This window comes from Quercus robur, chromosome 2 (genome assembly GCF_932294415.1).
Source record: "Quercus robur chromosome 2, dhQueRobu3.1, whole genome shotgun sequence".
NCBI lineage: Eukaryota > Viridiplantae > Streptophyta > Magnoliopsida > Fagales > Fagaceae > Quercus > Quercus robur.
The window spans coordinates 89239623-89311711 of record NC_065535.1 but is presented as its reverse complement, the minus strand read 5'-3'; the positions used below and the strand labels follow the sequence as shown (position 1 = coordinate 89311711).

At 33.3% G+C, this 72089-nt stretch overlaps 5 protein-coding genes across 8 annotated transcripts; 3 read left to right on the top strand and 2 right to left on the bottom strand.

Annotated features, from left to right (window-relative positions):
- The first annotated feature begins 4558 nt into the window (after positions 1-4558).
- Positions 4559-4909, top strand: LOC126705120 (protein DOWN-REGULATED IN DIF1 11-like). The gene has a single exon (XM_050404069.1). It carries the CDS (start codon positions 4559-4561, stop codon positions 4907-4909), a length of 351 nt encoding a protein of 116 aa, XP_050260026.1.
- Positions 4910-7938: 3029 nt separating this feature from the next.
- Positions 7939-8289, top strand: LOC126705112 (protein DOWN-REGULATED IN DIF1 11-like). Its single transcript, XM_050404062.1, has one exon. It carries the CDS (start codon positions 7939-7941, stop codon positions 8287-8289), a length of 351 nt encoding a protein of 116 aa, XP_050260019.1.
- Positions 8290-27247: 18958 nt separating this feature from the next.
- Positions 27248-34979, top strand: LOC126715703 (uncharacterized). Its single transcript, XM_050416452.1, has 8 exons — positions 27248-27585; positions 27806-27930; positions 28042-28079; positions 29619-29729; positions 29859-29938; positions 30749-30785; positions 33924-33965; positions 34755-34979. The coding sequence occupies exons 1-8, from the start codon at positions 27292-27294 to the stop codon at positions 34823-34825; spliced, it is 798 nt and encodes a 265-aa protein (XP_050272409.1). The 5' UTR covers positions 27248-27291; the 3' UTR covers positions 34826-34979.
- A 2187-nt stretch (positions 34980-37166) lies between these two features.
- LOC126715701 (cinnamoyl-CoA reductase-like SNL6) lies at positions 37167-47135 on the bottom strand. Of its 4 annotated transcripts, none has more exons than XM_050416451.1 (6): positions 46940-47135; positions 46670-46836; positions 46320-46508; positions 37978-38125; positions 37700-37892; positions 37167-37608 (listed from the first exon to the last, which is right to left on the bottom strand). In XM_050416451.1, exons 1-6 carry the CDS (start codon positions 47085-47087, stop codon positions 37524-37526), a joined length of 930 nt encoding a protein of 309 aa, XP_050272408.1. In that variant the 5' UTR covers positions 47088-47135; the 3' UTR covers positions 37167-37523. The 4 variants fall into 4 exon arrangements, with proteins under 4 accessions (XP_050272408.1, XP_050272407.1, XP_050272405.1 ...); XM_050416450.1 differs by lacking the exons at positions 37700-37892; positions 37978-38125 and adding exons at positions 42667-42859; positions 42944-43097 and having other exon boundaries at positions 46940-47133; XM_050416448.1 differs by lacking the exon at positions 37978-38125 and adding an exon at positions 42944-43097 and having other exon boundaries at positions 46940-47133.
- Positions 47136-48968: 1833 nt separating this feature from the next.
- On the bottom strand, positions 48969-61200 carry LOC126715700 (uncharacterized). The gene is made up of 14 exons (XM_050416447.1): positions 60905-61200; positions 60784-60817; positions 60081-60293; positions 59859-59995; positions 59611-59760; positions 58912-59013; positions 57344-57508; positions 57031-57141; positions 56623-56720; positions 55753-55876; positions 55464-55553; positions 53632-53676; positions 50186-50506; positions 48969-49367 (listed from the first exon to the last, which is right to left on the bottom strand). Exons 1-14 carry the CDS (start codon positions 60950-60952, stop codon positions 49341-49343), a joined length of 1665 nt encoding a protein of 554 aa, XP_050272404.1. The 5' UTR covers positions 60953-61200; the 3' UTR covers positions 48969-49340.
- Positions 61201-72089: the final 10889 nt, after the last annotated feature.

Sequence of the window (72089 nt, the reverse complement as noted above, 5' to 3'; positions counted from 1 at the left end):
AGCCACCCACGCCATACACTACTTAGTTGCTACTATTATCAAACTTACTTTTGTGTCTTCTATTATGCTTGATTTCATTTTTGTGTCTTTGAGAATTTTTCTCGTACACAATCAGGCAAGAATTGTGTCTTGGAGATGCAAGAGCTTATGAGATTTTAGGGAAAACATGAAATAGGGTTTTTTGTTTTGTTTTTTGAGATGCTATTAGGTGTATTAGGATGTATTGATTTTACAATGAGTTTAAGTAAAAGTCTGATGTGGCAGGTCTTTATTGGCTGATGTAAATCAAAGGGTTTATACCCCATCCTTATTGAATTTAATCTCAAATTGAAAACCCCCAATTTATTAAGTATAACCTTATGTACCCTCCGTGTATAAATACACCTTTACTCTTCATGAGTCTCATATCATCCCAACAACAATATTATTTCCACAACCTACACAAGAAACATATACCATTTAACCTTGAACAAACAATCGTCATGGCAAGGCTCAACAGCTTCTCAGTCGTGGTGGTGGCGGCCATGCTCTTAGCTTTTGTGGTGGCTGCTGAACAAGATTTTAACTCTTTGAGGATTTGCTCAACCAAACTAAGTCCAGACTGTGGAGAAGAAATCTTTATGAATATCTTTGGGCACAGTTCTAAGCCTGTCAGTGATAATTGTTGTCACTCTCTTGCAAGAATAGGTTTAACATGCTACAACATGTTGTTTGACAATATCGTCAATACTCAACCTGGCTACAAATCCAATGTAACCATAACACGACCAAGAAGTGTGCAAATCTGGAATAAGTGTTCTTTAGTTGCTGGGCCTGTTCCACCTGCTGCTTAAGTAGCTTCCCCCCAAAAGAATAAAGCTATCTATTTGTTTTTGCCCACCATGTAACTAACAATTTTCTATAGAAATTAATAATGTCTTCATCTTTGCATGATCACTGTTTTTTTTTTTTTTTTTAATTTGAACGAAACATTAAAATTTTCATTTTATTTCAAAATTGAGAGATCAAATTAATGTAGTAATTAAAAATTTGTGCACAAAATTGTGATCAAATTAAGCGATGAGGAGGAGATTGTGACTACTCTCTCTCTCTCTCTCTCTCTCTCTCTCTCTCTCTCTCTAGATATATATATATATATATATATAATTGAATTATCCTATATGAATTAAGTAGCAAATATTTGATAAGGAACTTACATAGTAGCAAAGGTGAAGCCAGGGGGTCACTCCCTTACTCCACTAAAAATTCCAAAACCTCCCATTTTGTAATTATATCTACCCCGGCCCCTTCTTCATTCAAAAAAAAAATCTTCCCCCTTTTTCTTATCCAATTCAAAATTTTGATTTTTTCTTTTCTTTTTATTTTCTTTTGTAATGAATTTTCTTTATTATGCATTTACTTTTATAGTTATATCATAACTAATAAACTTTTTTTTAATGTTAAACTTCATTTTGAAAAAAGGAAAGAAAATATTTTCTATTTTATTAAAAAAAAAAAAAAGGTGCTAGAGATTTAAACCTTCAAGGGTGGTCTTAATGAAATCACAAACTGGAGTGTTTGTGTTGAAATCTTTGAGTGGAACTCTCAAAGTCACAAATGAGGGTGATTGTGTGCGACAAATTCAGATAGAAGAGTCCGTGAATTTGGAGCTGCATGTGATAACGTGAGTAAGTAATACAAGTGGGAGCTTTAGATTTAGGGAAATATTCATTGTAAAACTTCCAATCTATTTAGTGAATTTGTTGCCTTGTGGATTATTTAGGTTAAATCCTCCCCAGATTTTTTACCTTAAAACTAGACTATTTCATTAGTTTTCCTAGGTGATCATATTGCTTATCTTCTTTACTTTTCTACATTAAGTAATATGATTGTTTGTGTTTAACCTAAATCTGTTTAAATGAACTAAATATTAACTCGGTATTTAATTAGATTAAACTATCTGAGTATATAGGGATCTAAATAATCCAACACAAAAAATAATAGCTATTTCATCAATTAAATGAATAAATTTCAAGTTTTTATGGTCTAAAATTATGTATAAAAAAATTTATTAATCGAATAGTAAATAATATCCTTTTTGAGTGAAATTTGACATTCATGTTAATAACATTAAAAAAAAAAAAAAAATGAAACACAATGGTTAGATTTTCTAAATTAACATCAAATAAAATGAAGGATATAGGAATAGTTTAAAAAGTTTCTCTCCAAACTAGTTTCGAGAAAAACATTTTCCGGTATTTTGTGACATCCAAAAGTTAGAGTCTAAACAAAGGAAGTTTCTTAAATAATAGTATAAATATATAGATACTTACATATATATATATATATATATATATATATAATTAAAAAAAAAAACTCTAAAGTTAATATTGTTTAAAAAAAAAAGAAAACTATGAAATTTAAGTGCATATATATATAGATATATATGTGTGTGTGTTCACAATATAGTTTTAATAGGTAACAAATTTAATCATTTTATAACCTATAAGTATTTACTTGAACATCATACATCTCATGAGTTATACTTAAAAGTCTGTCTAACTACTCCTAAAAAGAGGGGGAGGGATGCTATGCTAATTGTGAGTTGATCTTTGACTTTAAAAAATCAATAAATGACATATACATGCGTTAAATTAAAACCTTAAAAATAAATTTAATAGAATGAATATGTTAGTTTTTGTGGAATTCTCAACATTAAAATATCAGTACCCAATATTTATATGAATTATTATTTTTTAGTCAAATTGGTTTCAACCACTTGTTTGTTTTGTATAGACCCCTTTTGGAACAGATCGATTAGTTTAACCTAATGAATTAGCCAAGTAGTTACTTAGGTTTTTCTTTCTTTTTTTTGCTGAATAAGTAGTTACTCAGGTTAATTATGAGATCTAGGTTAAACACATGCAAACATATTACTTGGTGCGGAAAATTAAAGAAGACAGTAATATGATAACTCAAGAAAACGAATGAAACCAACCATTTTAAGGTAAGAACCTAGGGAGGATTTAACCTAACTAGCATCAAGGTAATCAAATCTACTATAATAGAATGGAAGTTTACAATAAATTTAAACCCTAAATCTAAAATTACCTCTTGTAGAACTTACTAACACGACCACGTGCAACTCTAATTCCACGAACTCTTCTATCTTGAATTTACTGATCACAAACTCCCACATTTGTAACTTTGAGATCTCACTCAAAGGTTTCAGATCACCTTCAGTAGTAGATCTTTATACAGCAATTTGTTTCCACTAGTTCTTGATTGTAGATCTCATTCCGATAGATGCTTATAGAGTTAGTAGGTTAAAGAAACCTTGCAGATCTCACAGGAGTAACTCACAAGTCTTCCAAGAGCTTCTAAAACCGTGATTATGGTTTTCCTTTTATACCTAGTAATGTTGGACTGAAACCCTAAACATTTTCTCGAGCTTGGGCCTGATTTACGCAGTCGAACCTTTCTTTCGATCGATCAAGTTTCACAAAATCTGAACTCTTCTTTCTGCAACTTGACAGTTCTTGAAACTTGACTTGAACAATCTTGTTCTCGGTTTGCCAACATACATAAATTAAGAATCTAAACATTTATCCTAAATATTTAGAACCTAACACATGATTTAGTCATCGGAGTACCTAAATCTTACCCCATTAGTTAGTCCCAAATATAGTTAGTAGGTATCTCATAATGCAAGAATATGACATAGAACGAATCTTCAAAGTTGGAGATTTGCATTGGAGTACCTATGCCAGCCCTTTTGTTAGGTACTTATTCTCTCGAGTGTAATTTGGCATGAATTATATATAGAATTCCCTGCAATCCATAGATTAAAATTAAGCCTGAATAATGGACCTATAATGCGAAATAAAAATTGGTTCCTAGCCTCGGAAGTCACTGCTATGACTTGTATTCACTCACTTATGCCCCAGGTTTGAATATATACCTTTTTCAAAGACTAATCACCATTAAAAAATAAATAAATAAATAATTTACAATCATTGAGCGTAATTATTAAGAATTTTTCTTATGGTTGATCATCACATTGATGTCTCTTTCATAGAGTAGAATTTTTCCTTTAAATTTTTATACACACACTTTTATATATATATATATATATATATATATTCACAATATTATTATTAAGCATCAAAAAGTATATAAAAAAAGTTGTGTGCAACTGAATATTAGTACTTTTTTTTTGTTCACTTGGACACACTCTTTTGTACAATACGTGCATTCTTTAAAAATAAAAAATAAATATTTTCTTGATTCACATAACGGGCTCTAATAAAGTAATAATAAAAATTCATTTAACAAATTTTCAAAGCACCATTGGACATTGATAACTGACTGAATAAATTCTAAAGCAAATGAAGAGAGAAGTTTCTAATTAAACATTGAAAATTGAAAACCCCCCAATGTATTAAGTATAACCTTACCGTACACTCCGTGTATAAATAAACCTTTACTCTTCATGAGTCTCATATCATCCCAACAACAATATTATTTCCACAACCTACACAAGAAACATATACCATTTAACCTTAAACAAAAAACTGTCATGGCAAGGCTCAACAGCTTCTCAGTTGTGGTGGTGGCGGCCATGCTCTTAGCTTTTGTGGTGGCTGCTGAACAAGATTTTGACGCTTTGAGGACTTGCTCAACCAAACTAGGTCCAGACTGTGGGGAAGAAATCTTTATGAATATCTTTGGGCACAGTTCTAAGCCTGTCAGTGATAATTGTTGTCACTCTCTTGCAAGAATAGGTTTAACATGCCACAACATGTTGTTTGACAATATCGTCAATACTCAACCTGGCTACAAATCCAACGTAACCATAACACGACCAAGAAGTGTGCAAATCTGGAATAAGTGTTCTTTAGTTGCTGGGCCTGTTCCACCTACTGCTTAAGTAGCTTCCCCCAAAAGAATAAAGCTATCTATTTGTTTTTGCCCACCATGTAACCATCAATTTTCTATAGAAATTAATAATGTCTTCATCTTTGCATGATCACAGTTTTTTTTTAAATTTGGACGAAACATTAATATTTTCATTTTATTTCAAAATTGAGAGATCAAATTAATGTAGTAATTAAAAGTTTGTGCACAAAATTGTGATCTAATTAAGCAACGAGGAGGAGATTGTGATCTCTCTCTCTCTCTCTCTCTCTCTCTCTCTCTAGCTGAATTATCCTATATATAAATTAACAAATATTTGATAAGGAGCTTACATAGTAGCAAAGGCGAAGCCAGGGGGTCACTCCCTTGCTCCACTAAAAATTCCAAAACCTCCCATTTTGTTATTATATCTGCCCCCTTCTTCATTCAAAAAACATCTTCCCCCCCTTTTCTTCTCCAATATAAAATTTTGATTTTTTTTCTTTTCTTTTTATTTCCTTTTGTAATAAATTTTCTTTATTATGCATTTATTTTTATAGTTATATCATAACTAATAAAAAAAAATTAATGTTAAACTTCATTTTGAAAAAAGGAAAGAAAATATTTTCAATTTTGTTAATATCAAATCATATAAAGCAAAATAAAGCCTGAAAAAAAAAAAAAAAAACATTAATATTATCTTTCAAAAGTGAAACAAAAATTATAAAAGGAAACTCAAGTTTTTATATATAGAAAGACTCAAAAAAAGGTTTTTATATATAGAATAGTTTATTTTCTTCATGAAAATAAATGACATATACGTGCGTTAAATGACATATACATGCGTTAAATTAAAACCTTAAAAAATAAATTTAATAGAATGAATATGTTAGTTTTTGTAGAATTCTGAACATTAAAATATCAGTACCCAATATTTATATGAATTATTATTTTTTAGTCAAATTGGTTTCAACCACTTTTTTTTTTTAGAGTCAAATTGGTTTCAACCACTTGTTTGTTATGTTTAGACCCCTTTTGGAACAAATTAGTTTAACCTAATGAATTAGCTAAGTAGTTACTTAGGTTAATTATGAGATATAGTTTAAACACATGCAAACATATTACTTGGTGCAAAAAATTAAAGAAGACAGTAATATGAAGACCCAAGAAAACCAATGAAACCAACCGTTTTAAGGTAAAAACCTAGGGAAGATTTAACTTAGCTATCCTTAAGGTAAACAAATCCACTACGATAGATTGAAAGTTTACAATAGATTTAAACCCTAAATCTAAAGCTACCTTTTGTAGAACTTACTAACACGACCACAGTCAGCTCCGACTCCATGGACTCTTCTATCTTGAATTTGCTGATCACAAACTCCCACATTTGTGATTTTGAGATTTCACTCAAAGATTTTAGATCACCATCAATAGTAGATCTTTATGCAGAAACTTGTTTCCACTAGTTCTTGATTGTAGATCTCATTTTGGTAGATGCTTGTTGAGTTAGAATGTTACAAAAACCTCACAAAAGTAACTCACAAGTCTTCCAAGAACTTCTAAAACATGATTATGGTTTTCCTTTTATACCTAGTAGTGTTGGACTGAAACCCTAAACGTTTTCGCGGGTTTGGGCTTGATTTTCGAGGTCAAACCTTTCTTTCGATCAGTCGAGCTTTACAAAATCTGAACCCTTCTTTCTACAGCTTAACAATTCTTGAAAGTTGACTTGAAGAATCTTGAGCAATGTCTAACACTTAATCCAGACATTTTTTTTGTTCTCAGTTTGCCAACATACATAAATTAAGAATCTAAATATTTATCCTAAATATTTAGAACCTAACACATGATTTAGTCATCAAAGTACCTAAGTCTAACCCCATTAGTTAGTCCCAAATATAGTAGTAGGTATCTCATAATGCAAGAATTTGACATAGAACGAATCTTCAAAGTTGGAGATTTGCATTGGAGTACCTATGGCCAACCCTATTGGCTAGTCCCAATGGAGATCCTCATTTTTCTACAGGACTCTTTTAGCTAATAGAGTGACCATAAGGTTTCAAAGCCACTAAAGAGTATTATAGTGATTCCCTTTACCTAAAATTTTCCACTTACTGTTTCATCCTAACACAACATTACATAAAGAAATGAACATTTGCTGACATTAGGAAAAGTACCTTAAAGAAACATGAATCATTATTCAAACCTCTCACCGACGATGCTGCCCCAAAAAAAAGTTTGTTAAATCCTACTAATTAATGGAAGAAATTGTGAGTTTTTGTTAGGTACTTATTCTCTCGAGTGTAATTTGGCATGAATTATATATAGAATTCCCTGCAATCCATAGATTAAAATTAAGCCTGAATAATGGACCTATAATGTGAAATAAAAATTGGTTCCTAGCCTCGGAAGTTACTGCTATGACTTGTATTCACTCACCTATGCCCCAGGTTTGAATATATACCTTTTTCAAAGACTAATCACCAAAAAAAAAAAAGAAAAAGGAAAAAATTTACAATCATTGAGCGTAAGGATTTTTCTTATGGTTGATCATCACATTGATGTCTCTTACATAGAGTAGAATTTTTCTTTTTAAATTTATATAATATATATATTCACAATATTATTATTAGTAAGCATCAAAAAGAATATAAAAAAAGTTGTGTGCAACTGTATATTAGTACTTTTTCTTTTTTTGTTCACGTGGACACTCTCTTTTGTACAATACGAGCATTCTTTATAAATAAAAATAAAAAATAAATATTTCCTTGACTCACGTAACGGGCTCTAATAAAGTAATAATAAAAATCCATAGAACAAAAGTTCAAACCACCATTGAACATTGATAACTGATTGAATGAAGTCTAAAGCAAATGAAGAGAGAAGTTTCTAATTAAACATTGAAAATTGAAAACCCCCCAATGTATTAAGTATAACCTTACGTACCCTCCGTGTATAAATACACCTTTACTCTCCATGAGTCTCATATCATCCCATCAACAATATTATTTCCTAAACTTACTCAAGAAACATATACCAATTAACCTTAAACAAACAATCGTCATGGCAAGGCTCAACAGCTTCTCAGTCATGGTGGTGGCGGCCATGCTCTTAGCTTTTGTGGTGGTTGCTAAACAAGATTTTAACTCTTTGATAATTTGCTCAAACAAACTAAAACCAAACTGTGGGGAAGAAATCTTTATGAATATCTTTGGGCACAGTTCTAAGCCAGTCAGCGATTATTGTTGTTACTCGCTTGCAAGAATAGGTTTAACATGCCACAATAAGTTGTTTGACAATATCGTCGATAGTCAACCTGGCTACAAATCCAATGAAACAATAACACGTCCAAGAAGTGTGCAAATCTGGAATAAGTGTTCTTTAGTTGCAGGGCCTGTTCCACCTGCTGCTTAAGCAGCTTCCCCCCCACCCCCCCAAAAAAAAAGAAAAAAGAATAAAGCTATCTCTATTTGTTTTTGCCCACCATGTAACCATCAATTTTCTATAAAAATTAATAATATCTTCATCTTTGTATCATCACTATTTTTTTTTTTTTTGAACGAAACATTAATAATTTCATTTTATTTCAAAATTTTGAGATCAAATTAATGTAATAATTAAAAGTTTGTGCACTAAATTGTGATCAGATTGTGATTATCCACTATATATATCGTGGAATTATCTTATATAAATTAAATAACAAATATTTGATAAGGAACTTAAATAGTTGCAAAGGCGAAACCAGCCCCCTTGCCCTACTAAAAATTCCAAAACCTCTCATTTTGTTACCATATCTGCCCCTTCTTCTTTCAAAAAATAATCTTCACCTTTTTTTCTTATCCATTATAAAAAAAAAATTGATTTTTTTCTTTTCTTTTTATTTCCTTTTGTAATGAATTTTATTTATTATGTATTTGTTTTATAGTTATATCATAACTATTAAACTTTTTTTTTTTAATGTCAAACTTCATTTTGAAAAAAGGGAAGAAAATCTTTTCTATTTTATTAATATCAGAACATATAAAAGCAAAAATTAAAAAAAAAAAAAGGTCTGAAAATAAAAAAGAAATAAAGAAGCAAGATTTTTAATCAGGAAAAAAAAACATTATAATAACCTTTCGAAAGTAGAAAAAAAAGAAGGATAAATTATACTTTAGGTTTGTCTAGCTATTGATCCTTTAAAAAACGGGGTGGTGATTGCTAAGCTACTCAGAAGCCTTTCATGTGAATCATAAGTGTAGTTTTGACTTTAAAAAATCAGAAAATGATTTATACATGTGTTAAAATAAAACCCTAAAAGATAAATTGAAATTCTCAACATTAAAATATCACCCAATATTCACATAACTAATTATTTTTTAGTCAAATTGGTTTCAACTACCATGAAATGTCATTAATTTAATGCGACTTAACCATTGATTAGCATCATAATTCAAAAAGAGTTTAGATTCTATAAAAATCTAGTGTAAAACCCCTACAATCCCAACATGTCATATCAGCATTTCACAAAATAAATAATAGAAAGTGTCATACCCAATAATCTCTCATCAATACCCTACACTCTTCCATGCTCTCTCCCTCTACTCCTTTCCACTTCCATTTCCACCTCGGCCACCTTCTCCCTCTCAAATTTGGTCATTCCCTCTTCATCCCCTCCATCTTTGCCACCATTACCGACCTCCCCCCCCCACCCATAAACTCCTTCTATCTCTCTCTTCAATCCAAGTGGTTTTTGAAATGGGTATAGATAATGGTGTGATTTGGGGGTTTGAAACTTGAAAGATGATGGTTTGGGTGGTTTTGAGAGAGAGAGGTGGGTGTGCTAACCACTGCTAGGAACTATGGCAAATACCAGCAATGACAAAGCTTAAGAAGATGGTGGTCTAATCTATAAGCGTAGATAGATTGTAATTTGAAAGTATTGTGTGTGCCACTTCCTATTCCTTATTTTGTAAAAAATTGATTTGAAAAGCTCTTATTGGATGGTATAGAGCATAAATTTTATACCACATCTTTATTAAATTCGGACTTATTTGAAAGACCATGGAAGAGATGTTATCTCACCCACTCCATTTTGGGGTTCCCAAAAGAAAAAGGGTGTCAATACTCCGCTTTTAATTTAAGGTAACTGGAAATTTCTATAATACCCATAAGGAGGTGACTTGTAAAATTATAAATAGCAAAAAGAACCTTAAAAAACTATATACATATTGTACATTGAAATACTTACATGCAATTTATATATTGAAATTTTCCTAAAATTATTACATGAGTTAGTCATCAGAGTAGCTGTGGTTGACCTCATAATGCAAGAACATGACATAGAACGAATTTTCAAAGTTGGAGATTCTCATTGGAATACCTATAGCCAACCCCATAGGTTAGTCCCATTGGAGATTCTCATTTTTCTACAGGACTCTTTTAGCTAATAGAGTGACCATAAGGGTTAAACACTACTCAATGCTTTATAGTAATATCTTGTACCTAAAACTTTCCACACTCACTGTTTCATCCTAAAACAACAATGCATAATGTAATGATCATTTTCTGATAATAGGAAAAGTAAAAAAAGAAACATCAATCATTAAATCAAATCTCTAATTCACGATGGTACCCTAACAAAATAAGGAGATTTGTTAAATCCTAATAATGGAAGAAATTGCGAGTTTTGTTAGATACTTATTCTCGGGAGTGTAATTTGGATTCAGATCCTCTATATTTCTTAGAGTACTCTACTAAATAGATTTACTTAAATCTTAGTCATTCTTTAATGATTTAATTGTCTAGATTAAAAGAAAGAAAATCACAACAAAATTAAGAACTTTTCTTATGGTTGGTCATCACTTTGACATCTCTTTCATAGAGTAGAATTTTTCCATTTTTATATACACTACTCTTCAATCACAATATTAATAGTAAACTAAAAAGATTATGAAAAAAATTTGTGTGTATTACTTTTCTTCTTTCTTTTTTTTTTCTTTTTTTTTTCTTCTCTTGGATATTCTCTTTCGTACAGTACATGCATTATTCAAAAAAATATATATTTTCTTAATTTCACTTAACTGGCATAAATAATAAAAAGCCATAGAACGAAACTCGAAACTTCAAAGCTCCATTAAAGATTGATAACTGATTGAATAAATTCAAATGCAAATAAAAAGAGAGAAGTTTCTACATATTGAAAGTGGAAACCCCCCAATGTATAATTAAGTATGACGTTAATTACGTACCCATACCCTCCGAGTATAAATACACCTTCACTCTCCATGAATCTCATATCATCCCAACAATTAACAATATTATTTCCACAACCAACATAAGAAATTAATATATATTACTCTCAGCCTTGAACAAACAGTTGTCATGGCTAGGCTCAACAACTTCTCAGTCGTGGTGGTGGCGGCCATGCTCTTAGCTTTTGTGGTGGCTGCTGAACAAGATTTTAACTCTTTGATGCTTTGCTCAAAAAAACTAAGTCCAGACTGTGGGCAAGAAATCTTTTCGGATATCTTTTGGCAAAATTCTAAGCCAGTCAGTGATTATTGTTGTCACTCGCTTGCAAGATTAGGTTTAACATGCCACAACAGGTTATTTGACAATATCGTCAATACCCAACATGGCTACAAATCCAACGAAACCATAACACGACCAAGAAGTGTGCAAATCTGGAATAAGTGTGCTTTAGTCGCAGGGGTTGTTACACCCGCTCTTAAGTAGCTTCTCCCTCAAAGATAAGCTATCTATTTGTTTTTGCCTGCCATATATGTAACCATCAATTTTAAGATAAGAAATAAGATCTTCATCTTTGCGTGATCTCGATATCTTATAAATAAATGGAAGTAACTTATATATATCAACAAACAATATAATTATTATATGGCAACAATATTCAAATTGAAAGGCTTTATCATGGTTGTTTTTATACAAAGCCTTCGTGTTGGCAATCTAAAAAAATTAAAAGAAATATAACGTGATTAGTATTTTCAAACTATTGGTGAATGGGTATGTTAACACTATTTCAATATAATTTATATCTTATCTTGTTTAGTCGTACCACTTTGATAAATTGCATTAACTTTAGCCATACACCCACAAAACCTATTTGTCTCCTTGTTAATCGTTCTCCAATGACTTATTAGGGAAATAGCAGTATACGTGGTACCGAAAGTATTGTGCTCCTTGAAGTATTCCCAAACTTTTTGACAAAATGTATTTTGTGTTTGCTCATTACTGTGTATGGCATCAACACTACCCCGTTTTGCTTTCTTAGAAGAGTCATGCTTAACTTGAATTGGGGAATTAGAAAAGGACATTGGATTATTTTGAGATATACCCAAAAGTGGTGAGTCAATATCAATATTCATGTTTATGATACCAGTGTAATATGGCAAGTCTCCTTGTGACTCCATAAATTAGAAACAACAATATATACTTCTAGGCAGACTAAAAGTAAAGACATTTACTGTAATAAATTAGAAACAACAAATATAAACTTCCATGCACACAGAAAATTCTCAAACTAACATTTACACCAATAAATTAGAAACAAAAAACATATACTTCCCTGTAAACAGAACAGTTCCCAGAACAATTCCAACATGACATTTATTATAATAAATTAGAATCAATGACTATAAACTTCCCTATACACAGAAAATTCCCAACTGACATTTACAGTAAAAATTTAGAAATAGCAAACATACACTTCCTTACAATCAAGAAAGTGTTGAAATGCAAATGCAAGAGTATGTATGACATTATAAGAAATGAAAAAAAAAATTTTAATTTCTTCCTTCATAAACTAAACTCTCATGTTTGACAGCTTTATATTTTGAGATACGAATGTTAGGGAAAGACAAGCCTTCAAATTCTATGCTAAGTCATGAGTATTTCCCACATTGATCTTTCAATTTGGAATGTATATCTGATATATAAATATATATATATATATATATATATCATCTCACATTTATGATTCCAATTCTAGTAGACTAGAAGCAAAAACCCAAAATCAAAAACCCTAAGCATTACATGAAGAAGACAGAGATAACTCACCTATAAATGGGCGAGCAAACTTTGTCACAATTGGTGGCACCCAAAATTAATCCCTAACCCAAAACCAAACAAAACTCCAAAGAGAGAAGAGAGGGCGAGATGGGTCAACGATAGAGGCAAAGATGGGTCGGTTTGGGGCTTGGGACTTGGATCGACAATGAGTGGAGGAAGAAAGATAGGTCGGCATTTAGGCAGAGTAGTTGGGCCAGCAAGGAGTGGAGGAAGACAGAAAAAAATAATTAAAATAAATAAATATAGCCCACTTTGCTATATTTTGATTTGGGGTGACCACAGGTCGGTCCAGGTCGAGTTTATGCCCAACCCTCAACCGACCCGACCAAGTTGGATGCCATATTTCCAAACTCACCACCTACCGGTCACAAAGTTAGGTCAGATTGGACAGTTCTTTTTCAGAAGGTAGTCGGGTCTCGATCAGAATCAGATATGGCCAAAACTCGCAAGATCTAGCCTAAAATTTGGTGAATCTAGCCAAAAATCGGCCGTGTTTGGCGAGATCTTGCCAAATCTAGCGGATCTCGAAGAGATCTCACTGAATCTGGCGAGATCTGAGTAAGAAATTCCTCAGACAATGGAGATCGGCGACCTTTTGGTGATAGAATTAGTCAATCAGTCAAAATCGGGTTTAGATGTAAGGACCTGCCAACTGACTCTTCGAAATCAGGTTAGGTACTTCAGAAACCATGGCCGACCTGTCACAGTAGTCGAATCGGGTAGTTTTCAAATCGGGTAGATCGAAATGGCGAGAGGGTCGGGTCCACAAGTGATCTTGGACAACCCTGATTTTGATGGCAAATTTAGCATTTTAGCAAAATGCCTCCACCAATGTTGATGCTCTAATGAGAATGTTAAACTTCATGTGCAAAAAGAAAGAAAATCACCAACAACAAAAAAAAAAAAAAAAAAAGCAACATTATTAATAACTTTTCCTATGGTTGGTCATCATTTTGACATCTCTTTCATTGAGTATAATTTTTTCCTTTTTTATATACGTTACTCTTCAATCACAATATTAATAGTAAGCTAAAAAGATAATGAAAAAAAGTTGTGTATTACTTTTTCTTCTTCTTCTTCTTTTAATATTTTTTTTTTTCTTCTCTTGGACATTTTCTTTCCTATAGTACGTGCATTATTCAAAAAATAAAAAATATTTTCTTAATTTCACTTAACGGGCACAAATAATAAAAAGCCATAGAAACATTCATAACTGATTGAATAAATTCTAACGCAAATAAAAAGAGAGAAGTTTCTAAATATTGAAAATGGAAACCCCCCCAATGTATAATTAAGTATGACTTTAATTACGTACCCATACCCTCCGAGTATAAATACACCTTCACTCTCCATGAATCTCATATCATCCCAACAATTAACAATATTATTTCCACAACCAACACAAGAAATTAAGATATATTACTCTCAACCTTAAACAAACAATCGTCATGGCCAAGCTCAACAACTTCTCAGTCGTGGTGGTGGCGGCCATGCTCTTAGCTTTTGTGGTGGCTGCTGAACAAGATTTTAACTCTTTGATGCTTTGCTCAAAAAAACTAAGTCCAGACTGTGGGCAAGAAATCTTTTCGGATATCTTTTGGCAAAATTCTAAGCCAGTTAGTGATTATTGTTGTCACTCGCTTGCAAGATTAGGTTTAACATGCCACAACAGGTTATTTGACAATATCGTCAATACTCAACATGGCTACAAATCCAACGAAACCATAACACGACCAAGAAGTGTGCAAATCTGGAATAAGTGTGCCTTAGTCGCAGGGGTTGTTGCACCCGCTCTTAAGTAGCTTCTCCCTCAAAAGAATAAGCTATCTATTTGTTTTTGCCTGCCATATATGTAACCATCAATTTTAAGATAAGAAATAAGATCTTCATCTTTGTGTGATCTCGATATCTGATAAATAAATGGAAGCAACTTATATATAAAGCCTCTATATCAACAAACAATATAATTATTATATGGCAATATATAATTCATTAATTGAAGCTATTATTGCCATCCTTATATAGTTTTTATTGATTCTGCATGCTGTTTCCTACTTTCCTTTGCCTTGCCACTATTTATCTTTCCAGACTCCAAGGGCAAGGAGCATAAGGGATCCTATCCACCATTTATCTTTCCATTCTAGCTTGATTCCAAATTTTCATAGACAAACAAAGACAAGTTCTAGGGCAATAGCAGACTTTTGCAAGAATTCTAGACTAGAACTAGTCTAGCTAGAGATTGAGTCTTGAATTGAAGAAAAAAAACACTTTAAATAAAGAGTAATTCTAGTGCCACATAGAATACCACAATTTTTACCATAACTATCTATTAGTTTGTTTAGACCCCTGAACACTCAGATGGTTTAACCTAATTAATTAACCAAGTTGAAACTTAGGTTTATTATTCAAATCTAGGTTAAACACAAATAATCATATCACATAAAGTGGAGAAGAACATAACACAGGCGATATGATGAGCCAAGAAAACCAATGAAACCAACAGTTTCAAGATAAAAAATCTGGGGATTTAACCTAATCTATCCTCAATGCAACAAATTCATTTACAATAGATTTTCTTCTTAAAATATAAAGTTACCTCTTGTAGTACTTACTCACACAACCACGTGCAATTCCGAATTCAGGGACTCTTCTATTTGAATTTGTTGAACACAAACATCCACGTTTGTGACTCTAAGATCCCACTCAAAACTTTAAATTATAAGCAACAAATTCATTTACAATATATTTTCTTCCTAAAATATAAAATTACCTCTTGTAGTACTTACTCACATGACCACGTGCAACTCTAAATCCACAGACTCTTCTATCTGAATTTGTTGAACATAAACACCCACATTTGTGACTCTAAAATCCCACTCAAAACTTTAAATTATCAGCTATGTATGATCTTGTTGTAGCAACTTTAGATCTACCGGTTTCAATAATATGTAGATGGAATTCTAGTAGTGACTTTGAAAGGGGAAGACATAGTACCTTTTAAATCTCAAAAGAGCATCTCCAAAGTCATAACAAAACGTGTCTTAGGATTTCCTTTATATAATAGGAGAATTAGATCTGAAACCCTAATCCCTTAATGAGTTTAATGAGCTTTTGGGCCGAAATTAAAATCTACAAAACACATCTCGATCGGTCAAGCCTTCTGCCTTCTTCTTGATTGGTCAAACCTGGCATGTTTCAAATTTCTAAACCTACAACTTCCTTGTATTTTAACTTGCAGCACTTTGAACATTGTCTAATATACTTATAGACTTAGAAATCTCTATCTAGACAAATTTGTACTAACGGTTTGCCAATTGTTTTAAACTTTTAAAACATGACAATATCTTACGTGGCAAATTGTAACTGACTACTTGTCACTTTCACATGAACCCAACATGTTTTTTTCATCACTCATAATTTACCAAGTAAACAGTTGTAACAAGAATTGTGGTCTAAGTTGTGGTCTTAGAATTTTTGATAAATAAAGAGATTAATCTTATAAACACATAGTAATGTAAAACCTTTGGTTTATACTCTTCAATAGCAAGATGCCACATCAACATTTCACTGATTAATGAATAGGCTAGACCAACATTTCACTGATTCATGTGAATTCCCAATTTCATGAATTCCTAACCGTTAATAGATGGAAAACCCAACCACTGCCATAGACCCTAACAAGTGGAGAGGCCGCTAGAAAAATTTTCGGAGTCTGGGAAAATCACCAGAGCCACCGTCTGATGGTGGTTGTGACCTTCAGTATTTTTCTTGATTTGTTACTTTTGTTAAAAATATCTTCTTTAACGAATTCATATGAGATGCTTTTAGTTTCAACTTTGTCCACCTATTCCTTGGGTAAAATTCACAAAAATAAATTCAATAAAACAATTAGCAGTAGTCACTCATTGCTTGCATAGCAGTTGTTCAATGCGCGCAATTGGCGTCATTTGATTTGACATGGCTCTCTCTAGCATGGCTAAGGTAAAGCGGTGGAAAACCAACTTATGAGTCTATGAATATTGTTGAGTATATTAACTAGACCACGAAGCAGCGACTCTGAAGTCCTTTTGAGACTCCGGCAGTGTCTCCAACGACTTCTGCGCTTGTCAGCGTCTCTGACAATAGCTAGGTTTCTTATTTCATGGGAATTTTTGATTTTCTGAAATTGAGAAATAAGTAGAAAAGATTGTGTGTAGCATGCAATATTCACAAATTAGTAAAATGCTGAAGTGAGATAAATGTATTGGCATTGCGGTTCTAAGAATTTTTTTGAGGATAATCATTAAGAAACTTAAATTATACAAAATTTAATAATTAAAAAAAAACATGCAAACACATAAAATCTTACAATTTCCTTCTACGATTTTTCTTATTTTAAAATTGTTACAGGATAGTCTCATTATTAATGTAGAGGAACAATTCGGTGGCCCAGTCCTTGTCGTTCAAGTCTTGGTCCAAAAAGTCCAACACAATGAATTCTTGTAGAGTATGGGTTTAAGAACTAGGTTTAAGTAAGTTTAAACGGTTTGTTGCATGGGTTAAGGAAATACATGAGCAAGAGCAAATGCCACTGTGTCGAAAGATCCCCAGGAATGATAGGGCTAAAAAACTTGATTAATGGATACAGATCAGTGTAATAGGATTCCCTCTTAATGTTACAGTTTTCCTTTCTTTTTCTCGTCCCCTTCTCTTGGGGGACTTCTACATATTATATAGGCCATTTCCAATCATTTGGACTTTACACTTGTCAATCATCCAATCCCCCACTTGAGCACCTGTCCCATCAAACACCTCTCTCAGTTCTTTGTGAGTTGCGATAGCCAAGGTAGCACTGTTCAGGGGTCTTCTCCATATTAATGCGGCCAGGAGAGTGGTTGTAATGCATTTAATGTAGTGGTGGCTGCCTTTGCTGAGATATTTCGGGTTTCCTTCCTTTTACGTATTTAGAAAATGGGATGTAGTGGCTTGGATGTACTTTTGCTCCAAATTTTGCAGTATCCGAGGAGAGATTACTCCTCGGACATGTTTCCTTTGCCCCAGTGGGTTTGAATAAGGATTGCTTGAGTCACGCTAGCTCCTCGGATGGGCTGTGTCCCCGGACGGGCCTAGGGCCCAACCTATTATTTTAGGCCGATCCCCACAATTAATATTGTAAGTTACATTTCTCTCAAAATTTTAGTTAAATAAAATTTTTCTTAAACTTTTTTTTTTTTTTGGTAAGGATCAATATATTGTTAAGGAGACCAAAGTTTAAGGACAAAGTTTGTTTATAGCCTAAAACTACAACTCTCACTAAAAAAAAAATTTAATATTACTACATATTTTGAAAATCTAACCATTGAATTGCATCTTCTCTATGTTCTTAAAACATATGTTAAATTTCATGTCAATTAGATGATATTTATTATTCGATTTATAAACTTATTTTTTATGTATAATTTTAGACTACAAAAACTCGGAATTTAAACATTTGATTAATGACATAGCAATTTATCTTTAATTTTCTTAAAATTTTGCAAGTATCGAGAATATAAAAATAAAATGTAATTAAATAGTGGATTTGTCAAAATTTTCATCCAATAAAAAAATATTGAATGGAGTTGTAGCCTTAGTCTACAACTAAGTTTATTTTCAAATTTTGTCCAAAGTTTAATTATGTTGGGCCTAAAAAATATTAAGGGTGGTCAAAAAGTTTTTTTAAGGATAAAAAAATCGTAAATTTGTAAAATTTATACATAATAATTATTATTTTTTTCAGGTTAGGGTGGTCACAAGACCACCCTAGACACTATGTGGAGTCGCCTTGAGTATTAGAGAGTGTAAATAAGGTCTTTTACACTACATTCTTATCAAATTTAAACTCATAAAGACTTTAAAATGTGTTATAATTTTTTTTTCTTTTGTTGAAAAAGTGTGCTATAATTTGTTTCATTGGTGTATTTTGTTTAAAAAGCAAGCTACATAAAAAGGCAATTAGAAAAATATGAGATTTTAAAAAGTTATACATGATTAAATAAATGAAAATATAGCTTAATTGCCAAACAAATCTTTAGACCTATTTTCTTATAATATCAATTGGTCTGTAGGTGAACTCTTCACATAGCAAATTTCATTTTAAAAAATTTGGTATAGTCACTATGACTATGAGTTTGGGAAGAGAAAAATTGATTGTGATGCATGGAAGGGACACTTGGTGGACTTACATCCTCTCCCCAAACACTCACAATTTTTAGGTCCTGTTTCTGGGTGAGACTTAACATCTTTGGATTATCCACTCAATGGAAAAAACTTACAAGATAATTACTACTATCAACGAAGGTTTTAAGATTAGACCATAGAGTAAGACATGCACGGAAAATTAACACTATGTTTGGTTTGAATGAAATAGGAAGGAAAAGAAAGAATACAAGAGAAAGGAAAACAAATTCATTGTTTGGTTGAGACTTTGAGATTAATAGAACTAGGGAAAAGGAAAAGGGAGGGATTTGTCTCCTCCATGGCTCACCAATTTATCTCCTCCCAAATTAAGAGAAAAAGGAGAGAGAACAAGAGTTTAAAGGCGGGCCCACTAATAAGCCATTTTCTTGCCCTTTTCTTCTTATAAACAAATCACTTGAAATACTTTTCTGTTTTTTTTCTTTTCCCTTTCCTTTTCTTTTCTCTCTCCTCCTTTATTTTCACTTGAAAATCCCTCTATAGAACAATACATGTTTGGTTAGAGTTTTAAAGTGTTCAAAAGTTTGAATTCTAGAAGTCTAAAGACTATTTTCAATATAGAACACGAAAAAAAAAATTTGAGAAATGCAAAATGTGTTTGGAAACGTGTATATGAGCGAACCGACTTTGTAGGAATTTACTTTCTAACCTATTTTTTTCCTATAAATATAAAACTTTTGACACACAGTGGGAAAAAACAAGTTTTCGTTTGAGATTAGATTGGGCCGTAAACTCACCAAAAAAAAGGAGCAGTGGACTTCCGCGTGTTCTGTAGGCCCAATAGAGCAAGTTGATGAATCATCCGTGTGGAAGTTGCCTCATTTAACAGTGTACTAATGGCCATCATTTTGTGAAATACCTACTACACTTTGACAAACCCCCATCGGTAATAATTGGGCTATTATTTTAATTAATCAATTTTAAAAAGCTTGCTAGCTGAACTTGGAAAGAGAGCAAGCTGATATGAATTGGGCTAACGATTTGATAAATTCATACCCAATATGATTTTAGTGACTGGGCCATACATAAATCACAGTACAAGTTAATCACCAAGAGGTTGTAGAAGAAATCAACTTCCCCCTTAGACTCCCGTACTGGCCCATACATAAAGTCAATTAAACTATAAATAAGCTCTTGACAATGATACTTTCTCTTTTTTAACTTGGACACTCTCTTTTGTACAGCACGTGTATTCATTAAAAAAAAAGGTTTTTTAAAATATATATTGATTCACGTAATGAGCACTAATGATAAAAGCCATAGAACGAAACTTCAAAGCTCCATTGAACATTGATAACTGATTGAATAAATTCTAATGCAAATGAAAAGAGAGAAGTTTCTAAACATGTTATAATAACTTCTTCTTCTTTTTTTGTTATAAAACTAGTGATTTAAGAAAAAAAAAATAGTAAATTTAGCGATTGTTAAATGTATTATTTATGTATGAATGAACGTGGTTATGTGAGTCAATAATTAATACAGAGTCAATAATTTATAAAAACAATAAAATGGTCACATCTACATTTTTTTTTATACAATATGGAATTTTTACTTTAACCTAATCTAAGTGTATATGTGTGTAAAGCTCCCTCCTGGAGACTTGATAATAGATAATAGATAATGACAATTAATAATAAACTATCATCTGACGATTTCAAAATATGAAAACTCTGTAGAAAGAAATTGAAAAACTTCATGTATTTGTATTTTTTTTTTTTTTTTTGGTCAACAACACAATATATTCAAGTTTTCTTTTTATTAAATTTTGTTTAATTTAAATTTCTTAATAATATCCCTCAAAAAAATTCTCGGGACTGCCACTGTCCTTAAAATGATAAATGTCATCACAAGACTTCACCTCATGATCTAAACACAGTTTTCATGCGGAAAACTTGGGACCTGTGGTTTGGAGGGAATAAGTGTATTTAGTAGCTTTAGTAATTTGCAGGACTTACCTTCACAAGAAGTTTTCTGGCATGCTAAAATGGTCACCTGAACTTTTGAAAAGCTAGTGCACCATAGGTCTCTCATATGCCAATATTATTCACCAACCAACAATGCTTCTGCTATCTTTCCCTTGTAAAATACACATTTAATGTCTCTAGTTCATTAAAAAAAAACATTTCTTTTTTGGATAGAATTAAAAGAGCAAATTTGGTTTCTCTTGTTGGTGTCCCATTTGCCCAACAATTTTTGTCTTCATTAAGATTTTTTGTCCCCAATGGACCACCTTTTATTTAATGGATTCAATGATTTGGGCCTTTAAGATACATGTATGGCCTTCACAAATTTAGGGGCTGTTTGGTACATAATTTTAAACACGTGTTTTTAGTTTTCAAACAATATTACATGTATTTTTACACACTTTTTTACCCATACATATTTTCAAAAAAACTGAAAATGGTTATTTCAACACGTAATTTTGTTTTGTTTTGATTTTACCCACTTCATGTAAATAAGGGGCTTTTATTGGGGAGTCAATCATGGAGCCATGGAAACAAATGAAGTGGGCCTTTGAGCCTTCGGTTTCTTTAGGAGAAATAACACGGGCTCCAAGCCCAATCATAAGGTGAGAGAAATACAGGTCATCAGCCCACCGTGTGATATTGACAATATTATGGGCCGCGAGCCCAATTCGTGAAGTGGAAAGATTAGAGTTTTATTGTTTTAAGCACTTTATGTTAAGTGATAAGATTCTGACTTTGAGCCTACTCTGTGAAGTAAGAAAAAAATAGTAGGCCATAAGTCTAATTTATGTTAAAGAGAAAATAGGGATTTTAGGGTATCTAAATCTTCTGTCCTATTTTTTTTGCTCTATTCTATGGTTTATCAATAAAAACTTGCCACATGTTCACCTAACTAATTAAATACTACCATTATTAATTAATTAGGTGAACATGTGGTAAGTTTTTATTGGTGGAGAATAGGATGAAACAGGAAAAGTGGGACAAAAAATTTGGACTCGACTTTTGGTGATATATATATATATATATAATATGAGTTCAAATTACACTTAATATAACTTCATAAGAATTGCACATTTTTTAAAACATTGATTTTCATTAGATTTAATAGTTAAAAAAAGAATAGCATCATGCCATTAAGACATTAAATTCTCTTCTAAAAATATTCTCCAAAAAAAAAAAAAAAAAACTATAAATCATTAAATTCTTTCATCTAGTTACAACTTTTTTAGAGTAAACACCTAGTTAAAACTTGAGCCCGTTAACAAAAATAAATATATACTTGAGCTACGATCTAAAGGCTAATACTTTAGGTACATATATTTTTCTAGTTTTTTCTTACTAAAAAAAATGGTGAAAAAAGGGATTTGTAGAAACTGAGCAATCTACATCTAGTACTATTCTTCAATCATGTACAAAACTGAACAATTAAGACAAATTTGTAGAAACTCACATCATTAATTCTAATAAAATGGGATTTTTTAAAAACTCTCGAAACATTAATTAAACCTTCTCAACTCCACTTTCTCCCTTTAATAAACCTATATTCTCACTCTAACAGCATCAAGCAGTTTCTCTCCCACCACACAAGAGAGCCTTAATCACCATGGCCAGATTTACAAGCTTCCCAGCCATGGTGGTGGTGGTGTTGTTGGCTAGTGCAATTGGTGTCCTCTTGCCCAAGGTGGCTTCAGACATCTTTGAAGAATCCATTGCCCCGGCACCCGAATATGATGGTTCATATGTTGAGGAAAGACCCGCATTCATAGAAGACGGTGAGTATGAAGCCAACTTCTTGGACAATTGCAAAAAGAAACTGACAGATAATTGTGGGACATCTATCTTTACCACTATATTTCTAAAAGATGAAGTAATTACCCCAGATTGTTGTCACCAGCTTGTGAAAATTGGACTAGCCTGCCATAATGGATTGGTGAAGCATATTATTTCAATACCCGAGTTCAAAGCAAATCAATCTATAACTTTGCTTAGGAGTGTGAAAATCTGGAACAAATGTAAACTAGTTACGGAATTCTTCTCACCGAGCCATTCTCCTTAATTCCTTTTGATCTGAGATTACCTTGTATTGTATTTGTCTACCATGCATATAGATCATGTAGACAACACAAAGATATAATAAAATCTACATAGCTTTCCTTCTTTCTTCCTTTTATATTATGATGCTGGAGTGATTGGATTCTCGGACAAAACAGGTGTAGCCATTGGAGACCATATTTTAGGCATTCAAAGCCATCCCGAGTTACACCATTGACATTCTTCTTAATCTCATTCAAGACCATATTTTATATTATGCATGTATTGGTTTTTAAGTTTTGAATAAAGCCTAGGTAAATCTATTATACTAAATAAGTAAAGACTATACTTCTAACAAATGTAAAACAATAGAGTGAATTTCATCAAAATCAAAATCAGAGTCATCCAGTTTACGGAACTAAAGCCAAAATATCTCATCAAAATCAAAATCTAAGACATCCAGTTTATAGAACTAAAACCAAAAAATCTCCAAACAGTCATCCAGATTATAGAACTAAAACCAAAATTTCTCCAAACATGAGTGTAGACTACACTCTCCTTAAAGTGTCAATAACACTGACAATAAGAGCTGCATCCCCCTGCACAACTCTCACATCCCTTGCACAACCTCCACGTGCACTCCCTCCTCTTACTGGGCTGCAGCACTAGCATCTCACCCGGAACTATGTCAAACTCTATAGTTGCTTGACCATCAGAGTGAGATAAATTCAAAAACAAGGTGGTCAATGCATCCAATCAATGCAAAATTAAAAGGGTGGTCAGATTTACACAATTTTTTTTTTATCAAAAATTACTCACATCAGTCATCTACAACATTGTACATATAATACATTATTACTACATTAACTGTATAAGTTTTTTATTTGATTATTTTTAATCTTTTCTCTCCCTCTCTCTCCTCTTGACTAACTTCAATGTCATAGGAGAAAAGGAAGAAGAAGAAAGAAGACCACCTAAAATTAATCATCATCCACCTACCACTACCCAATACAGCATCATCATAATCCAAATACAAACTTACCCAAAATCAATGGAAATCAAACCAATATCAACTCAAACTCATCCCAAACCAAACTCAAAATCAACCCAAAACAAAACCCAATAGAAAACCCATTAAAAAAATAAAATAAAATAACCGAATCAATCCAAAACTCAAACATAAAAATTCATTCAAAAAAGCAAGTGGTTATGCTGATAGACTAATGCAAATGAACTATGAAGACATACTTCAAATATAGCAATCCTGTTGAGGGCCATTTGTGAGAACCCAGGCAGACAGAAAGAAAGCCCAATAATAAGCGCAACAAGAAATTGACAAAATAGATAGCAAAAAATCATTAGGCCCAAGCGGCAGGAATAATGGATCACAGGCCTAACAAATAAACAAATGGGTCTTGAAGAGACAAGTGGGCTCAAAGAAGCCCGAAAAGAAAGAAATGGTATCCCATGGACAGTGTATGAGGTAGAAAAGCGAGAAAGGGCCGCCGTAGAGCCAAGGCAATGCAAACTAAGAAAGTAAGGGGTTTATGGCAGGCCCATGAACCTCAAGGATGAGAATATAGTTATTGGGCCAGGGAAGCCCAATGAAGTTAGTAAAAAGCCCATGAAAGTGTGGAATTAGCAAATGGGCCGAGGAAGCCCAAAAAAAGTAAATGGGCCATGAATACCCAAAGAAAAGCCTAAAGGGACATAGGAGCCCATAAGTAAAAGCAAAACAGTGGCCATGACAAGCCACTGAGAGAAGGAATAAACGGCTGGCCCAAAAGAGGCCTAGCAGGATTAAGTTATTATGGCAGGAATAATAATACAACGTTGCAAGAAATAAAGAAAACCGAGAGTGGGCCAAAGAAATATAAAGCCCATCATCACACAAAGTCCAGCTTTTGAATGGAGCGGGAAACCAAAGAAAAGCCCACATAAGAGGTCAGAAAACACAGACGAAGAGTCTCCAGATCACGGCAAACGCATGAGCAGCAGGCAGACTTTTGGACATATCTGAAAGGAAAGCACGCGCAAGGCCCAGGCACCACCAGCCTGTACCCAGCCAATATGGGACGTGGTAGGGCCATGGGCCAGAGGTAAGAGGTAAAGGGGGTATGGTTTGGTGGTGGGGAGAGGGGAAAAGACCTATTTTGCAGCTCCTACCCAAGCCCTTTTGGGAGGTACGTCATGCTGGGATGACAGACCACCCAAAAGAGGCAAGGTTGAGGGGAGAACCGTTAGGTGCATGCCTTGAGGGAAAGAGAGAGAAAACATTTATGCCGTGGCAAGAAAGAGTGCTACGGTGGACTGAGGAATGAAACAAACCTGCCTTTGTCTGGCAAGGGTGAGTGTCACACACCTTTGGTGGTCGACAAGTACGCCCAAACCAGACAAAGGCGGTTAAGGGGCAAAGTGGTAAAAAACTGGTCACGGCAGGCACTATAAAAGGACCCTTGTCGTGCCCTGAGGAAGGGATCGAAAAACAGAGTATTCACGAAGTAAAAAAGAAAACAGAGTAAAAGAAAAGAAAAAAGAGAAGAAAGAAAACAGAGGAAAGAAGAGAGGAAATTGAGGAAAAAAGAGAGATAACACAATGGGCATGCACCAATAGGTCGATTTCCCTCTCTCCTTTTTCAAATCCTGCTCTCTTCCAAAACATAACAAGGATTCCTTTTGGGCATTAACCATTCAAGTCCGACTCCCTCAAAACCATTAATCCCCACGGCAGGATCTTTTCCTGGGAGATTATTTGCATTGAGAGGTGGCATTCTCCCCTCTTTAGTTTTGCTCTCGCGGACCAAACTTAAAACTTGATTTTATGACCATTCTTGATTAGTTCATATTATTTCCTTTCTCCTTTACTTTCTCTGTAAATGACATTATCACGACTGTAATCATGTTTTATAAGTAGGGATTACTTGGCCATTTCACTTAAATAGTTAGAGTACTTTGTTTTTATTATTATTATTATATATGTCTGCCGTAACTCATCTGAAACAGTTCTAATTGTCGTAAGCCAACTCCTAGCAGACGAGGCATAGTTTGTGCACAAACCGGCCCAAGTTGAGTTACAGTTGGACTGGTCTCAACTCCTTTACTCAGAAACATTCGGGCCCATTACCGCAGGAGGCAACCTAGCCCAATGCACAATACGCAAAAAAGGCCCCTACAAATCCATACAACACATCATGACTTTGATAAACTTATTTAGAAATAAAAGCGATTACTTTTAAGTTTTTTATAAATTAAAAACAGTCACTTTAAGTGTGCATTTTGGTGTCCAATAATTTTTCGGTAAATTATTTGCAAGATAATTATTAAAATATATAGTTTTTGGTAACCTTAATACTAAACTAAAGGTATGGTTATAAAAATCAGACCGAACCTGCCGGTTCGACCAGTTGAACCAGTAACCGGTCACTAGTCTAGTCCCAAACCCACCCCCCCCCCCCCCCCTCCAAAAAAAAAAAAAGAGAGCTAAAAACTAAAAGTTTTGGCAAACACAACACATAAACTAAAATGTAAGAACCAACATTAACATATAAATATTTTGACATGTAAATTTTTAATGGGATCCAATAAATCTTCATTCAAAGTTTTTTTTTTTTAAATTTTTGAGAAAGTCACTTAAAATTTTTTATTTATTTTTAAGTAAGCGTTTTCATTCAAAGTTTTTTTTAAAAATTTTTTTTGAGAAAGTCATTTAAAATTTTTTATTTATTTTTAAGTAAGCGTTTTTATTCAAAGTTTTTTTTTTTTAATTTTTGAGAAAGTCATTAAAAATTTTTTAAGTCATTTTGTAGTTGTACTCTAATTATGTAATATATATTATGAAACCAATTTAAAATATTAATATTACTGTTTTTGTGAATATTCTAATAAGTATTATTATTTACTAAAAAAAAATTTAAACTACCTTTTTTTTTTTTTTTTTTTCTTTCTATTAGATAAATTTGGCTACCCAACTATGGTTGATGGGGTTAATTTTAAACTACATATCATACACATGGTTGACGTGTAGGAACCACACAAATTGTAGCATATAGCGAATCTCTGACTGTGAATCAATAATAAATAATTAATCAATCTGCCAACAAAATATAGCAAAAAATTCGGTAATAAAATCAAAAAAATGGGTAGCGGAAGCAGAGCGTTGGTGTGTAAATCGGCCTCACTTGTTTCACTTATAGTGGCGCCCTCTCTCTCTACAACTTCAACTACACCTCAGCTCAGATTCAAATCCTCTACTTCTAGGCTATATCGTATGGCCGCCACGGAGGCATCGTCTTCGTCCTCTTCCGTCACAGCCGGTGACGGTACCACTATCAACCCTCCCTCTTCCTCCGCCGCCAATGCAAACGAGAGAACTCCTCCTTCTTCTGCTTCCTCCGCCATCGATTTTCTCTCTCTCTGCCACCGCCTCAAGGTCCGATAATACTTTGTTTTTTTTTGTTTGGTAGCTGAGAAAAATGTAAGAAATGGAAAAGAAAGTTACTTAGAAAATTTTTTAAACGAAAGCCTAATGCATTTTCTTGGCGGCCAAACAGGGGATAGGGTTATAGGTCATACACATTTTGAATTCGGTGAATTTCTTCTTTTGGTTTTGATATTAATTTTAAGGTGTGTTTTGAATATGGATGAAATAGACAACGAAAAGAGCTGGATGGGTGAAGAGAGATGTAAAGGATCCAGAATCTATAGCGGATCACATGTATCGAATGGGATTGATGGCTCTCATTGCTTCGGATATTCCTGGTCTTGATCGAGACAAGTTTGGCTTTCTCTTTCATTTTTTGAACTTTTCAGCTTTTAACTTATACTTCTCTTTTTCTTTTTCAATCTTTGTTGTTGAAATGTGTGTGCTTTTTGTCTTGATTTTCAGGTGTATAAAAATTGCGATTGTTCATGATATTGCAGAAGGTGAGCTGTTTCCCTTTTTCATTTTCCCCCCTAATTGCTTGTTTAGTCGAAAAAATTATTGTTTTTACACAAGTGTGAAAATAGAAAGAAGAAATAAAGTAATGTAGTGGCAATGTGATGGATTTTAGGTGGTTCGTTTTCATTGCCTACTTCCACATAGGAAACCTGTTGATGACTGCATCTTTACTATTTAAGTACTGTGTATTACAGTGAGCGAGTCCACTATTTAAGTACTGTGTATTACAGTGAGTGAGTACATAGCTTGGTATATTATAGGAGGTTAAACTCTAGACTAATAGGACTACAAGAATTGTAATACAAATTTCTTTTCTTGCACACCAAGTATGATTGGACTAGGATTTCTAGTCTAATAAATTTGTTTGTTGTTAGAGGAAAACTTCTCTTTTTTTTTTTTTTCTTTTCCCACAAAACCCTTCACTATAGTAATGTTGTCATTACTGAAGTAACATAAAGTATGTGTTCAAATAGAATATAATGGAGGAAAAGAATACATGTGACTAACTCTAACTAATCTATTGAGACTAAAGTAAGGCTTTTCTTTGTTGTTGTATATAGCAATGGCATTAATATAACAGAGGGTGATGATCGTTTAAAATTGGAATGAATTAGAAACAAATATAGTGATGACAAACACTAGTCAAGGTCCTTTTTATTGTTTTTTTTTTTTTTTTGGGGGGGGGGGGGGGGGGGGGGGGGTGGGGTGGGCAGGCAGGGCAAGAAATAGAACTTCCTTTTTACACTGATGAAGAGTAAGTAGCTTCACTTAAGCTACATTGAAAAATCTGTGTATCAATTTTGTGATGTCTTTTGTCTTCTAAATTGCTTTTCTTTTCCCTTTAATTTCTTTTAATCTGTTCCCTTCCAACCAAAGAAAATTATGTTAAGGTTCATATTTTGGTTTGCAAGTAATGTTTTGTAGTGTACCCTCTTTTATTCCTTACAACAACAAAATTTTACCTTGACTTATTAAAACATTTGGAAAATTAGCAAAAACTAGCCAGACTTTTGTTGAAATGAAATTCATGTAACTTTACAATTTGAGAATCCCAGTTGGTTGTTTTTTGGTGTCACGGAATATTGACATTGCAAGCAAACATAGATATGATGGTGCAAAAGTTATTTCTGAGTTAAATAAAACAAAAATATGATAATTTAATATTTTACTAGCTATATAAACTTGCTGATTAGAATCTCAATGAGATCACTTAGGTCTAACTAGACTTACTATACTCCAATGAGAACACTTAGGTGTTGATAACCTTCCCATTTTTTTTCCTATATTGAATAATGGTCCAAAGCCACACGTAAGTGGATTGGATCCATATGATATTGCAGCAGATTGAACTAATCCTTTTACAGGTACACTACAATTGTGTGACCTTAAATGTTTAAAAGTTCTATTAGTCATGATTTATGAGGATCATTGTATAATCTCTACTTATTTGTGTTTTTCTTTAGTAAATTCTCTTGGTGAACAATTAAAAGTTACTTTTACCTTGTGAAATTTTTTTTGAATAGCCATTGTTGGGGACATTACACCTTCAGATGGGATTTCAAAGGAAGAGAAGAGTCGACGAGAACGAGAAGCATTAGACCACATGTGCAAATTACTTGGTGGAGGGTCAAGAGGTACTTTATTCACTAACTCTATGTGTGCGCAAGTGTTGTTGTCAATGTTAGGAAAATGAATTTGTTATTCCTCTACCTGAAAGTGATTAGTTGTTTGACAAATTTTGACTTCCTATTTATAAATTGCAGCCCAGGAAATAGGTGAGTTATGGTTGGAATATGAGGAGAATTCTTCACCAGAGGCTAAAATTGTTAAGGACCTTGACAAGGTATATTGCGTCTATAGTAATGTATTTTATTTAATAATTTAACTTTGATTCACTACTTTTGCCAAGAAGCCTTGTAGCTCAACGGCATTACTTGGTGTTTCCAACAGAGACATCTAGGGTTTAAATCCCCACTACCAACTTAAAATGTATCAAAAAACATTGACACAGTACCTTTGTAACAACTTTTAGTCTGAAGTTCAATTATTCCTTTTTTAAAGATCTTATGGTTTCAGTAACTAATGTTCTTTATTTAACTGCTTGTTTGGGGAATTGGTTTTTTATTTATTATCTGCTCAACAAAGACTAGTTGCTTTCTTGATACAGCATTATGGCATAATGTATTTCCTGTTCTTTGTACTTTTTCTTAAAATCTGTTGGAAACCCATCAATTGGGTTATTTTTAATGATAATTTAAGTTTTAATAGTGGTAAAGCAGTAAGACATAATCTTAAATGGAGGATATTTTGACTTTTCTTTATTTTATTTTATTCTATCCCTTGGAAATGAGAAATCTTATGCAAAAGTTTGGTAAAAGAGGAATGCCGATGTAGACAAACTGTAAAGTAGCTAATGACTGATCAAAAACAAAAAAATAAGAAGGGGAAAAGAAAAAAAAAAAGAAACAAAAAATAAGTGGCTAATAAGCCAGATTCTAATGACAAGTTGACAACACCAGTAAAGATAGCATTTAAAGTGGTGTTGATACAACTTTGGTGATAATTGACAAATCATGCTTATACTTGAAAAAGAATTTCTGATTGTTTAATACATACACTGGATAATCTGATTTAAATACATTTTTCTATCCAGGTGGAGATGATACTTCAAGCCTTAGAATATGAAAATGGTAAGGCTTTCTTATGTTTATATTTTCTTCTCAATTTTGTATAATTGCATGCTTTATATTTCTTTTTTCTTTTTGTCTTAAATATTATTTCATATTGCCCATGAATCTCAATGGCCAAGAATTGGAAATTGACATGGTAAGAAACTATAGAATATATAGAATAATACAGAAAGATTTCGTTTGTTTGTAGGAAACCCCAAACTTTTTGGGGGAAAAAAGTTTAGAAATAAGGGGACATAAGATAGACAGAGAGTTCATGGACATAGTGAAGAAAAAAAAAGGTTGCAACTCTGCTTGGACCATCATGTCAGTAGGTTGGAAACTTGGCTATGACATACTAATAAGTTATTAGCTACTTACCATGAGCACTTTTTTTTTTAATTGGTAAGTTATGCTTATGCATGCACCCAATGGGTCCTAAACCCAAGACCTCACTTTCCAACAAATTATTATACAATAAGGAAGTGCCAATTGAGCTATAGCTCATTGGTAGCAACTTAGAATTCAACTACACTTGTTAATAGATTCTAGCATAAATGAAATCATCCCCAATGTTATTAATTTTGAATCTATGAGCAACCTCCCCCATATGAATGGGGAAGGGATACCACATGCCTTGTCTACAAAGGCTGTAGTAGGAATCAGACGTACTCACTATTACTAGCAACCATCAGCATAAAGCACAGAACATGAATATGTAAAAAAGAATTAGGGGGATATTAATTAATGTTACTCTTTTTCCTGTTGATATGCACAAAATGTACGAAGTCCTAAGTTCCTAACGGAAGTTCCCAGCATTTCTATCTTGGTTCTAGAACTAGATATAGCAATTGATGAATAATAATAAGTTAAAGCATCTCATGAATAGAAGATCAACAGTTTTAAATAATAGTTAGGTAGTCTTGCTCCTAAGTGTGCATTTATGAAATTAAGAGTAATCAAGTAAGACGACAATCAAATTATAACATGTTTTCTATGCTCAGATACTGTGAAAGAAAAGAAATTTTTATAATTCACATATTATATCAGTTTTAAAGTCAATCACGGATCACCCTAGAACCACAAGTTTTCCATAATATGTGCCGTGGTTTGTTACATAAATATACATTAATGTACAAGAATCATGTGTAAAGCTGTACATATTGCAATATGATGTGACACATTATTTGTGTTTTATACTAATATTAATGACCAAGAAAAAAATTTGTTGACTTTTCCATAGCCAACTTAGAACCCAGTTCTAAATCAGACTAAATTGGATGAGATATGCTTGTTTGAACATCTAAATTTTCTAGAGATATTGTTGTCCAATTCTGCTTTAGAATTAGTTTAAATGGGCCAAGAATCTTGTAATTTAGTGACATTTCCTGATCTCTTTTATAAGGAAAACCAGCGTTTAAATCCCCCCCCCCCCCCTCAATAATCGAATAGGGTTTAGGTTTTGTTTTCAAAGAGGCATTTGGTTCCTAGAGTTAAAAAGCACCCCTAGCTTAAAGCCCTAAGTTCTATGTGCTTTGTTGGCCGAATCATAACTCATTTAGTGACACACACTCTTCTTTTGCTTTTTAAAAAAGCAAAAAGCAACCCTAGGTGCACTTTCTTTTTTTCCCTAATATATATATATATATATAAAATCATTAAAACTAATCACCCAGATTATGAAGAAAATGGCATAGACCATTTATTATATAAACACTATTCTTGAGGTTCTTTTTCAAACTTATTAGAGTTTATAGGTCATTGTAATATTTGAGCTTAGTTGTGATGTACATCTAGTACACATCCTGTGTACTGATGTGTACTTGGTGCATTTGATTATCTTAATAGAACTTATTATTTAGCTGAAAACACTATTCTTAAGGTTCTGTACTACAAATAATTTTTTTGTATACATATCAAAAGTTGCAAACAAGGATAATTTACCATTATTGTAGTTTTTATCATAGTTATCAAAATTATGTATTTTTATAAAGCACAAAAGAATTATATAAAAATGTTATGTTTAAACTTTATATGACTAGATTCTTATCGGGTTGTCCATTGATGATTGTTTTCAAATTTACCATATAAAAATTTAAAGGAATTGAAGTAACTCATGTAAAATTTGAACTTACAAACTTTGTGATTGCACCATCCATTTTAGCACTTTTCTTCAATCAGTCTTTGCACTTTGTGCCTAGTCTTTAGGAGGCCTTTACACTTAATTGCACTAGACGCTTTTAAGTTTTACCTACACTGCTGGGTCCTATTTGTAATATGACCAATCATGGGTGGTAGAGAAAAAAATTTTCTCCACACCTTTTTTCTTTTCTCCTTTTTGGTAATGGGATGTTCCCCCAATATTATGCAAATAAGAGTTGGACAGTTCAAAAGTATCTCCTGCGGGTTCCATTTCTTTTCAATCTATCTTGGTTGATTCTCCTGGTGTTTAGACAGTTGAAAGTAGTGAATAATGATTACATTCCTATGGATGCTTATTTGGATGATCCACAACTGCACAACTAGATAGTTAACAATACCAAGTTTGAGTAATTCTTCGAATGTGGGGCAAGTTGTAAATTAATTTATATAGTTTGTTATCTTGTTCTATAGTATCAGGTTCTTTGTTTCCTATTTCTATTTCACTTGAGCTTATATTTAAACTAAAGCCTCTCTTTATGGAATACAGTTATCATGTTAATGTATTTAGAATAGTGCTTTGAATTTTGTTAAATTGCCGATTGTCCCAAAAGGTTAAGCTGTTAGGAAATAATGAATTTAATCATTAACCATAATTCTAACACTTCCTCTCATGTGTGGGCCCAAACTCTCCCATAGCCTTAATAAATGGTGCTCAACATGTGGGAGTTTTAACATTTTAAATGGGACGTAGAGTAAAACCATGGATCGAACTTAGGATCTCTTACTTTGATACTATGTTAAAATACCAATTGTCGCAAAAACTTAAGCTGTTAGGAAGTGATGAATTTAATCAACCATAATTTTAACAACTTTAATTTAATTAGACTACAAACTACAGATGTGGAGGTTGGCTAAGATTATTGCGGTTTTCTTTTGCACATGATAGTTTATCTCATTTATAATCTACCATTTCTGGAATTTATCATGAGAACTGAAGTTTTTTCTGTCTTTATGCAGAACAAGGGAAGGATTTGGATGAGTTTTTCCAGTCAACAGCTGGTACATATATCTGACTTATCTGAGCTTTTTAAAGAGCTAGAACTATCTAAAAAAGCATAACTTGATTTCCAATTAATGTGTAGATTTTAAATTAATCAGTATTTGAATCCACTGAGATTATCATGTTATGTGAAGCAGCATTGCATTTTACTGTAGAATTTGATTTGGGCAGAAAACTTCAATTTGGTAGAGAGGCATATGCAGTTGCGTGTTTCCTTGTCATTCAGCCCATCCTTAAAGTGGTTTTCTGGTTGATGATAATCAACCCTTTGCAACTGAAATAAAATTTTAATGGACTGGATGCTATAGAATGAGTATTTCTTGCTATATTGCTGCATTTATATTTATCATAAAATACTAAAGAAGATAATTACAATACTAATTGCATAGTCATTCTATCCATGCAAACTTATCTGATATATATCGATTCCAATTAGCACTTCTTAAAAAAGATGCTAATTAGCTTCCTTTGAACTCCACAGAAGATTATTATTATTATTTTTTAAATGGAGAAGATTTAAGAAATCAGGAAAGTCATACTAACTGGTTTCATTTGAATTTTCTTGGATGATAGTCTCTCTTCACTAGAAATTATTGAAGCATGCATATTTGCCTACTCTGAAGAAAGTGATGCCACAACTAAAAAGGAGAATGAATTTGTTTATCATTTATCGCGGAAGTATATATATTTTCCAATGATGTCATTGGCAGTGGAAGCTATTTTAGTAGCATTCTTTTATCTGTCTGTATTACCAACCATATCTAACCAAGGTTCCCTAAACTCTGTAGGAAAGTTTCAGACTGAATTGGGCAAAGCTTGGGCCTTAGAGATAGCATCAAGAAGAAGAAAAGAAGGCTGATTAATAACCTTAAGTTTCCTTTTTGCTGGTGCCGTTGTGCTGGTACTGGCAGTAGTGGTAGAACAGTACAACAATTCTTGACATGTGTATATTAATCTTGATTACTTTTAACCATATTATCAAAAATAATGAAGTTTTGAGTATGATTTTATCATGTCAAACCTTCTCTTAAGGGGTTAGTTTTAAATCTCACAACTGTAAGCACTCACAATAAGGTTGCTAAAATGACTAAATAGTCATTTTAGCAACCAAGACACCATTAACACACACTACAAAACGAAGGTAAAGCTAAAACTTTTGAGTGATTGCTACAGTGGACTACTATTTTTTCTTTAAGAACTCACTGTAACTGGATGGTATAACAAAAAATCATTTTTTATTCCCACACGCGTGCCTTGTTTCCACCATCTCACTCTCACACCCAGACAACCCACCATAACTCTTGCCCTTTCTCCCTCCAGCCTTGCTTTGCCCAGCCCAGCCCTCTCTCCCCTTCACCCAAGCATGTGCGGTGATTTTAAGTGTGTTTGGGTGTCGTGGGTAGGTCGATGAGTGCAATGGGTAGCTCGTGTGGTTGGGTCAATCGGTGTAGTGGGTCGTTGGGAGCCATGGTTGGCTGGGTCGATTGGTGCAGTGGGTCGTTGGGAGTTGTGGTTGGTTGGGTTGATTAGTGTGGCTTCTTCTCCAGCCTGGGTTTGTGAATTTTGATGTGGGTTTGTGATTTGGTTTTTGGGTGGTGGGAGTTTTGATTTGTAGAGGTTGTGGGTGCCGATGATGGTGGTTATGACTGTGTTGTGGTGGTTTATGTTGGTTGTTGGCTATGGCTATGCTGTAGTGGTGGTGGTTTGTGGCGTTGGTTTGTGGGGGTGGTTTGTGTTGATTATGGTTGTTTATTGTGTTGAATATATTATTTAATTATGTTGCTTATATTATTTTAATGTGTTGAGTGCTAAAATAAAATCTTTGATGTTAAGTGTATTGTAAAGTGAGTTGTTAAAATAGATAAAATGGCTTTTTGAGTTGGTAAAAGCTATAATTTTTGTATTCTTTGTTGTGAATGCTCCTTTTTACTCAAAATATATTTTATACTTGTGCCATTTAGGCATGTGTTACTTGCTTAAGAAAATAATTTCAAGGTCCTACTAGAAAATTGGAATGCTAGAAAGTATGTGAAGAAACAAAATAAAAACGAGGCCTTCTTAAGTGAAATGGGCACTACTAATTTGTCATTGTCTATATATAATATTTAAAAGTTGTAGTTTTTATTATTGTTACATTCCTGTTATGCCACATTAGCCTAGTATTTCCCATTCGCTCCACTTCAATCTGCTTCGGTCCATTTAGTCTAATGTAATCTAATTCGGTCCATTCCCTCCGGTTCAGTATATTGTGGTACACTTCGATCCATTCCCTTTGGTCTACTTTGGTCATTTTGTCCAGTTTGGTCCAATTTGGTTTATTTCAGTTTATTCCGTCTAGTTTGGTAATGCTTAGGGAGGAGAGGTTTGTATAGAAAGAAGAGCTGCTTCATTAACAATTATGTCACATTTTCAACCAAATGTTAGTAGGTTCTTGATGGAATAACATTTGTCTAAGTAAAGTCTTTTTTTTTTTTTTCCTAATATAAGTGATGGATTTACTTATATATGTTTTATCTTTAAGCATTTTAAGATGTATAGAAGATGAATCGTTTGTAAGAACTAAGAAGCACTAGAAACAATTTTTTTTTTTTTTTGAGAAACCACTAGAAACAAAGTTCAATTGTACATTACATTATTTACAAAATATCTTACAATTCTTTGGGCGCATAGCATGGGTTTGCAACTAGTTATCCTATAATAGTTGAAATTAGTCAAATTACTCATCAATGGCATGGGTTTGCAACTATAGTTATCCTATAATAGTTGAAATTAGTCAAATTACCCCTCAAAAGCTGAGGGAGGTTATGTTGGGTGGAAAATTGCTTGAGAAATGTCCAAAATACTGTCGGGTGTGAAAACTTGGGGATGCATACGTAGCTGAAACTAGACAAAGAGAAGAGTTTACACGTACCTTGCCCTTCAGCCCTGATCATTTTCTTGTTATTGTGTGCGAGGGTGGCAAAGGACCCCATATGCCACCAAAAGAAAACCATGAGGATCAACCCTATGAGATTAGTATTTTTCTTTTTTCTTTTTTTGAGGGAATTTTGGGATTAGTATTATGATCTACAGTTCTTAAGACAATTTTTAATTCTTATACATCAATTTTAAAGCAAGTGTATCAGATTTTGTTATATCATCAATAATTTAAATATACCAAAATGGTAATAATCAATGCTTGTTTAATTGCTACTGACGTTAACAAAATATAAATATACTCATTACTCATTAGATAGATGAGATTATAAGAACTCTATGGTGGAGTTAGTAACCTAATCCAACCTTATGGAACCCATAAAATCCAAGAGATGAAATGATTGGTGAGTTTAAAAAAAGAAAGATCCTTTTGAGTATGACTATGAGAACGCAACATTCTCTCGCATTTTAAGAGACTAACTTCCATCCACCAAACCTAAAAGGAAGATAAAATTTCATTCACGGCTGAACAACAACAAAAATTATATACATCCACTCATAATAACAAGAAATTTGAAATTTGAAGACGCTGCTTGTTCCATTACTAATAAAATAGCTACAAATTAGACTACCTTCTTTCACTAACATGCAGTGCCCTCCACAAGCTTGTTTAACTTCTTGGTCCTCAACCTCTCAGCAAAAACCTCACTTCCTTGGCATTCATACCTGTGCATAACAAAGCATTAAATTCAGCTCACTTGCATCATTCTTTATCCTTCTTGTACATAAAAACAAACTACTAATTACTAAATCTTACCTAGCTGGTAAGGATATTAAAGGGCTTAAGCTTCGTGCAAGTTTAATAGCTTCTTCCTCAGTATTGACTATCTGATTGAAGCAGAAATACCGCCCACATGTGGACCGATCCTCAAAGGCTCGAATATGAACATCGACTAGAAAATTCACATCAACAAATGCCAGCACTCCATTTTCATACATTTGTGCAGCACCTGTTTGAAAATAATCTCAAAGTGAAACTTAGTTTTTGCTCTCATGTAACAAAATGAATAATGTTGCAACATAGAACATGTCTACCTTGAAGATATGACATTGTTGACCTAGAATTCTGTTGAGTGAGTCCAAGAACTAGTCCAGCATTTATGGAAACCATGTTGACCATGCGATCCATGGCTAGAGCCCAAGCTGCCTGCTCTGAGAGTGTCTTTGCCAGGGCATACCACAACTTTAATTTGGAGGAGGAAGAGCCAAAATAAAAAAAGAAAATTAGTAAAGGTTTTGCAATTATGGATGCTAAAGTGAAATTTTAAACTTTTTTCCAAAATAATTACATGAAAAGTACATGAAGGAGAGAGAAACCCACATACTAGTGTCATAGAAAACACAAAAACTACACACAAACGTTGAACACAAAAACCACAAATTGAAGCCTCATGGAAAATAATATAACCACACACCAACAGATCAAAGAGTATGACAAGTTAGACACAACTTACCCGTAAATGCAGAGACCCACAGTGGCGGCAACGACATCCCAAGCAGAGAGAAGGTGAACTCGAGTGAAGGAAGAACAGAGGGGATCAGGTTCGTTTGTCCGCGTAATGGGTTTGCAATTACCGTGTTTCCTCTGTTTTGATGGTTTATTGGTTGGTGGGTAGGTGGAATTCATTGAAGAGGAAGAGGACAGAGCATTGAAGAAAATTGAAGACATCTCTGCCATGGTAGTTGAGAGAAAAGAAGAAACCTGAGAATGAGAAAATAGCTGTCGGCCTAAACACACCGTTTTGTGTTTTACTCTGCTTCGTGGGTCAGATGAGTGAACAGTACACAATACATAATAGCAACGCGTTTCCTTTCAAGGTTGTGTCCATGAACAATACACGCACACGCACAATGTTAAGCACAATGTTAATGAAACGATGCGTTCAAGCTTTCATCCATGCATTTCAACTAGAACTTTTGCGCGTTTATTTCGTGGCACTGTAGCGTGGGTCCCCGTGGTGAGTAAAACGCAAACGCTGAAACACTGAGGAGAAATGTAATCCAAAAGCTCACTTAGTGTCCGCTTGGAATCCGTTTATTTTGCTAAAATTGAAAATTTTTTGCTGAAAGTATTATAAATAAAGATAAAAGCTAGTTGAAATAGTACAGTGAGACCCATGAATAGTACCAAAAAGTGCAGTAAGACTCATGAATAGTAGCAAAAATAAGTTGAATAGTAAAATAAGTATCTGTTTAAGATTCGCTTATTTTGCTGAAACTGAAAATTTTTTACTGAAAATATTGTAAATAAAAATAAAAATTAACTAAAATAGTACAGTTAAACCCATGAATAGTACCAAAAAGTGCAGTAGGACCCATGAATATTAGCAAAAATAAGCTAATAAAATAAATTGGCAAAAATTATTTTTGCCAAAGAGACACTAAATTGGCAAAAATAATCTTTGCCTTAAGTTGTGTTTGCCATTAGCTTAAGAAGACAGTTTTTTTTTACTATTCAACTTATTTTTGCTACTATTCATGGGCACTATTGCACTTTTTGATACTATTCACAGGTTTCACTGTACTATTTCAACTACCTATTAGTTTTATCTACAGTACTTTCAGCAAAAAATTTTCAGTTTCAGCTAAATAAGTTGTTCTCAAACAAACTCAATGTCCATTTTGGAACAACTTATATATTTAGCTGAAACTGAAAATTTTTTGCTGAAAATACTGTAAATAAAGGTAAAAGTTAGCTGAATAGTACAGTAGAACTTATGAATAATACCAAAAAGTACAATGGGACACATGAATGATAACAAAAATAAGTTGAAATTGCAAATAAGTTGAAATTTTCAAGTTGTCCCAAACAGACCATTAAAGTGATTGTTTTTAATTCATAAAAAACTTAAAAGTAATCGCTTTTATTTCTAAATAAGTTTAACAAAGTCATGATGTGTCTAATGGACCGTTATATTTGAGGTATGTCTTCAAAGTTCATTCACATCAGTTCATCTAAATTTTCTGTCTATTTTAGCATAACCACTTGTTTTTTTGAATGAATTTTTACATTTGAGCTTTGGATTTATTTGGTTTTTTTTTTTAATGGGTTTTCTATTGGGTTTTGTTTTGAATTGATTTTGTTTTGAGTTGATTTTTAGTTTGGTTTGGGATGAGTTTGAGTTTATATTGGTTTGATTTCCATTGATTTTGGGTAAGATTGTATTTGGATTATGATGACACTGTATTGGGTAGTGGTAGGTGTATACTGATCAATTTTAGGTGGCCTTCCTTCTTCTTCTTCTTCCTCTTCCTTTTCTCAAGAAGATAATTACAATACTAATTGCATAGTCATTCTATCCATGCAAACTTATCTGATATATATCGATTCTAATTAGCACTTCTCAAAAAAGATGCTAATTAGCTTCCTTTTGGCTCTACGGAATATTATTTTTTTATTGTTTTTTAAATGGAAGAGGTTTAAGAAATCAAGAAAGCCATGCTAACTGGCTTCTTTTGAATTTTCTTGGATGATAGTTCTCTTCGCTAGAAAAGAATGAAGCTTACGTATTTACTTACTCTGTAGAAAGTGATGCCACAACTAAAAAGGAGAATGAATTTGTGTATCATTTGTCGCGGAAGTATATTTATTTTCCAATGATGACATTGGCAGTGGATGCTATTTTAGTTGCACTCTTTTTCTGTCTGCATTACCAACCATATCTAACCAAGGCTCCCTAACCTCTGTAGGAAAGTTTCAAACTGAATTGGGCAAAGCTTGGGCCTTAGAGATAGCATCAAGAAGAAGAAAAGAAGGCTGATTAATGACCTTAAATTTTCTTTTGGTGGTGCCATTGTGCTGGTACAGGCAGTAGTCGTAGAACAGTACAACAGTTCTTGACATGTGTATATTAATCTTAATTACTTTTAACCATATTATCAAAAATAATGAAGTTTTGAGTATGATTTTATCATGTCGAACCTTCACTTAAGGGGTTAGTTATAAATCTCACAAATGTAATGTCTTATCCTTCTGTCATTTCTTTCAAACCTTAAAACTTTTTACTCAAAATTTATTTTATACTTGTGCCATTTAGGCATATGTTACCTGCTTAAGAAATTAATTTTGAGGTCCTGCTAGGAATGCTAGAAAGTATGTGAAGAAACAGAAAAAAAAACGAGGCCCTCTTAAGTGAAATGGGCACTACTAATTTGTCATTATATATATATATATATATATATATATCTAAAAGCTGAATCGTAATTTTTATTATTGTTATATTCATGTTAAGCCACATCAGCCTAGTATTTCTTATTTGCTCCACTTCAGTCTACTTCGATCCATTCAGTCCAATGTGACCTAGTTCAGTCCATTCCCTTTGGTCCACTTCGGTCATTTCGTCCAATTTGGTTTATTTCAGTTTATTTCATCTAGTTTGGTAATGCTTAGGGAGGAGAGGTTCGTATAGAAAAAAGAGCTACTTCATTGACAATTATGTCATATTTTCAACCTAATGTTAGTAGGTTCTTAATAGAATAACATTTGTCTAAGTCTTTTTTTTTTTTCTAATATAAGTGATGGATTTACTTATATATGCTTTATCTTTAAGCCATTTAAGACATATAGAAGATGAATCGTTTGTAAGAAGTATTAGAAACAAATTTTAGCTGTATATTACATTATTTATAAAATATCTTACAATTTTCAGGGCGCATAGCGTAGGTTTACGACTAGTTATCCTATAATAGTTGAAATTAGTCAAATTACTCATCAATAACGTGGGTTTGCGACTAATTACCCTATAATAGTTGAAATTAGTCAAATTACCCATCAAAAGCTGAGGGAGGTTATTTTGGGTGGAAAATTGCTTGAGAAATGTCCAAAATACTGTCGGGTGTGAAAACTTGGGGATGCATACGTAGCTAACACTAGACAAGGAGAAGAGTCTACATGTACCTTGCCCTTCAGCCCTGATCATTTTCTTGTTATTGTGTGCGAGGGTGGCAAAGGGCCCCATATGCCACCAGAAGAAAACCACGAGGATCAACCCTATGGGATTAGTATTTTTTTTTTTTTTTTTTTTTTTTTGTGGGAATTTTGGGATTAGTATTGTGATCTACAGTTCTTAAGCCAATTTTTAAATTCTTATCCATCAATTTTAAAGCAAGTATACCAGATTTTGATATATCATCAATAATTTAAATATACCAAAATGGTAATAATCAATGCTTGTTTAATTGCTACTGACTTTAACAAAATATAAATATACTCATTACTCATTAGATAGATGAGATTATAAGAACTCTATGGTGGAGTTAGTAACCTAATCCAACCTTATGGAACCGATAAAATCCCAGAGATGAAATGATTACTGCGTTTAAAAAAAAAGGATCCTTCTGAGTATGACTATGAGAACACAACATTCTCTCGCATTTTAAGAGACCAACTTCCATCCACCAAAACCAAAAAGCAGATAAAATTTCATTGACGATTGAACAACAACAAAAATTATATACATCCACTCATAATAACAAGAAATTAGAAATTTGAAGACGCTGCTTGTTCCATTACTAATGGAATAGCTACAAATAAGTCTACCTTCTTTCACTAACATGCAGTGCCCTCCACAAGCTTGTTTAACTTCTTGGTCCTCAACCTCTCAGCAAAAACCTCACTTCCTTGGCATTCATACCTGTGCATAACAAAGCATTAAATTCAGCTCACTTGCATCATTCTTTATCCTTCTTGTACATAAAAACAAACTACTAATTACTAAATCTTACCTAGCTGGTAAGGATATTAAAGGGCTTAAGCTTCGTGCAAGTTTAATAGCTTCTTCCTCAGTATTGACTATCTGATTGAAGCAGAAATACCGCCCACATGTGGACCGATCCTCAAAGGCTCGAATATGAACATCGACTAGAAAATTCACATCAACAATTGCCAGCACTCCATTTTCATACATTTGTGCAGCACCTGTTTGAAAATAATCTCAGAGTGTAACTTAGTTTTTGCTCTCATGTAAAAAATGAATAATGTTGCAACATAGAACATGTCTACCTTGAAGATATGACATTGTTGACCTAGAATTCTGTTGAGTGACACCAGGTCCAAGAACTAGTCCAGCATTTATGGAAACCATGTTGACCATGCGATCCATGGCTAGAGCCCAAGCTGCCTGCTCTGAGAGTGTCTTTGCCAGGGCATACCACAACTGTAATTTGGAGGAGGAAGAGCCAAAATAAAAAAAGAAAATTAGTAAAGGTTTTGCAATTATGGATGCTAAAGTGAAATTTTAAACTTTTTTCCAAAATAATTTTTTAAACACTCGTTTGAAATGCTAAATGTATAATATATGTGATTAAATTCATTGCTTTTTTTTTTCAGCTTAAACTTTTAAAATACGTGATAATTTATCAAAGAATCACCAGTAAGTTATTAATATAAACTTAGTCCATAATAGTAAGTTTTTCCTTGCTTCTGAATTAAAACATAAATGTATTAATAATTTAGAAAAATGAAAAACGAATATCTGCTAATGCTGTAATGCATCAGCACCACTTAATTACATCTCTGCAATGAGTAGAAGAAGAAAAAATATAGAATCATATTGTTGGTGAATGCTATACAATAAGTCAATAACTTCTAAAAGGAAAAGTACCCCCGTTTGATTAACCCCTAGCTAAAATTGCCACTACCATTAATTGTCCCATCACATTTGAGCAATACTGGCGTGTGACCAAGACCAACACATGACTATGAATAGTGAATAATCATTCAACTCGTATAAAAAAGTCGTACTGTCCACTAATTTTAGAGTACCCCCATCCCCATCGTAGCTCCCACTAGCACCAATAAAGCCAACCTGATTGATTTCTTTTCTCTTCCCTCCTCCTCCTCCTCCTCCCCCCCACCACCCACCCCCCCCCCCCCCCCCCCACATTTTTAGTTGTGTAAAAATATATTTGTAACTTAAAAAGCAGAATGTTTTTAAAAAAAAAAATTTACATTCTCTTTTGATGCGAAGATAAACTCAATCAAAACAAAAACCTAATGTAAATGGTAATTAGCACTAGGGAGTTCGTGACAAATGTTTTTGTTAGGTATGGATGCAGGGCCGGCTCTATGGTGGAGCAAAAAATGCAACCGCCTAAGGCCTCAAGTAAAAAAAAGGCCCCTAAATTTTAACCAATAGGATTATTTATAATCAATAAATAAAATAAATTTTTTTTATTAGATGAAAAAAATAAAAAATAGAGAAAAATGCAACGTCGTCCACAATATTTTTCACAACACTTGTACAACTAATGCTAAGTAGCAAGTTATTACATCCTATTGTTGATGGCAAAAAAATAATTATAGTGATATTTTCAAATAAAAAACAAAAAAACAGTTTAAAATCTAGGATTTGTTGTAAAAAATATTGTGAATGTTGCACTTCTAAAAAAGAAAAATAATAATAAGAGTTTAATTAGCAAACTTTTACTAGTTTTCATCTAAATCTACCACTAACACCACTGTTTTACTTACCACTATCAATCTACCACATCAACAAGTATGAAAAATTTTGCCAAATTTTTTTTGTCTTAAAAATTCAAAAAAAAAAAAATCTATGTAGTTCATGTTAATTAGTAGTAATTTTGCATCTAAATAAGATGATCAATTTTCGCCTTAGGCCCCCAAATGCATCAAGCCGCCCCTGTATGGATGTATAAGTAAAGTCACATATTAAATAATAATAATAATAATAATGTTTTTTGGTTATCATGAGTATAAGTTGTTAATATAACATGAAAGAGGCCAAATTCGTATATTTAAAGTTTTGAGTTAAGTGTTGTTCTTATATATTACATTAATTACTTAAGTAAAATCTCCCAAAAAAAAAAAAAAAATCAGTTGAATTCAAGACTTTTGGCAATTCTTTCTTCTTCTTTTTTGAGTTAAAACGATAGGGAAATTCTAAAAGGTTAATTGGTCATGAATTTGAGATTCAAAGTTTTGGCTTTTTATTATTATTATTATTATTTGTGCTAAGCAATATATAAACTACATATAAGATGATTCCAAAATTATTGACTTGGCTAGCTAGGTTTGTACGTACCCCTTTCTCTAAGAAAAAGACACGGGTGCATAAAACAAAGCATATAAAGTAATTATTCTAGATATCCTATCGGCCCATCCTTTCCACTTTTTTCCCTTTAAATATAATTGCGGTTAATGTATGGGGACAATGGAGACAATGCATGCACCAACGTCATGATAAGGATTTCCAAGAAATAGAAATTCTTTTACACAAAAAACAGGAAAATAGAACAAAATAATGAAATATATAAGGCGATCATTATTAAGTTAAAAATTAAGAGTGGGTTTGGTATAACTTATTTTTATTGATTTATTTTATTAAAAAAATAAGCTTAGACTAAAATATAATTAGTAAAGTAAAGTTTACAAATTTGTGTATATATAAAAATAAATAAATAAATAACTAACTAACTTAAAAGTAGTCAGAATAGAGGGCAAGCCCATAATATGAAGCTCAAATAAGATTTTCCTACAAGAATGAACTTTTATAACATAAATAAACAAGAATTTAAATAAATAAATAAATAATCTTGATTTGGTGTTGGCATCAAGGTTTCGTTTGGGTAAATTCGTTGTTTAATCAAGGACCTTGTTGAGACATACAGTAACATACAGTATTTTACCTGTGTCTCAACAAGGTCCTGTTGTTGTTGGGTGTTGATACTACTTTTTTTTTGTTTTTTGAAACTATGTATTTTGGACCAAATGCACTTCATTTTTCCTTTTTCATCTCTCTTCTCCTGTGCAGAAAACATATTGGGACCACTTACAGAAGATAGGGAACAACTTTTCAGGGAAAATGCTTTTTTTGAGGTTTGACAAATTCAAGGTCATTTGGAAAAACTCAAAGTGCATTTGGCAATGTCTCTTCTAGAATCTGCACTTGGCAACAATACAAAAGGGTCCCAGTTCCACACCCCACTCAGAATTTCAATTACTACCCAAAAAAATATCAATATTTAAAAAAATTAAGGAATCATTTGTAGGATATTTAAAAACAATTTTCATTATTTAAATAATATAATGTGTATTTTCATAAAACTTTCAACCTACCCATATTTTCAAAAAAAACTTAAACATCATTACTAAAATATCATTACTAACCAGGCCCTTGATACCTAATATTTATTATCTACTCTAACAATTTCACTTTAAATAATTGAAAATCATTTTGTGGGAAAAAATTTGTAGTAAACACCTTTAAACACATGAAAGAAAAACAATTGAAAAATAGATTTTAATTGCTTTTTTTCGCATGTAAAAAATTACTTTGTGATTCTAAAATTATTGAAAACATGTAATCTTGCCCTTGTTTTGGTAATTAAAAAAGATTATATATATTCGGGTCCCAAACCTTCAATTTTCTGCAAAATTCTTGATCACTCCATGACCTCTCATCAACATCCTTCTCTGCACAAATGTTCTCCCTCCAAATTGCTGCAGTCAAACAAGAAGTGAACACAATCTTCTCAATACTCTCTGTTTGTGCACACGCTTCCACTACATTAATTGCTCCTCTCACCTCCAAATCCACAATTTTATCCTGCCCAAACCATAAATAAAACTTATTTACTACTACTACTAATATAAAAGCTAAGAGCATAATAATTGACAGATGGGTTAATCTTGCTTTCTTCTCTTTACAATTAAGGCACATCATATCATCATAATATTTGAAAAGGAACAATAAATAAATACACTTACATCATATCCATCTGAACTGTCTAAACAGCAGAACAAAGCAGAGCAGCCCTTCAAAGCTACAAGAATGCTATGGTAATCCAAAAAATCTACAGAAAATACCACCAGTCTCTCCTCTATTTTTTCCATCTCCCTAATTTTCTTCTCTATCTCTGTCTGACTCTGATCCCCTGCAACAAACCCAAATTCATATATATTATGCTCATAATTCATATATTATCAAAAACTAAACCTCCTCAAAAAGATATCAAACCAAAAGAGGGGAGAACTTGCCATGCTTTTGGATAGCTGCATGAACTTCATACCCTCTACTCAACAATCCTTTGAGAATCCAAAAACCCACATAGTTTGAAGCATCAAGAACACAAATTCTGGTCTTTTCGTGATCCATTCTTGCTATTTTTGCTTCTTTTTCTTTCATTCTTCTTCTTTGTCGTTGGAGTCCTGAGAAAAAATATGAAGGGTGAGATGGGTACTAATAAATACTAAAAGATGACAGGTTGGTGAACTATTTGTGACACGTTCTCAGCTACTCACCCTCTTCTCTCTTGTGTGCTGGACAGACCCTTTTTTGGCTTTTCCATGTGATGATGTGAAACTTATATTTTCTAATAATACTTATTATAATTTCAGTTTAGGATATGCACTATGTAAAATTGTAAATATTAAAATTATATGTTTCCTGAGCCTCTCTGCATGCATGTGCCAAGAGTGTGTTGTGTCATTTTAATCGTGACAGTTTAGTATAGAAAAGGTCTATAAAAAGAAAGCAACACGCAACTTTTTGTAGTTTTTGGGTGAAATCGAAAATTTAAGTAGGTAAAGTGCATGTGGTTTATAGAGGAGAAACAGTTGGGGGTTTGGCAAGTAAACAAATGGTCTTTGATATGGCGTGACGGGCACCCATTTGCTTCATGTATCAATACTATATAATTGGACTTCGGCTTATGTTCAATTAATGAATCACAAAAATATATAAATAAATGAACAGCTATTATAATGGCCCATAGGCAATAATGGTTTTTTATAAGTGGCCCAATTTTTTGAAGTATGAAATGTATTAGGTAAGGTCTCTTCCTTCTCTATATATAAAGGCTTTTAAACAAAAAAGATATCTTGTGCATTATATGTGGGACATACATCTTATAAGAGATTTGATGCTTATGTTGAATGGAAGAAATATTTATTACTTAAACAATGTGGGACATGAAGCAAATGGTAAAACAGAGAAGAAAGGAAAACTAAAAAAAGAGTAATAGTTTTACTTAATTTTCTTTTTCCATAGATGTGGCACTAGACAGGGTCAAAGGCTAGATTACTTGGTCATAAAAAATAATTGATGACCTTTAGATATCTCAAAACTAACTTTCCCAGACCATAAATATTGTGAAATGGTAGCGCTATAACAAATTTAGAGTACTTTAACCGCCGTTCAAGCACAAACTAACTACTGATTCAATCTTCAAATTAATTAAAGTAATAAGTTGTGATTGGTATCACATGAAACTAATTATATCAGTTCAACTATTATAAGTGTGCATGTGGATTGTCTTACTATTGAAAACCTATTTATAGAAAAAAAAAAATTTAATTTGTTAAAAATTGACTATTGTAAGTGTACGTGTGGATTATCTTATTAATGAAAACTTATTTATAGAATTTTTTTTTTTTTTAATTTGTCAAAAGTTGAAAGAACTACAGTTATACCAAAAACAAACTTTTAAAAACTGTAAAAAAACAAATAAAAATAAATAAAAAATAAAAAACCTCATACATAGAACTTGGGAAGGCTCTACAAGGAAACAAAAAACAGCTTATTAATAGGTGGAAGTTACACAGGAAGGGAACATTAACAATCCACCAAGTGGCAAAGAGTAGAAAGTTTCCACCCTTTGCAGGATTCAAACTATTTTTGATTAGTTAGAAAACCCCTAAAGGAAGAAATAGAGAGAAGAAGACGTTTCAAAGTTTGCCCGAAATGACTTTGTATTAGGGTGTGTTACGGTTACCAATAACTAAACGGCTGAGCTGAAGGAGAGAGATCAGTTCTGGTGGCTGTTATTTATTTATTTATTCATATTGTTAGGAGAGTTGGCAACCTACTGTTGATGAAAAACCCATAAATGTTGGAGATTTGACCCGTACCATCATAAGTGATCACGTACGGAACAACCTTATGTATTATGTTACACATTTGCAGCAACGGGCTTATTTTTGAAAGTCACGCTGATATTGCTAACAAAAAATAAAAACCAAAAAACAAGAAATCTACTCATAAAAAAAAATTTTAAAATTCACAATCTCTTTCAAAACTTTTGAGGTAACATTAGCTTAACATTCAAAGAGGAGAGAGAGCCATTTTTCTTTTCTGTTCTTTGGCTGAGTAGAAGTAGAAGATCCCAGATATATTCATTTCTATTCAAACAATTATATTCATGCTCATATATATGAGAATGTTTCGTGACATCAGAATCATTTAAAGAATAAAAGACGATGCATAGCACTTATATTTGTGTCCATTTATTCCCATCCATTATGGAACAAAAGTGTATTAGCATTGCCCTCCTGATAGCGGAATCCTCAATGAATCAATCAACTTTAGTTGCCATTTCTGACGACGAACAAATTTCCAAAAATTGGTGAATTGCCCTATTCATATTTGTTTATGGATCTATCAATTTTCGAACAAGGTTGATGGAACCTGAAAGCAAAAGGAACATGTAAAGGGAGCTATTGAGAGAATGTAGGAGGAAAATAATACACATAAAATAGACCATCTTAGCAACTTGAATCCATGCCTGGATGAAAATCACAAAAACCCTAATTCTTTTCTTCAAGCCTGGTCAACCAAGCAAAGAGTTCCAAGTTTATAGGGCATATTTGAGCATGTTCGAAACCAAACCCTGTTTAATGGCTCCACCATTCAAGGGAAATTCTATAAACCACATGTTTTAAGTCACACAATGCAAAGCCAAGCATCCACATTTAACTTAAACAGAGCACGCATTCTCTGAAATGAGATAGACACAGAGTTCATGGACATAGAGACAGAAAAATAATGTTGCAACTCTGTTTGGACCATCATGTCAATAGGTTGGAAACTTGGCTATGATGTGCTAATAAGTTATTAGCTTCTTACAATGAGAATTTTTTTTAGTTGGTAACTTATGCAAGCACCCAACAGGTCCCAAACCCAAGACCTCACTTTCCAACCAATTATTATAAAGTAAGGAAGTGCCAGTTGAGCTATAGCTCATTGGTAGCAGCTTAAAATTCAACTACACTTGTTAATAGATTTTAGCATAAATAAACTCATTCCGAATATTGTCAGTTTCGAATCTATGAGCAAACTCCCCCATATGAAGGGTAAGAGATACCACATGCCTTGTCCACAAAGACTGATAGTGGGAACCAGATGTACTCATTATTACTAGCAACCATTAGCATGAAGCACAGAACATGAATATGTAAAAAGGAATAAGGGGAGAACAATAACTTCTAAGAAAAGCCATATCATACCTTCACATGATGTGGCATGATCTTTATATCAAAGGGTGATTGAAGCCATGCTTCAGGAGGATAAAATAAGAAGTTCTCTGGCTTGCTGGTATACACATCTGCATATTGATGAATGTGATAGGCAAAAGCAGATTCTTGGCCAGTGTCAGTGAGGAAAGTAGCTCCAAAAGATCTGTTGAACATTCTCTTCATCATGCCGCGTGCATTTTGCCGCTCTTTATTAAGCTCCTCAAAAAGTGACTTGTATGCTTCACATCTCTGACTTTGAGCTACAGTGGAATGCAATTTACCCAAAAGTTCTTGGGTTATATGAAATTTTGCCTGTGTCCAGAGAAAAGGAACAGAAGTAAGACAAAGATTTGAAGGCTTTAAAAAGCAGAAAAGAAAACAGTGCTCTGAAGTTTTTCATCTATTACCAAAGAATTCATCTGTCACTATTTTTTTTTTATAATGAATTAAGTGTATGGTTAAAGTCATATCAGGCAAAGAAACAATTGAAGAACTTTAATGACTTTCATGGATTCATCAGTTGGCAAGCTAAAAACCAAAGCCAACTGTAAACTTTAAAATCTGAAACAAACTAAAAGTGAACCAATCCAGTAAACAAACAAGTTGTAGAACCACTTGAAAACTCTCCCTAATATACAAGTAGCATGTCAAAAACCAAAACGAGATAGTGTGTGGGTGGGTGTGGGGTGATTGAGGGCCCAATGCTCCATTAAATGTTTTATATGAAATAAATTTTAACTTCTGATCAAATTCCTACCCTACATATCGTAAATCATAAAATCAGCATAATCAAGTCAATCATAGAATCTAATGTTCCTTTTAGAATATATGATGAATGTCATGTATCGTTTTAATCAGTCATCCAAAAGTATGTAGTTGAAATGTTTGATCAACCTAAAGCTCAATAGAATTAATCTACAGACAAGATCCCATGATGCATTAGGTGCCAATCAATTTTGATGCTGACATGATGAGATTTTAATTGTCTGCTTGATATAATTTTGAACAATCAGCCCAAAAACTTTATTCTTGACTAGGCTTGATCGATCATAAAGTACTGATGGTAAATCATTGTCAAGGGTTATTAGAACATTAATTCAAATAAGAATAACCCCAATTTTCTTTCAGCAATGTAGTTTTTCTTTTTTCTTCTTTTGTTTTTCATAAATTTTAGGATTTCACTGTTTGTTCATATAAATAAATGGTTTTTCCTTCTATTATAAACATAGGTTGGCACCATATAGATTCACAAACTGAAACAACAAATTTATTTGCCCATTCCAACTTTATCCCAAGTTGCAATATTTCCAAACATTTGGATTTAAGGATTATGATGAGTTATATAGAAAATTGGGGATGAGGGATGGAGAAAAGAATACTATAAACTTGCTAAGACAAGAGAAATGAAAACAAAAAACATGAAATGTGTCAAGTGCATTACAGAAAAAGATCAAAGATTGTAAAGGAAGGGAAGACTTGAAGAGAGATGGAAGAGTTATTCTGATAAACTTTAATGGAAGCCATACAAGAAATTGGAGTAGAGTAAGTAATCCAATTGATAGTAAAAACTGTTGATTTATTCAAAGAATTAAGATGACCAAGGTAAATGATGCATTAAAGAGGATGAAATGAAAAAAGTCGTGAGAAGTGATGAAATCCCCATTGAAGCTTGGACCTGCTTTCAGTGACACGGGCTTAGGATGTTTGACAAACCTTTTCATTACAAGCTTAATTGATAACAAAATGTCAAGCGTAGAACTAGTAATTTAATACCTATATAAATTATATACAAAAACAAAAGAGATATTCAAAACTATACAAATTCCCATGGTATTAAGCTTTATGTGTCACATCATGAACCTCTAAGAGAAAGTGATTGAACATAGGTTAAGATACGAAACAAAAATATTGGATAATTAAATTGGTTTTATGCCAAGGAGGTCTATCATGGAAGCAATATCTTACTTAGATTCCTAATGGAAGAATATAGTTAAGCCCGTGAAGATTTCCATATGGTTTTTCTTGGTCTAGAGAAAGCATATGGTAAATTACCTAAACTAGAGAGGTTTCAGTCTTAGAAAGGAAAAAAAAAAAATTCTTATCAATATATTAAGGTGACACAAATATCATGACGAAACTGTAACTAATGTGAGAACAAGTAGAGGCATCACGGGTGAGTTTCTTATCACAATTGATTTGCATCAATGATAAGTTCATATCTCTTTGAACTAGTTATGGCCACTAGACTAATTCAAGATGAAATCCCTTTAGTGCATCTTTTTTTGTAGACAATACAATTTTAGTGGATGAAATTAGACATGAAAGTTAACATCAAGTTGAAAATTTGGAGGAAGTTTTAGAATCTAAAGGCTTAAAACAAAGTTCGTCGAGTATAAGTACCATACAAGGACAAACAAAAATACTAGAATTATAGATAGTCTAGAGATACCAAAGTGAGTTTTTACGATATGTTGGATCAATAATTCATAAGGATGGAGAGATCAAAGAGGATGTGAATTATAGGAAAGATTAAGGTGGATAAAGTGGAGAAGCGAATCAGGAAAATTGCAAGATCATAGAATACCCATTAAGTTAAAAGGAAAGGTTTACAAGACGACTATAAGACTAGCTATGCTATATGGCACTGGATATTGGGGTGTAAAGAAGTAACATGTACATAAAATGAGCATAGTTGAAATAAATTGTTAAGATGGATAAGTACAAATATAAGGATAGATAGAATATGAAATGAAGAAATTCATTTAAAGTTGGGGGTGGCTCCTAGCAATGAAAATAGGAGTAAAGAAAAGATAGGGGAGAGTCGTTTGAGATGGTTTGGTCAGGTGGAAATGAGACCAATTAATGCACTTGAGAGGAAAAGTGATTCAATTCAAGTCAAATGAATGAAAAGAGGTAAGGAAAGACCTAAAATAACACTAGTAAAAGCAGTAAAAAAAATGACGTATTAATTAAAGAAGCAAAATATAGTATGATTTGGATGGATACAAGGCGGAGAATAATACATGTGACTAACCTTACTTAGTCTATTAAGAACTTATAGCCAGCCCCAGAGTTTTGAGACCAAGGCTTTGTTGTTGTAGTATCCAATTTATAATCCAAATTATCAAAAAGTTATATACTTCAACAAATTTTAGCCTAAAAAATATATTGAAATAATTTTTACAACAAATTTTGATTTATTGTTCTGGATGGGGGTAAGAAGATATGGAATTAGAAGAATTCTTCACTATTTTTTTGCCTCAAAACAACTAATCAACAGATATAAGCAATCTAAATGGAACCCTATTCAACTAAACAAATTTGCAACCTAAAGAGCTTAAGGTTCAGATGCATGAACCTTAACAACCTAGTGATCAGAAAACAAAAGTATAAGACCAACAAAATTCCAAGAAAGATGAATCATGTGCAGAATATACCTGTTCAAAACGATAGCTATCCTCATTTTGTATGTGTATTTCACTCTGCATTTATTAGCAAAACAGCCTCAGAGAGTTTTTATTTAAAAATAATAATAATATATGTATATGAGGAATAAAATGACACCCAACATAAATACAATTTACACTATGTTCAGATATCTAACCATATTACAATAGACTTTAGAGTAGCACTTCAACTGCTCCAATCTGACTAACAATGTAATGTAACCAAAACATGATTGTAATGCCCTTCCCCACCCCCAACCCCCCAATCAAAAATGTATTCAGGATGGCTAATCTATATCTCTTGGAATTTATAAGTTTGCATCAATGCTCAAGAGTCAATTTGTAAACAACCAATATTTATTGTATCTTTTTTTTCCTTAATCATGCATTCCCATTCACCATCAAACTTTGTAGAATTCTGAATGAACCACTTTGTAAAGACTATCTTCAACTATCATAATGCAAAATGTCAGCATTTTTTTTTTTTTTTTTTTTTTTTGTTATTCGAAAGTTACACACGCATACCTCACCCTCCACCTATTTTTATTGGAGGAGGAAGTGCGATTTGAACCAAAACTCATTGGCAATGCAAAATGCCATCTGTGTAACAAAGACACATTCTGCCATTTTTCCTCATCCATGCACTTCATATCAATGTCAGACACCAAAACCTACAGCCTTTTTTATACTTATAGGAGCTTGAAGAGCTAGAGGAGTTGCTGTTTTGTTGTATTGTAAGTTGGGATCGCTGCCTATGAAATTCCTAGGAATGCTTTTGGGAGCTTCTTTTGAGGCTAGTGCAGGGTGAATTCAGTTTTAGAAAGGTAGGAAAGGAGACTAGTAGGATGGAATAATTTATACAGGGGGAAGTATTTTGCTCCTTAAGAGTACTCTACCTACTTACCTACCCGCTTCCTCTTTCTTTACTTACTATTCCTACTCATGGCAAACAGGCTTGAGAAACTCCAAAGGAATTTCTTCTGGGGTGGGGAAGATGAAGAATTTAAGCTTCATTTAGTGGATTAGGATACCGTGTGTTCCCCTATCAAAAATGGAGGACTAGCAGTGAAAAAACTAAGCACTTTCAATCATGCTTATTTGAGAAAATGGCTTATGGCATTATGGTGAGGGGATCACTTCAGTAGGCATTTTGTAGGTGTAAAATATGGAGGTAAAATACGAAGATACATGAGATCAATGGACATCATAAACAGTCCACAGCCCTCATGGTTGCAGCCTTTCGAGTAGTATTTGAATGGGCTGATATAGATTCAGTTTTTATCATCTTCAAGGTTCCGGGTGGTAGTAGAATTCGGTTTTGGCATGATGTGTGCTGCAGGGAATGGCGCTTCCTCCTATAATAATGGGATGGAAGGTAAGGTTGTGGGTTCAAGACCTACTAGATGCATGTGGAACTTAACAATTAAAACAAAAAATGACGTGTGGTAGCAACTAGCAAGCAGGATAAAAAAAAGGGGGGGGGGGGGGTGCAGGAGGTGGAGGGGATTCATGAACTTACCATATTGCACAAACAATAGCAACTTTAAAACATAAGCAGGAATAAAGGAAAGTGATAATAAAAGTAAAGGGTTAAATAAACTACTCTGCCCTGTAGATTTGAGTCAGCCTCAATTAAATCCTTACAATCCAAATTTGAGTGATCAAGTCAGTAAATTCTCCAACTTATGTGCATGTTCTACATTTTAGATATATTTTAAGTCCAGAAAATTTTCTAAAAGCATTTAAGAGACAAGTTCAAAAATGTCTAGCTAAATACGTACTTCTAGTTCTTATTTATCAAAAAACAAATAAAAAATACATACTTCTAGCTCATGGATGATGGCAGCAGTGCGCCAGCCAGCCTTTGAGGGTCCTCTCAGGTCGCTAAATAGGTGATCCCCAAAATATATAACCTAAAAAAGGGAACAAAAAAAACAGGGGCTCAGTGCTCAACCTGTTCCAGAGAAAAGCATAGGTTTGCCTCAGAAATTAAAGCTGTTCAAGTTTCAACTCAGCAATTAAAGCTGCTCAAGTTTCAACTTGTATGACAGGCATCAAAAAATAAAATAAATTTAAACCGGTTAACAAAATAAATCATGAAATATGACATACCTCTGGGCCATTCCACTTGGTTATTTGGAGGAAAGATTTTAGGCATCCATGGTAGTAAATTTTATTTGGAAGAAAAGCATCTACCTTAGTGTAAGCTAAAGTGTCCTTTTCTGTGTCATAACAACTGCATGGAAGATAAAAGACAGAGCATGACAGATCACCAAACAAGATATTAGTTTAGCCTTCAGTGCATTGTTAAGGAGATAAAAACATAAAATTCGAGTCCAAAAAGGACATGAAAGGGAAAAAGAAAAACAAAAAACAATGAAAGATGCTTAAAAAATAAATAGTTGAAATTATCAAAATAGAAAACAAATCAAGGTTTTATATACATATCAATTATCATTAGTCTGGAAACAAAAAGCATAGCTGAAGTCATAAGCTAGAAAAGTAAATGAATTCACACTTTTTTGCAGCAAGGACAAATCAAGTCGTTGCACTTATCGGGTACAAATTTCCAGTCTGTTTCTGGAAGCGCTTTCCCCCCCCCCCCCCCCCCCAAAAGCATTTTCTTTTTCAGAATAGTAGCATAGCATAAACCTTGCCATAAAGGTTCACACTGACTGTCCCACATCCACCATATGTGTTTTTTATATATAAAGGGCATCCAAGTAACCTCATAAACCACATCAATCTTACTCCTCCTAATTATCCCAACAGAAAATTTGATAGAAAGCCCCATGAAATTATTTGCACGATCAAGAACATTTTCACGAAATTAATTTGTATTTTTTTCTAGAAAAAAAAAATTAAAAGAGAAAATTGAAGAAAAAAATAGAACAATGAACACAGATTTCTTATTCTCAAGAATCTAAAAAGAGGTTTTAAAAACAAAAACAAAAAAGAGCTTAGCAAATTTAATATACAAACCGGAATGGATGTTCAGATGTATAAAACTCCGGCTTTTTCGCTTTAGCAATCACAACATCAAAAAGTTCCCTCCAGGAGTCTTTGTAACCTAAAGAATCCTAACAAAACAACAATAACACCAATTATATTTACGCAAATATGCATCAGGAGAGAGAGTATGCGTTAAATTCCTATCCTTGAAAACAATCCATATGCTTTGTATATTTAATTGTTTTCAACTAAAACATAAATAAAACTTTGTAACATCCTCTTTAGCATTCTCTAACCATTTCACAATTTATGTGATCAACAACTACAAAAATAAACTCCAGAACAGAAGTATTCTGTGAGAATCTAAGTTACAAACATAAAATCCTCAACTTCAAAATACAAAAAAGGCTATAATATGATTTCCCCATGAAAAATTACCTCCAACATAAAACGCATCCCTCCATCCACAAAGTAATATGGAGAATTCGTCAGCAAGAAAAGTTTCTTTCCCTTATCCCTTAGCATCCTGAGAAAGCGTAATAGCTCCCCCTGAAATTTTCATCCACACAAAGACTAGTACAAAGTCTCAAATATAAGGGGGGGGAAAAAAAAAAAAAAAAAAAAAAAACTCGTCTTGATAATAAAAACAGGTTCTTTCACTTGAATCATCAAGCCATCATTGTCAGCATGAATTAAACACATTATGTAGGTCACAAAAAAAAAAAAAAAAAAAGGAACCAGTAGAACTCACATTTTTAACTAGGTATCTATGAGGATCAGCAAGAATTCCCCTGTGAGCGAAGCCACTTCGATGGACATGCTGAATTGCACGATTTACATCTTCATAAATGTAACTGGTATCAAATTCCAGCTTAGCATCAACAAAATGTTGCACAACATCTGCAATAAGACAGGCCTGCAAACTCACAACAAAAACAAAATATTCAGGGGTTGAAAGAGAAGCGAAAATAGCCACTTTGCGAACAGTATGAGTAGAAATATGCCCGTCCACCATACATCAAGAAATATGTGTCAATTACAAAGAAGAAAAAGAAAGACAACTAGATGCCACCATCTCTCTTGTTTTTATAGCTGTTTCTTGTTCCTTAAGGGAAGAGAAACCAAATTTCTCACCTATATCTGAAAACCCCGTATCTTAAGTATGAACCTCTAACCGGAGCTCTAAGATAAACAAACAAACTTCTCTCTTGTGTGATCTACATTGTGAACACTTTGAACTAGATGTCACCATCTCACTTATTTTCATTAGGCCTGATCACACGATTGTCACAGATAACCCAAGTTTCATGGAATCTAAAGAGACACATTCATGTATTAGGTTGATTTCTATAAATAAATAAATTTTTTTATTTTCCTTTGACCATTCAGATCATAAAATTGACTCGAATGTCTGCTACAAAACTCACTAATTATAGATAGATCATAAAAGAAAAGTAAATTCTTATTTATCATTATGACATTGAAAGTGACATGAACATAACTATAAAAGCACAAGCAGACATAGTAAATGAAAGAAATAAATAATCAACTTAAAATTTTACAACCATAGTATATTAATCTGGGCACAAAGCAAATACAAATGGTAAGTTTCTGAGAGTTCATAAATTAATATCACATTTCAGGGCTGCTCCCCAATTCCTACAATGTAACCCATGGATATGATTAAACACGCCATATGTACTGTGGACACAGATGAATATAACAGAGACAATGCATCTATCAAAGAAAAACAAAAATAATGAACATACACAGACAAAAAACATGAGTTTGTGCTGATACACACATCAATTTTTTCTTTGTAAGTCTTTTCTTTGGAAGAAAGCAGGCAAGATATTTGTTTAGGAATATAGTAAATGCTTGAAAGGAAGTAAAGTACTTCATGTCTAACTAATTGCTTCTAAGTTTGTTCAAATAAGCATATTATTTAAGAAAATATATAGAACAAGTTTAAAATAAAGTGATATATTGAAGCAGTTTTATACATTGATAATTGGGTTACTATATGAGGTCTTCTGTTCTAAAAAACATAAGAAAACAATCGCTTTCAAAAGTTCAGTATATATATTGTAAGAGGGCTTCAATCAACTAAAACTGTCTCCTATGCATCAACCTAAAAACTTAACATGTCCTCACCCAGGAAGAAAATTGTCACAAAGATAGTTAACATGCATAGAATGAAGTTCACTGCTCAATGAGTCATGTCTGTGTCCATGCTGAACACATGAAAGACTACCACAACTCCTACAGCCAGTACATGGTACATAGTAGAGAAAAAATATATATAATAATGAAACCAACCTCACTAAAGCAGAAGAAATCCATCAAACCATCAAGCCCACGGGCTTGATCACGGCCAATATGCCGCGTGCCATATAGCTCTTCTATTTCCTTCCTGCTGAGCTGTACATTCATAGGAAAGGAAAGATATTTAAGAAAGAGTTTTTCATTGATACCTTTTAAATGTCCAAACTCTGCAATAAGAATCTTGACAAATTGAGCTAGCAATAGGAATACTATGTTTTGATTAGAAATAAAACTGACCAAACATAGACAGGTCATGGTGCATTATTGTATTGTTTTTTTTAATAAAGTAGCTTTGTAAAGGATGGAAGTAAAATGCATACAGGAAAGCTAATAGAAGAGAGTTTTTGAAAAACAAACCCCCCCCCCCCCCCCCCCCAAAACCAAAAAAAAAAAAGTGAAGAAGAAAAAGAAAAGAAGAGAAAGAAAGAGAATTACCTGGAAACTATAAGAATGTTAACCCTTAAAAGAATGGTAAAGGTTGATACGCAAGAAATAGACAAGAAGATCCCCCCCCCCCCCCCTTCCAACCCCATTTTGTTAAAAGCTCCGTATAAAAATAGCTTGAGTCATTAGTTATATTACCCATCAAACCAGAGGTGGACAGATGAGACGTAGATGCAAAGTGCATTGTAATTATAGTATAAAAAAAAAACTGAAAAGAGCATCTTTATCATAATAATTAATGAGAAGTACCTTGCGACGACCAAAGTAGCACCCATCCGGCTCAATCGACCCAAAGAAATCCAACTTCAAAAGACATCCTTTTGACCTATCATAGTATAAGCCTCTAATAGGAAAAGTTGGATCGTATTTGAATTTCATGCATACTTCAGGATACCTAAGCTGAGAACCACAATAAACAAAAGCAATAAAAAAAATAGTTCTATAAACAACATACCCAATAAAATATAATAACATCACCTCAACAGGATAAACCTAACCTCATTAACCATGTGCTCCTTTGCAAGATCATAAATCAAACTCTGCAAATTGGCAGAGTAATGTGCCAATGTGTAGTCATAGTCGAAACCATAAACTTGTATGTTGTCCAATCTTAAGTTCTTATTTACATAAATTCCTAATTCCAAAATAAATTACAAATCATCAATACAACAAACGATGTATCAAATCAAACTTAAAGTCAAAACAGAAGCATAACAGACCTTTCGGATTCATCTTAGGCATTCCCTTCAGCACCTTGGGAACCTTGTGAAAGCACTGTCTTGCAGCATCAAACTCATGCCGAATCTTCCTAATCTCATCATCAGTTATGAAACTATCTGCCGCAACTTGCCCACAGTCATCATCTGGTCTCAGTATAGTTTGCTCCGACGAAGCAATCACACTATAGCCCCGAAAAAAGCTTCCTCCAAACCCTTAATTCAAGTATAGTTCAAGTCAAATTCCGTTAAAAGAAATAAAACCTGTCTATAGGAAAATGAACAGTAGTGAACAAGACTTGCACAAAGATATAAACAATTGCGTAAATTTAATGTAATCAACTGCAAATACCAAAAATATCAAATTGAGAGTAATTCTACACATTTCTCCGTTTGTTCCGGCAAAAAAAAAAAAAAAACCACTGTAAATGCTTTGTAGCTCATTTTCAAGGTCACAACCAAACAAAGGAAAACAAATCAATTTTCAGGAAAATGTTTTCCAGTAAAACATTACATAATGATCATAGGATATACAAATACACACATACATACTATATGCATTTCTTAAGCAAAAATATATGTTTTTTCTAATGTAAATCAGTTCAGGATATAAGAACGCAATTATGTGCTAATCTTAATCACTTTTTTTTAGCAAAGACTAATGAATCTAAATATTCAAATGAAAATAGAGGGGAAGCAAAAAAACCTTCACGAGCTTCAGAAGCTGAAAATAACGTTCTCTGCACAAAAAGGAAGTAATTGTGAGAATGCCACAAAACAAACAAGATCCAAAGCTATGAAAAAGAGAGCAAGAGAGAGAGAAATACGTTAATGGAGGAAGAGCAGAGAGGGTAAAGCCTACGAAGGGAAGCCATAGGAGAAGAGTTGAGGTTGGCTTGGCTTGGCTCAGCTAATCAAATAGCATTTCCAAGTTTTTAGGGTTTTGATTTCTGTGTGAATGAAACTAGTTGTGTTTTCAGAAGCAAGTGTGTGCGAGTTTTAGGGATTTTTCTGTTTATTTCGTTGCCATTGGAGAGAAGAGAAAGTCAGTCACATGCGAAGTTGAAAAGCAACTTTCCTTCCTGCATTTTCACTTCAGCCACTTTGTGGTGACTACTACAGTCCAAATAATACCACGGTTTGTGCTGAATAGTGAATACTACCATTTTGAATTTTCTTTCTTTTGCTTATCTCAAGTTCTTTATTTATTCTTCTCAAAAAAATAAAAAATTCTTTTACTTTTTATAGAACTTATCCCAATTTAATTTTTTTTATAGGAACATATTGGAACCACGATCTTTGCCATGACTTACTCACGCGGTAAATCGTAAGTAGTGAAGTAAAAGTGGTGGGTTTATAACTTCACCACTCATAACTTGCCATGTGAATAAATTATGGTAAAAGTTGTAGTTTATAACTTCACTACTCACAACTATGTGACGAAATTTTGTTCCTTTTTTTTGGGTTTAGTAACGTAATTCTCCCTTTATTCATCTCTTTTCATGAGTTGAAAATCTATTGTAAATTTGAGTTTGCTAAATATCTAGAGATTTTTCCGTTTAAAATAAAAGAGAACGTAGAATAACTTGGATTTAGTAAGAGATTTTAAGTTGTGAGCTTTTGTTTTACAAATTTGTCTTATTTAATTAAAAACTTGTAAGTGAGTTGAGAAATAATATTTCGAGATATCCAAAACTTATATTTCACGTCTTGGAAGTCCCTTAAATAATAGTATAGAGTACAGACATAAGGACAAAATTTAGCTACAAAATTGATTGTAGTTTAAGATTACAACTTTATTCAATATTTTTTTTATTAGATGTGAATTTTGACAAACTATTGGATTATATTTTCTTCTTAAATCCTTCATGCTTGCAAAATTTTTAAAAAATAAAAGATTAATAGTCATGTCATCAATAAATTGTTTAAATTATAAGTTTTTGTAATTTAAAATTATGCATAAAATATAAGTTTATAAATCATATAGTAAATAATATTCAATTTATACAAAATTTGACACGTGTATTAAGAATGTAAAGAATAAGCAATTTAACTGTTAGATTTTCAAAATATGTAATAATATTTATTTTATTGAGTAAATTCTAGCATTAGCCCTTAGACTATAACCAGTTTTGTAACTAAATTTTTTCCTAGATATAAATAAATAAATATATATATATATATATGTAACGATCCAAGAAAAAGCGCTAGCCACATCTGCACTATACCTCAAAAGGACTAGTCACAATTGAGACTCCTTGTAGTTGTTAATAAAGCTCAGTTCAACCCAGTAAATACCCAATGTGGGACTCATCACACACCCACACACATCACACAATCAATCAAATTGGGGTATCACAATCTCCCCCACTTAAATCCATAACGTCCTCGTTAGGGCCCACTTTGTGGGGTAGTGTCTCTGAGCCCACACAGGATTACCGGGCCGGCTTTGATACCATATGTAACAACCCAAGGAAAAGCGCTAGCCATATCTGCGCTATACCTCAAAAGGACTAGTCACAATTGAGACTCCTTGTAGTTGTTAATAAAGCCCAGTTCAACCCAGTAAATACCCGATGTGGGACTCATTACACACCCACACACATCACACAATCAATCAAATTGGGGCATCACAATGTAACGACCCAAGGAAAAGCGCTAGCCACATCTACGCTATACCTCAAAAGGACTAGTCACAATTGAGACTCCTTGTAGTTGTTAATAAAGTCCAGTTCAACCCAGTAAATACCCGATGTGGGACTCATTACACACACACACACATCACACAATCAATCAAATTGGGGCATCACAATCTCCCCCACTTAAATCCCTAACATCCTCGTTAGGGCCCACTTTGTGGGATAGTGTCTCTGAACCCACATGGGATTACCGGGCCGGCTCTGATACCATATGAAACGACCCAAGGAAAAGCGCTAGCCACATCTGCGTTATACCTCAAAATGACTAGTCACAATTGAGGCTCCTTGCAGTTGTTAATAAAGCCCAGTTCAACCCAATAAATACCCGATGTGGGACTCATCACACACCCACACACATCATACAATCAATCAAATTGGGGTATCACAATATATATATATATATATATATATAGATTAATTATCAAAATAGTGAGGAAGCTATCAGATCAGTAAACCGTACAAAATTTCAAGTCGAATATAAAAGAAGGATGTTGTTAATTGGTGCCCTAAAAGCAATCATTAATAAACTATTTTATAATATTTTGACACATCTTTCATGAAAAATATAAAAAATTGTCAAAAAAATTAATTACTTTTTTTATTTTATCATAAAAAGTTTTTAAAAATATTTTATAAACCAATGTCCTTAGGGCGTTATTTTGACTTTTTTCATAAAAGAAATAGAAAATTTGAAAAATAAAATAAAAACAATTATAAAAAAGGGAGGTTTCTTAGAGAATTAACAAATCGAACCATGCTATTCAAACTATCCATTTTTTTAATTTTATTTTATATTGACTAAAAAAACTGTTTTATACATATATTTATATATACTCTTTATAGCAAGATTTCCTTCTTTGGACTGAACTTTTATATGGTTCAAAAATACCCCCTAAACCCTACACTTAATAGGGACATTAAACAAAAAAAAAAACCTCATCGCATGCGCAAAGCGTGTATAATGAGGCTAGTTAGCTTTTAAGTCTTTAGCTTTTAAATTTAAAATAAATAGTTAAAAGATGTATTCAAATGTATGTTACAAACTCATGGGTAGAACTCACCATTAAAAACCGGCTTGCAAGAGGAGGATGCCCAAAAACTTATAAACACATGGTTAAACTTACACTTAACAATGTGGGACATTAGGATCATAACATAACACCACGCTCTGCAGCCGACGTCTACGACAACTCACTCTAGCAACACTAACCCGTTAGTAGCCCTTTCTCTTTTTGGTGGCTCCACTCAACTATCAATAATTTTAATCTAGTCTCTAGGTCGCTCCTTCCGGGATCCGACCACAAAGTCGCAACTCATTTGATCCCATACTCAATATGCTATACCTGATTAATCGGGATGATGGTTGGCTCTGATACTAAATTTTACAAATTCATAGGTAGAACTCACCTTTAAAAATCGGCTTGCAAGGAGAGGATGTCCAAGAGTTTATAAACACATAGTTAAGCTTACACTTAACAATGTGGGACACTTGGATCATAACAATTTACCTTTTTTTTTTTTAGAATTGTATTCAAATGTACTATGTTTAGTATTTTTATAAATTAAAAAAAAAACATTAATTCTACATTTGAATAAGTATTTTAAAACAATAATATATATACTAGTTCTACATTTGCATATCATTTTATATATAATATACAATATAATAAAAGTTGGGTCTAGAGGTTGTAGCTATGCTAAGTGACTATCTTCTCTTCACGACAAATTATTAAAGCCCCATTAATTAGGATCATTCACTTTATATAAAAGTCTATTAGCTAATTTCAAGAAATTTGAGTTCTACTTCAACTATTTCGGTTTATGTGAAACTCTATTTGCTAAGTTTTAAGAAATTTAAGATTCCTCTCCATCTAAAAGTCTACTTCAAAGTTCAAAAAAATTAAGAATTTTAAAATAAAATTTAAAATTTATTTTAACTATTATGAACATTTATCATAATGTTATATTTTAATATAATAAGATTTGCACATTACTTGTCATCCTTACGCCAAGTAGCTCAATATATTTTTGCATTTTGATAATTTAATTTAGATGAAACTCTATTAAAATTTCAAGTGACTGACTAAGGTTTCAATAATATTTTAAATATATCTTTCTTTAGTATTAAATTTGTTAATTAGTCCATGCATTGTACATGCATACTACTAGTTTATGTTTAAATTAAATACCATTTCATTTCTTATATTGTATCTTCATTCTTCTTCATGAACTCTTTAATTTATTTATAGATATTTTAAAATAAATTAATTATTAATCTAAGGTTGAACCAACAAACCATCATACCATATTCCCGACTTTATAATTGATACTGATTTAATAACTACTATCTACCTATGGGCTTTCAGGCATGCGCAAAAGTATTTTTTATATATATAATTATAATTGCAATTTACTATCTCACAATCCAACCTATTATAGACGACCAATTACTTATCAAAAATAAAAACAAAAAAAATAGATGACCAATTAATACGATACGTTTTATCATGCTTGAGTTCCGCACAAATTTCCAACTTATGTTTTTGGATTTCGTTTAAAGCTGGCTTTTTGCTTAAAATTATTTATTGTTGCGGGTCGCACGTTGACTTACTGCAATAGCTCTTCTCTTCACATGGTCCGTTAATGTTTTTGGCCAAAAAGGTAAGGTCATATATTGTTTGTGAGTCTCACTTTATATATATATATATATATATATATATATATATTTATCACCTTTTAAATTCGGATAAAAATAGTAAAAGTGATGGTAACGGGTAAGTCTTTACACAATAGCTAAGAAAAAAGAATTAGCTTTTAATTTGGTACATTTCCTATAAATAATAAAATAATAATAAAATGAAAAAAAAAAAAGTTCTTACATTTGATGCACAGGGTAAAAGTGGTGGTAAAGGAAATGATCCGTGGCGTACAAGCATGTGGAATGAGTCTTTCTTCGTAAATTTATGTAGAAATTGAGCTCGTTGTTTTGGTAGAGCTAAAAAGGGAGGAATGTTTATGAATCATACCTATATTCTAGATATCTATGAAGCTACCTCAGGCCAAAAAAATTAACAAAGAGGATACTCCCTTATTCTTTAATAAAAATACTCCATTAGCTAATTCTGGATGATGTAAAAGACATGTTTTGGGTTCCTATTATCAAGGAATTTGAGAAGTACTTGAGTCAAGCTATACCTATTTTATGTCATGACTCATGAGTTGCTTTAAGTTGCCAATTAGTTTTAACAACTGAGTTAGATTCCTGTATAAGTAGATCTTGGTTGGGGAAGGATCAAAAACTGAAACACGTAAAATTAACTGGCTTGCTTGGGATAAACTTTGTCCCTAAAATGAGAGTGAGTGTTACAACCTGTAACTTTCTTGGCCAAAGCAATTTGTGTTTTTTTTTTTTTTTTTTTCCTTTTTATTGGAGAATAAAGGCCTATTTGATTAGAGTGTTTGAACAACAGCTTTCACTATTTAAACACTGAAAACTGTGACCCAAAAAAAAAAAAGCATTGGGCAAGGGTGTTTTTTACTGGAGTGTTTTATGTTACTCATTTGAGGGTATTTAAACACTGAATTTAGAAAACTTCTCTTACTAGTTTTCAGTTTTCAAACAATGTTATTCAATGAAATTTTTGTAAATATTTTAAAAACTGTAGGTTCCACTTATTAGATTACATGTGATTTTTATCTATCCCTCTTACAACTTATTTAGGGTTCGTTTGAATATAACTTATTTTTGCTGAAATTAAAAATTGAAAATACTGTAGCAAAAAAGCTGAAATGCGTGAGAAAAAAAAAAAGAAAAAAAGAGAGGAACGCAGACGCAAATAATTCTTATCTAAACACTCACTTACAAATAAATTATGTTAATTATATGCATATGTGAAATGTTATTTAGTTAAATGAAGAGGGGGGTGGAGAGACCGTAAAAGAGAAAGTAATGCACATGAATTCGAAGTTGAGTTGAAGATTGTTTACTCAACTTATAGGAGAAACATCTAGAAAGAACCAAAGAATTTTTATGGGGGTTTAGTAAAATAAATTTGTATGGAAAAAAACAACGTTTTGACGTTTTACTCCTCATGCAATTATATGGGGAAAAAAAAATGAAACAGTTAAAAGAAATCGGTTTACTATTGCCGATTTCTTAAATTAAAATTTAAATAGTTGAAATCAAAACTGATTAAAATTAAAAGAAAGTGACTATCATCTAAAAATGTACATCTTATAACTCTCACATCTTTCAATATAGAGTTACAATCTTTTGCATCACCTTTTGTTCAAGAATTTTTGCATGAGGTTTCTCTTGAATTTTTTTAATGAGAAACACACAAATTACTCTACATTAGTGGTGAGATGGTTATTTATGTCTTTTTTTTTATGATTTTTAGTCCTTATGATCAAAAAGACAAAAACAAATCACACAATAAAGCATAATGTAACACAAACTAGTGAGGTGCAAATTAAAGCTTATCAAAGCTAAATAAGGTACACAGTTATGAATGCAAAATTTCATTGGCTAATCTTAATCACACACTAAATAGTGTGCAATACAAAATATATATATATATATATATATTGAAGATTTTCTATCCTTCTCCATAGATTTGCTAAAAAATATGGCGGTCTTCTTCCTATTTAATTGCTGACCGAATGCCTGTTCATATAGAGCTAAAATATTTTGAATAATAATTAAATTAGACATATTAGAATGACAAAACCACATACTGTCATAAGCAAAAAATAAATTGGAAACTTTAGGGCCTGTTTTACATAGGGAAAAACCTCTGAGTGAATCCTCTCTGCCTCTCTGGCTGTCTTTTGTAATAATCTATTAAGACCTTTTGGGCATAACAAGAAAAGGTAGGGGGTACAAAGGATCATCTTGTCAAATCCCCGTGAAGGTTTAATATCCCACTAAGTTCCCCATTCACCAACACCAAATATGAGAGTACTGTGCTAATACACTCAAAAATAAAAGAAACCAACTTATCACAAAATCTCATATTCTCCATAGTTTTAGCCAAAAAATTTCACTCCACTTTACCATAAGTTTTGCTCATATCCAATTTCATGGCCATAAACCTTGCTTTCTTGGATTTCTGGTTTTTCATAGGATGCAAAGTCTCAAACCCCCCCCCCCCCCCCCAAATATTATCTGAAATAATTTTGTTAGACTAAAAAGCACTTTGGTGTTTAGATACTAAATCAGGTAATATTTTTTTAAGTCTATTTGCTAAAACTTTAAAAATAAACTTGTAGAGAATATTACACACAGCAATGGGACGGTACTCATAAACTCTGGTGGGGCCTAATTGTGATGTCTTCTAGCAAATAAGTAAAGAACATGAAAAAAATATCAAATCAAATGTTCTCCGACGACCAAAGGCAAAAAAAAAGGCCCACTGCCAGTCTGCCCTATATCCTTCCTTAGCAGTTAGCAGTCCAAGTGCACGTGAGATAATAGTAAAAATGTAAAATGAAAAATTGGTTGATTCCTTCGCAGTAAGCAGTCCAAGTGCACGTGAGATAATAGTAAAAATGTAAAATGAAAAATTGGTTGACGAAGCAGATTTGGAAGAATAACGAACCAAGGACAAAAGCTCTATACAGCTAGACCAACAACCCAGAAAGGAGATAACTCAAAGTGTGTCACCCACAGTAGATGTGGGATATGTGCCAAATGCTAAATATTTGGCACATATCCCACACCAAATCCAGTTTGAACCCATTCATAAGATGTTATAAATGTTAAATTTTTTGCAACTTGCTACAGTAAAATCACAAATATACAACTGTATGGTACGTTGTGGTATATTGGTTTATTAATTTTTTATTTCTCTTTCAACCCTCATATCTCTTTCATTTCTCCTTCAGCTCACCACCTCCATCTCCATCTCTACTCTCCCATTCTCTTTCTTCTTCCCTCTTCCCCGTTGCTCTATCGTCTTCCTGTTCATGAATATGAGCCACCATCAATTTCGTTTCTACCATCACTGATCTATACCCTTCACCGGTTTTTTTTTCCCCCTTTTGTTCGCTCTGTCCTTTCTGTTCTATCGGCGTCGGTCTGGTTGTGGGTCTTCCCCGTTGCTCTATTGTCTTCCCGTTCATGAATATGAGCCACCATCAATTTCGTCTCTACCATCACTGATCTATATCCTTCACCGATTTTTTCCCCCTTTTGTTCGCTTTGTCCTCTCTGTTCTATTGGCGTCGGTCTGGTTGTGGGTCTGGGTTGTGGTTGTGATTTCCGATTGTGGGTCTGGTTGTGGGTTTTGGTTTTATTTTCCGATTGTGATCGGCATGGGCGTAGGCCTTTGGGTTGTGGGTCTCTCCTCTCTGTTTTTTTTCCCCTTTTGTTCGCTCTGTCCTCTCTGTTCTATCGACGTCGGTCTGGTTGTGGGTCTGGGTTGTGGTTGTGATTTCCGATTGTGGGTCTGGTTTTATTTTCCGATTGTGATCGGCGTGGGCGTAGGCCTTTGGGTTGTGGGTCTCTCCTCTCTGGTTTTTTTTTCCCCCTTTTGTTCGCTCTGTTCTCTCTGTTCTATCGGCATCGGTCTGGTTATGGGTCTGGGTTATGGTTGTGATTTTCGATTATGGGTCTGGTTGTGGGTCTGGTTTTATTTTCCGATTGTGATCGGCGTGGGCGTAGGCCTTTGGGTTGTGGGTCTCTCCTCTCTGAGACCGTTGAGATTTGAAAGAAAATGAAAAATGTTACCGTTAGAACAAATAATAAAGAAAGGATAAAATAAGAATTAAAAAGAATTAAAAAATAATATTTAAATAAAGTGGTAAAAATATAGAACATCTGATAAATGAGATATTGTAAAATAATGTGGTAAAATAATAAAGTAGGCTTTTGGTATGGCAAAATGGCATAATATTTACAACGGCTGCTACGGATGCTCTAATTGTAGCAAACAGTGCAAAGAGATACGTAAAATGTAATATTTAAGAGAATGAGTGTTATGTTCAAAATAATTTTACAATAAATTAGTCTTTATGTATGTGTAACTTTTATTTTATTTTTTTCCTAAGGGGAAAAAATTTCATATATAGTTGTAGGGACACGATTCGCGTTGGACCACAGTAGGGTTGGGTTCGCACGTAAATGGACCCGTACAATATCATTTGTAGAGAGTGGGGTCGAAAGGCTAAGTCATGTTTACTCAGCCGTGGTTTTGTTAAGTTGTTCATGCATGATCTAGAGGTGTTCACCCCTTTAGGTCCTTTTCTTTTTTGGAAGACCCCCTTTTTAGGTTGCAAATTTTCCTTTTATATTAGCATGCATTCAATTTCCTTCGTCCACGTGTAGGGTCGAACTTTCCTAGCCTGACACTTGTCCCATCAGTTTAAGACCTGAGCTGTTGGGAGTGGTTGAGTAGGCTAAAGAGATACGACTCTGTGAGAGGCGAAGCTCCGTCTAGGGCAGGTAGTTTGGGCAGCCTGTCCTAGATATTTTATGTTTCTTACAAGATTATCCCTTTGCCGCTTTTACCCCTTTCCTTAGTGTAGCTCTGGGCTAACCGAGGGCTGTACCTTCCTCGGCGGCTTCTATGGCCCATTAGTGCTTTGTGTTTATTGGGCTGGGACTACTATCCTCCTCGGCCTGGGCCTTAAGTACCCCTGTGAATAGGTGGATCTGGCCCATCTGTTGTCGGGCCCCACAATAGCCCCTCAAAACCCTGCTATCCAACTTCTCGGTTGGAAAGGTGGGTTTTGATAATACCGAGACTTTATTGCGGCTCATTAAGTTCGGCCCTTGATCAACGTCAGCGACTTTTCACCTCCCCAAGTAGTGCGCCGGTCTACGTGATAATTCCCTTGACTTACGCGTGAGGCGTTTATTCCGTTTGGTTAGCCGTAGTGCGCTTTTAATGTCTTCTTTTTACGAGGCCTCTTAACTCTATCGGTTAAGGATAGCTTGGAGAAACGAAACGGTTTTGCATTTACTAGCAGATTTCTTAGAGGATCGGAACGTGTCACGTACCCTCGTCTTTTTCCCCTATATAAAGAGAGAAGATAAGAAGGTGATTCTCTCATATGCGAATCCCTTAGACTTTTCTCAGAATCCGCCTCTTCCCTCTGGTTATTCCTCATTTGATAACACGTCCCCCATAGTGATCAACCATGAATGAATCTTTCCTTTCCCAGAAATACCCTACCTTAATGAAACTTGAGATGGCTCGGTCGGGGCAAGGGTGGTGGAGACTCAAGGTTTGTCTCCCCATTCTTTTAGCCAAAATCCGAAGCAGGGGCTCGTCACATCCTATTTCCGGTGTGACTGAGTCAAAAACCTCCCTTGTCATCTCCATCTGCTCTCTCATGAGCATACCTAATAAGGCTCCCCTTCTCCCTCTTTTGCTCCTTTTATTTTCTTTTCATTGCTTCTCTCTTCTTCTCCTCCTTCCCGCTCATGTCCTCCATCTTCTTTTTCCCTTGCTTTCTTCAGCAACAAGAGCTTGTTGAAGTGCTTCCATGTCTTCTAATTCTTCTTCCTTCTCCTTCATTATTTTTGTATAAGGATCTTCTCCTGACATGAACAGCACTGAGGCATAGATTTCAGAGAGACTTTGAGGGCGAGTTCAGAAGACACCTAATGGTTTATCTATTTGTATTACGAATGTTGTTACTGTTTTAGCAGTTCATTTTTTGTATAGGCTTGTGTAAGCCCTTCCTTGTACGTTGTAATAATAATTTTTCATATCAATAAAAGTTACTGTTACTCTATTTCGTATGTCTTATTTATATATTCTAGCAAATGCGAAAGCGCTGCTCGGCATAATAGTATAGCATTTGAATCAATAATAACTAAGGACGAAGTAATCGTTGATAAAAAGATGCCACGATAATTTTAACAAAATTATTATTCAATATAACAGTCCGACCAGTAAGGAATGAGACTTATCTTAAAATTAGCAGTGATGGGTGTCAAATGTCCGATTAGGTGTGAGAAGTATTTATCCGAGGACATGTTACCCCTCGGATGAATGGCCTCCTTAGGTTGACGATCATTAGGTTGCTCTGCCATCTCCACGAGGCGTGAGCATTAACCTTTTCCATTATTTAAGCCGAAAAAAATCCCTTCATTAGGGCGGCTGACTTCCAAAGAAGCTTGAGTCCGAGGACTTTGCAAAACCTGGGCTTTGTTCAGGACTTATACGTTTTATCTTATGCACTTGATTTTTCCCCGGAGGCTTGAGTCCGAGACTTGGGTTTTGTCGGTATTGGGTTTTACCTTTTAGCATGGGTCCGAGGACCATGCGAGCCTTAGGTTCTGTCCGAGACCAATGTCTGCACT

Coding starts and splice junctions, on each gene's coding strand:
- LOC126705120 (XM_050404069.1), top strand. CDS start 4,559: ATGGCAAGGCTCAACAGCTTCTCAGTTGTGGTGGTGGCGGCCATGCTC.
- LOC126705112 (XM_050404062.1), top strand. CDS start 7,939: ATGGCAAGGCTCAACAGCTTCTCAGTCATGGTGGTGGCGGCCATGCTC.
- LOC126715703 (XM_050416452.1), top strand. CDS start 27,292: ATGGGTAGCGGAAGCAGAGCGTTGGTGTGTAAATCGGCCTCACTTGTT. Junction 27,586..27,805: donor CTCTCTGCCACCGCCTCAAG/GTCCGATAATAC, acceptor TGGATGAAATAG/ACAACGAAAAGAGCTGGATG. Junction 29,939..30,748: donor TTGTTAAGGACCTTGACAAG/GTATATTGCGTC, acceptor TTTTCTATCCAG/GTGGAGATGATACTTCAAGC.
- LOC126715701 (XM_050416450.1), bottom strand. CDS start 47,087: ATGAAAGAAAAAGAAGCAAAAATAGCAAGAATGGATCACGAAAAGACC. Junction 46,837..46,939: donor TGCAGCTATCCAAAAGCATG/GCAAGTTCTCCC, acceptor GGTTTGTTGCAG/GGGATCAGAGTCAGACAGAG. Junction 42,860..42,943: donor AACAATGTCATATCTTCAAG/GTAGACATGTTC, acceptor ATTTTCAAACAG/GTGCTGCACAAATGTATGAA.
- LOC126715700 (XM_050416447.1), bottom strand. CDS start 60,952: ATGGCTTCCCTTCGTAGGCTTTACCCTCTCTGCTCTTCCTCCATTAAC. Junction 59,761..59,858: donor AGGAGCACATGGTTAATGAG/GTTAGGTTTATC, acceptor TGTGGTTCTCAG/CTTAGGTATCCTGAAGTATG. Junction 50,507..53,631: donor ATAGCTATCGTTTTGAACAG/GTATATTCTGCA, acceptor CTCTGGACACAG/GCAAAATTTCATATAACCCA.